This window comes from Hemicordylus capensis, chromosome 1, assembly GCF_027244095.1.
Source record: "Hemicordylus capensis ecotype Gifberg chromosome 1, rHemCap1.1.pri, whole genome shotgun sequence".
In the NCBI taxonomy this organism is placed as follows: Eukaryota; Metazoa; Chordata; class Lepidosauria; order Squamata; family Cordylidae; genus Hemicordylus; species Hemicordylus capensis.
Window position 1 is genome coordinate 212,421,724 of NC_069657.1, and position 72,089 is coordinate 212,493,812.

Below are 72,089 nucleotides of genomic sequence, written 5' to 3' on the forward strand. Positions count from 1 at the left end.
CAAGTGTATCTGTGTGAATAAACAGAACATCCACTTTAATAAATTTCTGCCTGTAGATCTCTTTAAGGTACCATATTAAACGTCTAGTGCAATACAATAAAAAATGCAGATGGAACGATCAAAGACACTGGAGCTGGCAAGATGTTCTCTAGAAAGCTGGATTTGAAAATGGCACTGATTTCATGTTTGTTTCACTGAAAGCAAAATCAAAATTGAACGTAACAATGGGTCATAAGCATGAGTCCCAGCCTCCATTTAGCAGCAGGCTCTTAGGGGTTAACTGTACACTATGCAAATATGTACAATGGAGCTCCAGCAAAGTCCCCTCATTTGCAAAAAGAGAAAAAAAGCAGCTTTGGAAAAGGGATCTTTGAGCTAAACAGTGGTAGGGAGAAGGGCATCGAAATATTTCCCTCCCTTCTCTTTCTTTCCTTTTTGCACTAAGTTGTCTCCTCAGTGGTTCTCCTGCCATGGAGATTAAAACATGGAAAAATGCACATTTTAAACAGACTGGTGGGAAAAGCAGTTGGAGGATAAAATATTTTGAACAGAGGAACAGTGGATGGGGAAAGGGTTACGCAAGCCCTTTCCCTACACTCCTCTGCTAAAAATCCCCCCCCAAAGGGGTCATAAAGAGTGTTCTTTAACAGGGATTCCCAGATGTTGCTGACTTCAACTCCCAGCATCCCTAGCTGCAATGGCCTTTGGCTGGGCATGCTGGGAGTTGTAGGCAACATTGGGATCCCCTGTTACAGGTAACACTGGTCATAAAGCGGACAATGTGTTCCGTTACATAGGTTTGCTCACAATGTGTAGTTAGCTCCTTTGACACACACAGTACATTGTCCAGGGGGCATTTGTATTTCCATCGCCATCAAAAGACACATTTAACTAGCTTAGGCCTCAATTTTTGCTCCTTCTAGGGAGCCAGCCCAAAGATTTAGGAGCCAGACAGCCCTCTTCTCCATGGGGTGGAGGTGGAGGGACTCATCACTTGCTGCCAGCAGTGCTCTCTGCACCATGAGTGGGTGGACTAATCACTCATCCCCACCAATGTCCTCCACTTCATGGAAGAGGAAGTCACCTCTTACCACCAGCATCACCTTTCCCTCCATGAGGGGGGCAGATTCCCCGCCTTGCTCTCTCACGCCTCTTGGTTGTGTCCATCTGGCTCATCAATGGACATAAACAGGAGGTTGAGGCCGCAAGCAAGGCAAGGATGGATCGCCTCCCTCCTCCTTTCTAGTTTAAACATTCTGGCTTAGGCAGGCAATAGACTGACATAGCCAGGACAAGGAGGGAGAAATCCACCCCTGCCCTGCTTCCTTACTCCTCTTGGTTGTGTCTGTCCTTTGCATGGCTCAGATGCTATGCTTAAGTTTCCATGCAAAGTAGCAAGTTTGGGAATTGTCAAGTCCTAAGGGTTAGTTCAATGAGATGCAGATGAACACTGCAATGTGAAGGATGCACATTGCGATGTGAAGCTGCATCACCTGTCCACGCAAGCATCCGAGCATGGATCTCTTGACAGAATTGTAATGTCTCATATGAAGTTTTACAATGACTTCATCCATAAAAATGTGACTTGATTCAGTTTGATTTTTATTCACTTGATCACATCCGTGGTTAGCAACAGGCATGTTACATTGTTGTTAATGCAAAATAAGATGCATCTGTATGGATTATATCACATTTATTTCTACTTATTGTAACTCTCTCATAATATCGTTTTTTAAAAAAAAGATTAATTGTCAATAGTCCCGCTTAAAAATCAACTCCAATGAACATCCAGTGACACTTAAAATGATTGCAGGAAGCTCTCCACGTAGAACAGCTTGCTCTCACAGATATCTTTTCTTAGCAGTCTTCCATACTTTGCAATTCTAAATATATTTTGGCAGGGAGGGGAAGCAAGGCTTTAGTGCAATATTATGTAAAAGCAGAGTTATCAGTATTACAAGGAAAAATGCATACAAATAAAAGAAGATTGTCAGGCACTTGTAGGTTTGATACTGGTTTACATTTGTGGTTAAATGGAATGGACTATTAAAAGAGGATTAATACACAAAAGGAATGCAGTTTAGTTTCTGAACCGTGTCCAGATTTTGGTTGAGAAGTATAATATCTGCAGAAAACTCAGATGCTGCATCATTGCACAGTCCAGTATATATTGCAAGATGCAAAAGGTTGCTGACCCCACACTGTCCAGTGGGAACTCTGAGTGTACAGAGCCCCGCTGAAATGAATTGGAACTGCACAAGAGCAAATGTTGTGTATTGGGCCTGCACAGGCAAAATTCCCAATGGGTCATGCTCATTGTCATTTGTCACACGATTAAAAACAACAATAATACACACACAGTATAAAATCTTCTGTCATCCCTAGCGGAAAAAGTAGTATTTCAGCCCAGTTTTAAAACTGTTCTTATATTCTCCCACATGAACAAAAATCCTACGTAGTACAATTAATATTCAAAAAGTGGAGGCTATTACAAGGAAATGTAGACAATTCCTCATGCATTTGGTGAATGACCAAAAACAGAAAGGTTTGATGTCTCAGTTCTCAGATCTACCACTTGACAGCTGTCATCAACATTCATTTGTGATATTCCACATTGTCGGACAATCACACACCAGATGTGTGATTGTCAAGATTCCTTCATATTTTTCAACCACCTCCATATGTTGGACATATGACCAATGCACTTATGCACACCCAAATGTCACAGAAATCAATGCAGTCAAAGTTAACATAACTCTTTACTGGATTGGCCATCTCCTTTAACATATGCCTCAAAATCATCTATTGCTGTGTTTTTCAAAACATCCCTGTTCATAATGTTGTGTAGGTATAGAATGAAAATATATCTTTCTAGGAAAAAAAAATCACTTGTGTTGCTTAAGGACTGTATACATTGTTTGGTAGGCTCTTGTTATCCAACTCTTTCCTCTGTTTATTATATAGTATCTTTACTTTTATCAGATTATATTGCAACATGCCAAGCCGTCTCTTACATTGCACTCTGAAATACAGTAGTTGGGTACATATACCAATCTGTTCAATAATCTATTTTCGTTAACTGCTTAGTATACAATATATCTCTCCCTTTTGCCATTTAAACACAATTGTTTTAACTAAGCAAATAGTTGTGTGTGTTTTTTTAAAAAAATCTGTTCTCTCAAAATAAACTATACATATTTATGTACAATCATGACTGAATCAGCATACTTGGAACATCACAAGGCACACTAAACTAGAGAGCGTATGTAGACAGTGCTAAGTTTATACATACAACCATCTTGATTTCTTGATCAAATGCCTCACCTGTCCCCCCATCATTATATGTTTCAACATTATCGTCCATGGTTGTTTTCCTTAAGGAAAGTAGCAGCATGATGGAGCATTACTTTCCCAGATGATAAATATTCTCAGGAAAATATCTCTCCTCAGTCACAATATTTCTAAGGAACCCAGCTATATGCAAAGTTAGATAGATAGATTAAGTGCCATCAAGTCGGTGTCGACCCTTAGCGACCACATAGATAGATTCTCTCCAGGATGATCTGTCTTCAACTTGGCCTTTAAGGTCTTTCAGTGGTGCATTCATTGCTGTCGTAATCGAGTCCCTCCAACTTGCTGCTGAAATTAGAGGCAGCTCTAATTTCTTCTGTATTTCCTCAGGGTGCTTTATGCTATACCAGGGCTGAACAAATTTGGCCCTTTAGACTACGACTCCCATCATTCTTGACGTTTGGCCAGTGTGGGTGAGGATGATGGGGGTTGTAGTCCAACAACAGCTGGAGGGCCAAAGTTGTGCAGTATCCTAAAGTTCAAACTTGTAAGCAAAGCCTGCATCCCACAGGTGCCTATGGTTTCTTTGTAGATATACAGCATCACCCTGCTTCTCATGGATGATCATGCCAAGCCATCATTTTCTACTGGGGGGAGGGGTGCGGCTAGACCAAACTAGTCCTTGATAGCCCACTTCCAATTAAATACCATTCCACTAATAAGCTAGATCTAGTTATTACTAGAACTAAAAAAAAAAAAAATTAAACAAAACCTCCTCCTGAGTAGAATAGAGGGGTTAAAGGAAAACTGTCAGGGGTAATAAAGCACAAATATGATTAATATGGTCCCTACCAAGCTGACAATCCAATGCCCTGATTGTTCTGTCTCAGTAGTTACTAACAATAAAGCAGCAAAGTCCCAATCCTCACCTTACCTTTTGATAAGGTAAGGTGAGGTAAAGCCACCACAAGATGATCTCTATCACAAAACATGTGAGCAGGCAACATAGACCTTTTGGTGCTCCCTCATGTGGCGAGGGCTTGTATTCCCACACTGAAATAAGCCCCTGGTTTTCAATAACTCACTCTGACATGGTAAATGTCAGCTCTGCTCACGTGAGGTTGAATTCAAACAAAAATACTCACTGTGCCAAAGTGACACTAACATTACATTGTGGTGGCTTTATTACGGCAAAAAGTAGCCTGAGGAACTGAAGTGACATATTTTGTAGAGAGGGAACAGATTAAACTATGTAAATAACCCTGTACAGAAGGAAAGACACAGAGCTTACAATCTATAGTTTGTAGCTTAAAACGCAGTGGGTGGGAGAACAAGTAATTAACCCACAAGAAGGGTAGAGCAAGCAAAACAGATCCCCAATTCTGCCCATCACTTCTGTGCAGGAAGGGCAAAGCAAGAATGGATACAATTAAAACCAAATACAATTAGAGGTCTCTGCAAGATAGGCTCACTCTTCCCCACAAATTAATTCTTTCCAAGCACCATGGCTCTGAAAAAAAGTGGGGAATTTATTTGCATCAGCATGGTACTTGGAGAGCCTTTTGTCAATCAAATATAAGAGCATATTTGCCTCACAGAATTAAACTGGTTTAGTAGTCATTCCCTCTCCCCAGGGAACCCTGGGAGCTGAAATTCTCTGGGGGTAGTAATCTCTGAGAATTCTTAGCATTCTTATCAAGTTAGAGTTTCCGGGGTTCTTTAGGGGGAAGCTATGATGGTTAAACGAGCATGAAACCGATTATACTCTTCATCAACTGGCTAAACTGCCTCCACCAGTTCTTTTAAACACCTATCTGGTTACAATGAACTGCAGCAACTCTGAATGAAAAATGGAAAGACCATGTGTGTTGCGAGTTGTGTAACAGACATTTACCCTGGTTACTAATTTAACTAAAAAAAAAAATTGTATGCATTTAGAAACATAAAAAAGTGGCTCAGATGATTTATGCAGTTTGGTCTACACGGAGGACAGCTGCTTGGCTTGATTCTTCATCAGACTGTTCCATTTCCCCACTGGTTGGTTTCTTTCTTTCGTCGTAGAGTTCTTGTCTGATATCTATTGAAGCCCTGTAGTCTTCATCTTCTTCAACAATTGCAAGCTCAATGTTGTTGTTGATCATGGCTTCTCCTTCACTTCCTGTTTCTTTTTCCAGGGTGTCAGCAAAGGCTTTTCCTTCTTCAGCTGGAGAAGTGGGAGAGACCAGATCTGAATGAATCTCAGTGAAAGAGGTCTCTTCATCATTTACTGCCTGCTCACTACTAGTAGCTTCTGCTGGCTTGTCTTCGGTTTCTGGGGAAGTCTCTCCATCACGAACTTTCTTCACATTGAATGTGAGGGGAGATACCTTGAACGACGAACTTTTGGATGAGGAGGACTTCTGGTGGTTAGGAGTGAGAGACTTCTTAATTTTCTCTCTCCGTTCAGCAGAGACAATCTTATTCATCTTCTTCTCAATATTTTGACGGGAAAATGCTTTCTTCAGGCTGTCCACCTTCTTGAGGCTTGACCTCTTGATCTTCTCAGCTCTCGTCTCCTCCATTTTCTCATCGATACTATCATCTGCACCATCTTCATCGTGAGGCGCTTCATCCTCTGATGACAGCTCCACGGTGTGCATAGTTTCTTCCAAAGTTTTGTTCTCATCAACAGGCTCTTCCTTTCCATCAGTAATGCTGGGAACGGGTTCCTTCACAAACACGCTGGCAGGGATCTCATTTTCTTCCTGCAAAGAGTTGACAAGTGTTTATTCAGAGTTCACATGACAGACATGATAAACAAGGCATAGCCCTGAACAACATTAATATTTTTCTTGGGGATAACTAGGTAAGGGAAGTTAAATATTCTTTGTTGTCACAGTATGTTTAAACAGAAACAATCACACACTTCCTATGGAATTGTTCTGCAATGCAGTAGAAGACTAATGGACTGTCAACTACAGTCATAGTAGAATTCATTTTAGGCAACATTCCTATTAGGGACTAGAACACATGTAACACTGCCAATTTCTTCATCCTGGCTATACAATTGGGAGGATGCAGGATCACTTGCCGTTCCCCCCAAGGCCTGCTTCTAGAGCAAAAATTCCCCGATAGACTGAACTGCGGTAATAGCAGCAACAAAATTAACCTGCTATAGCTAACCAACCATGCTCCTGCTGTTATCTAGTTCCTTTTTAACTCCTATGAATCTCTTTGTCCCAAGCTGCACTCCAGAACAATTCTGGTCTGGTGAAACAAAGTTCAGCTGTGATGAACCAAAGAGGCTGGGTTTAAGTGGACTGCTGAGAAGTGGAAAAAGCCAGGCCCCGTCTAATGCCGCGTAATACCAGCCAGAGATACAGTGAGGACTATTAAACAGAGAGATTTTTTTGAGAACATTTGTTGATAAGAGATGGTTGTCATCCGAGGTTGGACCTGGGCTAATCATAACAATATTGTTTGCTGGTCAATGACCGAATAAACTTATAACTAACAATATTGGGAACAGAGCCAAAATAATGGACTGGCACCCATGATCTGAAGATAGACCTCTGTGCAGCTCACTCTTATTTCTGGAGTCTGTTTTCAGTGAAGACTTTGGGCATTTATCCACTGATTAAAACAATCAGCAAAATTGACAAAAGCTTGTATCCACCATCTGCCCACCACTGGTCAATACAAGAATATAAATAGGACAAGAGATAGACAAAGTAAACAGTAATGTAAATAAAGAAGTAAAGAGCTACAGTTACTACACAGAACAAAGAGTTGTGTTTTTTTAAAGCATAAAAATGGCTTTCAAACAGGTCTAGCTGCAATGTTAAAACCCTTTCCCCAATAATCTGAATACAGCGTATGAAGGTTTAATTTTGAATAGAATTATTTACAGCTGAGGAGAAAGGATATGGTGTAAGCAGGACCCAAGATATGGCCTCGGGACATGTACATTCTTCTGTTAACATTGTCACACACTACAATAATTAGGTATATTGATTTTATCCTTGCCTCTTTCGATTTGTTCTCTTCCTACTCTCAAGTGGGGCAAAATGGAAGTGTAAATGGTCAATAGCCCTCAGCTCCCTTGAAAAGAGTGAGTTTTCAAAATCACCTCTAAAACTATTTGTGTCTGGAACAGATAAACCACTTTTAAACGCAAAGATCAAGGGTAGCTTATTCCAGTAGGCTTTTTGCAGGACATAAAAAGCCGTTGAAAAGAAATGTGGGAGGGGCTGTGATGACAGAGGTTCCACAATCTGTATGTGATATACATGCAAACTAGTCAATAAATGTTGCCTGAGAGTGACTAAAGATATACAACAATCACTCAACACCACTTTATCTTTGCCTGGCTTTATTTAATAGTTTCACAAGAGATAGTAGTAACCTCTTGTGTACGGACTTGATTATCGTATTTTTAATAGCAGCCTGAATAGACAGAGGTAAATGTTGTGTGTGTGTGTGTGTGTGTGTGTATAATCCTCAACATTCCTGCTCCACAGAACATGATATCTTTGAATATAAAAACAGCCCTGTTAGATCAGGCCCAAGGCCTATGTAGACCAGCGTCCTGTCTCACACAAGTGGCCCACCAGATGCCTCCGGGAAGCCCACAAGCAAGAGGTGAGGGCATGCCCTCTCTCCTGCTGTTGCTGCTCTGCAACTGGTATTCAGAGGCACCTCTGAGACTGGAGGTGGGCTATAGCCACCAGACTAGTAGCCATTGATAGACCTGTCTAAGCCCTTTTTAAAGTCATCTAAGCTAGTGGCCATCACTACATCCCAAGGCAGAGAATTCTTTAGATTAATTATGTGCTGTGTGAAAAAGTACTTCCTTTTGTCAGTCCTAAATTTCCCGACCTTCAGTTTCATGGGATGGTCCCTGGTTCTAGTGTTGTACGAGAGGGAGAATTTTTTTCCTTTTTCCATTCTCTCTACTCCATGCAAAATTTTATATACCTCGATCATGTATCCCTGTAGTTGCCTCCTTCCCAAACTAAAGAGCCCCAGATGCTGTAGCCTTGCCTCATAAGGAAGGTGCTCCAGGCCCCTGATCATCTTGGTTGCCCTCTTCTGCATCTTTTCCAGTTCTACAATATCCTTCTTAAGATACGGGGACCAGAAAATGTATGTAGTACTCCAAATGTGTCTGCACCATAGATTTGTATAAGGGCATTATAATACTAGCATTCTTATTTTCAATCCCCTTCCTAATGTTCCCTAGCATGGGATTTGCCTTTTTCACAACCACAACCCCAAGATCTCTCTCCGGGTCAGTCACTGACAGCTCACATTCCATCAGCATATATGTGAAAGATTTGGAATGAAATGATTCTGAAAACAAATTGACCCATCAAATAAAGTTCTCTACATAGACTAACAAAACCAATGTCATTCTTTGACATGTGGTTTGTATACAGAACAACTGTGGAACAGGGTTCTTGATAATTACATGTTCTTTTGGACTTATTAATTCTGTCAGTATTGTTGATAAAGGTAAGCATGCCTCTGATTACCTGAAAATGTTTATGGCAATTATGCTTATCTTTGATTTATTTAATATTTCATTGTATCTGTTGTGACTTTTAAAATGAAAGTTGTTGTTTTTTAAGGAAAGGAAAGAAAGAGCTAACCCTAAGGCATTTAGGTGATTAAAGTCCATTTAGCTTAGGGGACACAATGGACATTTCCAAACATGCGGTTACAATGTTTTTTGCAAAAAAAAAAAAAAAAAAATCAGCTCCTAATTCTCTTCCCAATTCTTTCTCACTTTAACAGCATTCAGATATTACTCAAGTATCATGAGAGGTGCTCCAATGTGCTTTTTAGTGTCTTGAATGAAAGCACCCTAAGATAAAGTTAAAGCTGGTTGATTTACTCTAAATGTGGACTGAACCGGAAAGTTTTAGCAAAGTTTCTAAACTGGGTGAAGTTTGGCTCCTTCAAATGACAACTTTAACCTATGAGAATCCTATAGTAGTTGCCATCACTCCTCAGAGTTTGTTGGGCACCTTCTGAGCTTTGGAAACTGTTCCCAAACATTTTCTGAGAAGCAAGAACATTGCCTGTTCTCTCTTCGCCATGTTTTCAATCAGATACACTTTTTATTCTTTTCTTTTCTTTTTTAAAAAGGATACTGTGTACATATTTTTGATTCATTCGAATGAGTTTCCCCCCCTAGGCAAAGGACAATCTTGTCCATGATACCTTTGACTATTGGTAATTGTTCTGCCTAAACTCCTACAAATATAAATGAAATTTATGTTTCCATTAAAATTAAAACATTTATCTTAGCACCAAGAAAGTGTCTAACTGCTGACTCAGGAAGCAGCAGTGCTACATGAGAAGTGGTGGCACTCATAAGAACATAAGAACAGCCCTGCTGGATCAGGCCCAAGGCCCATCTAGTCCAGCATCCTGTTTCACACAGTGGCCCATCAGATGCCACTGGGAGCCTACAGGCAGAAGTTGAGGACATGCCCTCTCTCTTGCTGTTGCTCCCCTGCAACTGGTACTCAGAGGCATCCTGCCTTTGAGGCTGGAGGTGGCCGATAGCCCTCTGACTAGTAGCTGTTGATAGACCTCTCCTCCATGAAGTTATCCAAAGCCTTCTTAAAGCCATCCAGGTTGTTGGCTGTCACCACATCTAGTGGCAGAGAATTCCACAAGTGGATTATGCATTGTGTGAAAAAGTACTTCCGTTTGTTGGTCCTAGATTTCCCGGCAATCAATTTCATGGGATGACCCCCCGGTTCTAGTATTATGTGAGAGGGAGAAGAATTTCTCTCTATCCACTTTCTCCACACCACGCATGATTTTATAGCGCACTCCCGATCACTTCCCAACCTGTGTAGCATTGGCAGGGGAGGTGGATTTCAACGACCTCCCTTCCTTTGTAAATACAATGGAGCTTTTCTCACGATCACTCACCCTCCCTGCAAACAATCTCCTCTCCTTCCCTGGGTGGGTGGATCTCTCTGCAGCTCTGGGGGTTGGGGTGATGGGACATGCTGCCATGTGTCCCCACCCCCCCAAGCTCTGATAATGCACTGTGCAGCACATTATATAAATCCCCCTCCCCAAGTGTGCCAGCCATGGCTGACACACGAGCAAATAAACAGCGTTAAGGGAGCGCTCACTCCCTTAACCTCATTTAATAGGATGGCTAAATAGGTAGGTTTGCTGCCGTGTAGCCGCTGGGATCGGGCCCGATCCCAGAGGTTCACACATGCATGCAAAACTGGGCTGGGCTCCCTTAGCCCGGTTTTGCATGCGTGTCTGAATAGCCTCTCTGTGTTGCATAGAAATATGCCCCAGGAACATATTTTCATGTGACACAGAGTGCTTCTGAAGAAAGGGGAGGGAACTGAAAGTTGTCCTCCCTGTGCAATCACTGCTATTGAATTAGTCAAAGTCTCTGGAAGTGGTGCTGCTTCTCACAAAGCATTGGTGCTTCCTTAGTCTGGATGTCAGTCAATAAACACAATACAGACATGATACTCAGCCTGTACCCCAGAGGCAATTTGTACTTGACTGGGATGGAGGCTGAGATGAGGGACTGATAACGTATAGTAGGATTATCAAAGAGCAATAGAATAAAGTGAGATCCATCCAATTGTTGTGAAAAAGGTTTTGTTAAGGAAGAAGGTCCTGTGGGTGGGTGCCTTTAAAAAGTGACAGAGAAGACTACAGACATATCAGCTGTATACCATGGCTTCTCTCAACGGATCCTGAGAACCATGGAGTGGGAGTGGTGAGAATTCTTTGTTGGTGATCCCTAGTTTGCCCCTGATCACTAGCCACGTTTCCATGAACCGAAGGGATAATAATTATATAATTAAGTCAAAGAAGCCTGAGAAGAGGCTGGCCATAAGCAGTAGCATGACTGATGGAGATAGAAAGGGGGCCAATAAGCTTCACACATGAGAGGAGTTGCAAAGAAACACAACAGAGCAAATATGGAGCTGAACCACATGGTTTCTGGGAAGTGAAATCTTAGTGTAATCAGGATTGTACCATTTCAGAATTCAGGTGGGGAAACCACATGACTGACTGCTGCCCAGCATAAAATCTTCTTTAGTTAGCATGTCAGGAAGAATGAATCTTGTAAAGCCTTCTCCTTGGAGTGCTGGTTTTCCATGAGCAGGATCTCTCTCTCGCTCGCCCTTCCTCCCCACCAAAGTGGAGAGAATTCAAACATATATAATTCTCCTGGGTGTGCCTTGGAATGTGCTTCCCAGCGCCCAGCTGATTGGCTGGGTGGCGAACGGGCCTGATTGGCTGAGGTGCACCCAGGAGGATTGGTGGCCACAGCCCAGGAAGTGGGGGGGGGGAGTGGGGAGGGGGCAGAAGTGGCGGTGGGGAGGAGAGGCGGCTGGGCCTGGAAGTGGTGACTGGGGCAGAAAGCGGGTGGGGGGAGAGGTAACCGCCGGCCCCAAAGAGCACACAGATGCTCGGCTAGTTCAAACATAATGACCCTACCTGCAGCTTGAACTAGCACAATCCTGGGAGGGCTGAATGTGTCATTTAGCACTTAGCCAGGGCTGGCGATGTGGGGAGGACTAAAACTTGACACTGATTTAAAGACCTGAGGAAAAGATTGCACTGAAGGAGAGATGAAGCTGCAGACATGTACAAATGTTAAAGGAAACAGTTATACAGTACATGTCATAAGAAACAGAAGGAATTCTTCACAGTTATGGAATGGAATGCAGTGGGTAACATTTGCAGCCAAGAAACTTCAAGAAAGGCAAATATTGCAGAAGGAATCTCTTCCAAACAAAGAGGTGGCTGTAGAAGGCCAATTAAAGTTCTCCCTTTGCTAGTTTTCTAGAACTTTATATTTGTAAAATCATCGTATTTCAAAAGGGGATATCTCAGAAGACAAAAAAATAAACTCGGTAGTCAGCTTGCAGAGCTTTGAGGCCTAGAAAAACCTAGTAAATTTGACAAGGTTCCTGAGAAGTTATTCCTTTTCTCTGTTGCCATTTGCAGCCTCAGAGGCAAGATGCCTCCAAATACCAGTTGCAGGGGAACAACCGCAGGAGACAGGGCATGTCCTCAGCTCTTGCCTGTGGGCTTCTCTGAGGCATCTGGTGGGCCGCTGTGAGAAACAGGATGCTGGACTAGATAGGCCTTGAGCCTGATCCAGCTGGGCTGTTCTTATGTTCTTATTAGTATCTGCATATTTCTGTATGCTTATGTCATTGTTATATACTCAGTTTATCATTTGGAACCAGATAATGCTCATGAGATAAACTTGCCTTCATGCTGTGAGGAAAGGGGGTGGGGAAGTATCTTTAGACACAGAACAGGCAGGAGTGCCAACTGAAATGTTGCGATTGCCACAGATCTTTTCCCAGTGGGAAACTGATTGCAAAACACTGCAGATATAATGTTGCTTTTACTCATTAGCTGTTGGTGAAGAGAAAGCATGATCCCTTTGCCAGAATAGTTTCTTGGAGGAAAGGTTATTGGCAAGGCTGCCCCAGGGCGAGTCTATGAATGCACTGTAGATGCCAATTTGCACTCGGTTAAAAGTATTTGGCTTTTTAGTTACATTAGCTAACCTCAGTGAAAATGCCAGATAAGAATTTCAAATATAACAGATACACTGTAAAGTTCTGGTGTGTGTTTCATAGTGTTCAAGGGAGCTGCACGGTTCTGAAATAAAGGCATACCCATCATGTTCCTTCATCTTTTCCTTCATGTTCCTTCATTTTTCCTTCATCTTCTCCATGAAGCGACATCTAGGATTTGCACAACAAGAGTTAAACTAACCCTCCCCCCACCACTCTCGTGTTCCAGACAACCTTTAAGGATCTAATCCATTGACAAGAATTAAAAGCAGAACGTAGCTTCAAATTGTGACAACTGTTAAAAAAATAGTTTCTTTCCCCCGAATTAGTATAGTCTATTTCCATTCTCAAATTCCCGCGGACATAGGAACAACATAGGAAGCTGCCATATACTGAATCAGACCATAGGTCCATCTAGCTCAGGATTGTCTACACAGACTGGCAGCGGCTTCTCCAAGGTTGCAGGCAGGAGTCTCTCTCAGTCCTATCTTGGAGATGCCAGGGAAGGAACTTGGAACCTTCTGCTCTTCCCAGAGAGGCTTCATCCCCTAAGGGGAATATCTTACGGTGCTCACACTTCTAGTCTCCCTTTCGTATGCAACCAGGGTGGACCCTGCTTAGCTTAAGGGGACAAGACAAGACCAGCTCTCCACCAAGACGACAAGAGGAGGCCGGTGTGGAGGCTAGGGTGTGGTTGGCCATCCTCTGCTTCTGGCTCAGACTATCCTTTTGCCCAGTTGGTTTTTGCCTCCCTAACCCTACAGGATGATTACCCATCTAGCTGGATTAGGACAATCGAGACAAGAATAGCTACTCTGGGTCTATTCCCCTTGACCTTGTTTAGTATGGGTTACGACCAGGCGAAAGCCAGCATCAAGCAGTGCATTATAGACACTGAGCGCCAAACCAATCTCAGCAGGGTCCCGAACTTTCATATCAGTGATGGGCTTAGATATTCTGCCTCTCCAGCAGCATACCTCACCCAACTAGAGGTTCCAAAGCACAGAAAGCATTCACGTTGGCTCACTGTCATGGCCTCTCTTCAGCAATGCTAGAAGGCCATTATAGAATGACCCCATTTGCAGAGCGACTATGCCCCTGTGGCCTAGGGCAGATCGAAACTACTGAGCATGTCCTCCTCCACTGTTGTTCTATACAGACATTCACACCTCCCTCATCCTTCCATTGCTATGCAAGTATCCAGGACATTCAAGCCAATTCAACAGCTCCTTGCTGCTTCCTGACTTTAAGCTTGCCATCACATATAGCGTTGCCAGGTTCTGTGCGGCAGCAACCAGCATTCGTTGGTGAATGGTAGGCAGTGAATCTTAACAGCCTTAGTCTGACTCTCGGTAACTCACGGTGGGCTCTACACTTTGCTCACTCAATACTGATTCAGTAGAAAGACTTTTGCTCCCTCGTGCTCCCACCCCACCTTTTTTACTGCTCCTTATAGCCTGGCCATTATCCAGTTTTATTACTTAGGCTTTTATGTATTTCTGTCTTCTCAGGTCTCTTAATTTTTTTACATCCATTTTTATGCACCCCCTTTTATGAATTTTATTACTTTTCAGGCTTTTATGTCCTCATGCTTCTGGTATACTTTCTACTATTTTTAGTATTATTATGTACCTTAAGTACCATTCCATATGTAATCACTTTTTATCTACTCTCACTTTTAACATGTAATGACCCTTAAACTTTATGCTGGTCTATCACCATAATAAAGACTGATTGAGTATAGTCTATTTTAATAATAGAAGGGTTTTTTCAGTTTGGTGAGTTCCTTATAATAAGAAAGTAAAAGGCAAAAACCCCGCAGCTTCATAAAGATGAAGAGCTAATTTAAATATATAGTCCCAGTTGTGGTACACATAATCTTATAATGCTGCTTTGAGAACATTTGTTGAAAAATGGTATATAAATATCAGTAGTAGTAGTAGTAGTAGTAGTAGTAGTAAAGCACTTAAGCGTAGCTTACTTGATACTCTTTCCAAATCAGAAGCTTCTATATATATAGAAAATTAACATGTCAGGGAGAAGGCTGGCTCCCATTGTGAGGTGATACAGTCTTGTGACAGGCCTGTGTTAGTATGTCTGAATTAGTTTGTTCTGCTATAAGCTCTAATGCCTCATAAGCAACTTCATTCATCATCAGTTTCTTTAAGAAGCTGCTATAGTTTCCTGCATTTTTAACCTTCAAACATATTTTGTCTTGTTTTTGAGAATGGGGGTGTTTTGTTGGCTTTTTCTATTCTGGTTCTAGCAATGCAAAATGCAAACAATTAGATGTCTTGTACTTTGCTCTCCTTCTTGTTCTTCTCATTTTTTAAGATCAAATATTTACCAACTGCCACGACTGGAATGATTCTGAATACCAATTCACCAACTCCTAGTTCTAATTTAACTAGGATTTTTCTGTTCCCCACATGCTATTAAACACCACATTGTTTTCCAAACCTGACAGTATTTCCCTCAGTTTGGATGGCAACATGAGTTTGCTCATTTGCTGTGTCTCCATGTATGACTGGCAGAATGATGTTTATTCTGAACCCATGTAGGCAAAAATCATGCAGGTCATGTGGTTCCAACAAAGCAGAAACGGAACAATGCCAAAGCTTAATAAGGCTTTGCAAACAGTCATTTCAGTGTTTTGTTAGGTTTCTGTGCCGCTTGCATTTATAACAACTCCTGCAGCTGTATGGGAAAGAAACAGAAGCCAAGCAGAAACAGTACAGTAAATCAGGGAGAGAGAGAAATAAAAGGCCTCTGGAAGTAAAAAAACAAACAAACAAAAAACCAATAATAAATAAAGCCAGCATTTAACATTTTCAAAACCTATTTCAAATTTTGTGCGTGTGTGTGTGCGCGTGCGTGCGCCCTTTAGAGAAATCAAGTTTAACAAGCCACGGGCAGGAGCAGAATTTACGATGCAGGATGCAGGTATTTATTTTGCTTGGTATCCTGCCCTGCTGTAAGGGCTCAGGAAGGGCCTATGGTATTTCACATCAGGCACTTGTCTGTCTCGAAAGCTTAAAATTGCAATAAAGGAACCCCACTGTACAAAGGCTGTGCGTTGGCTCTGCCACACACACACACACACACACACACACACACACACACACACACACACACAGCTCCTTTTCTTCCTGCAATATAACCATCCCCACAATCCTACCTCTAAAATCTCCCTCATAAAAAGTCCCCACTTCACTTCCAAGCTCACCACACCTCTTTGTCACACAGACCCTGCTCTGTAAAAGACAGACAACTCATTCATCTGCACTGCCTAAATCCTTTTCAGATTGTGCCGGGGCATATACAGATTCCCTTCGCCCACCCAAATCTTCTCCAAAAAGCCACCAATGGGCAGGAATGGCCAGACTCATATTGGATGCTACAAGATCTCAGTAGTACTTGGTGTCAATAAATCTGGAATTAATTGTCTTTCCCCGATTCAAAACTCTGGGTGGATTCATGAAACCATTTCACTTCACATTTGCACTTTATGCATGTTAACATTCTACATAATGCTTGGTCAGAAGACACTAGGCTAGTTTGGGCAATACTGCCTGCCAGCCGTGCTCATCACATGAGAGAGCTATGTACTTGTACACCCCACTCCCCCATTCTATCTCACATAATAATGTAATACAACTTTAATGTAGTGTATACATTGCATGTGAGATGTAGTTTGGAGAAACTGGCCCTCTGTGGCTATGTGAAGTGGGATGGTGCATTGGGAGCAGGATGCACACTCAAATCTCTCATTGCATGGTGGGCTTGGCCACAGTGCTCCCTCGAATTCCCAGATGCTGAAACACGAATTCCCAGATGTTGTTGACTACAACTCCCATAACCCCCAGCCAAAGGCCACTGCAGCTTGGAATGCTGTGAGTTGTAGTGATCAACATCTGGGAATCCCTATTAAACGGAACACTGCTTGGCCAGTCAGATTTATTATCTAAACCAGCCCACAGATGACAGGATTCACACGATGAGTAAAGCACAGATTAAAATCCCCTCAGCTTCCAGAAGCATGAACCCAAAGGGTGGGAAACCTACCTTTCTGCTACCCAGTAGGCTAATTCATTCTGCCACTACCACCATCTATATACTGCCCTTCAATGAAAGTTCTCAATGTGGTCTACACAGAACCACCACCACCATCACCACCACTGAGATGGTTACCTAGGCCCAAATAACTCACAGTCTAAGAAGGAACATAAGGAAGACAAGAAACACAGGAGAGACAAGATTCTATGTATAACTCATTGCTTATCCCCCAGTTACTGTTTGCACACAAGCAATTCTTACTCCTACGAATATGATGAATATTTACATATCTCTTTTCAAACAAAAGTTCTGAAAGTGGCTTGTGTGTATATATATATATATATATATATATATATATATATATATATATATATATGTGTGTGTGTGTGTGTGTGTGTGTGTGTGTGTGTACACACACACACACACACACACACTCCCTGTCTCCAAAGGGCTCACAATCTATTAAAAAAATAAGATAGACACCAGCAACAGCTACTGGAGGTATGCTGTGCTGGGTATGGATAGGGCCAGGAAATGACCAGAGGAATAGCTAATTTACTAGCTTGAAATATATTTGTTTCCACATTTTCCTAGTTGTTGCTCTGTACAGGATAAGCAAGGCCTTTACGAGGAACATGCTGCACCCAATTTAATCTGGTTTTGTGGGGGCTTTTTTTGGAAAACTGAGAGCTAAACTGAAACCACACACATGCTCACATTCTTTGTTTTCTGGAAAAAAACAAACCCAGAATTTAATATTGCTTTGGGAGGGAACACATGCCTGCTGGTCTCTCAGAGATTTTAAAAGCTCTCTGTGCACTCATGAATGCAACCCCACCCATCTTTTTCTTTCTTTTCATCCTGTGCACAATATTTTTCTCCCTTTAAAAGAGGGGATGGGCCAAACAGCTTAATAGGCCTTTTCTTTATCAAGAGAGGTCACTGAGAAGAGTTTTAATTTTTTCTGGAAAGGTCTATGGTGGATGAAAAGAAAAATAACTGGGAACATCATGGCAGTGTTGTGATCTGTGCGGCAATCCTGTTTTCTAGATGTGGAGACACTTGACAGAGAACGCTGTGCATCTCCAGAGCGGAATAATACCTCAACCACTACCCTGACCAGAGTCTTCTGGAATATATATGAGGTATGAGATGCACGAGAAAGAACTTTTGAGGTACTGCCCCCTCTTGTGTGCAGTTTTCAGGTGCCATTCTTGTGGGGCGGGAGGGAAATCACACAAACAAAGGAGCCAGCATCACACGGGTTAAAATCTGTCAACAAGATGCCAAGGTATGAGGAACACTGTATGATCAAGTGCTTTTTGTGGACCCATTCCTCTAAATGCTGCTGAGACACTGGCAAGTGAAAGATCAGTCCAAACCACGGGAATTCTCTGCACCAAAAGCTGTGGCGGCATCTAGGCTTGGGCTGTCAAAACGAGGGGAGTGGTTGAGACTTTCAAGCCCTGGAGGCAGCATGGTTTTCTCCACCATTGACTCACATAAATCAGCCCTTAGGGAACCATTTCACCATTTAGGGAACTTTGCTGGGACTTCAAGCACCCAGTTACTAGGCAGCTGAAGGCCCTCTGCAATAGTAGCGGGTTTGTGTTTCCATGTGGCTCAGACTCAGTGTTGCCAATGCTGACTGAAGCTACTCTTTGATATTCCTCCCCTGTCCCCAATACTGTTCATAATATCAAGTCAATAAAATCTTCAGCACTGCTTTCAATAGGCACCCTGGAGGTTCCATTCCTGGACTTCAGGCCATCTGTTTACAGCTTCTAGTGCTGTCTGAGTACAAGCTGAAAACGGACGCCCATTTGACAAGTGGCGACTCTCCACAGTGAGCATGTAACCATTTGATTAGCCTATAAGTGAGGGCATTCACACAATCAAAAACGGTGTCCTTCTTGGGTTTGGGAGCTGGGTGTGCTCCCATTGTTTGGTTGTGTGGAAGCAAGATAGGAGCACAACCTGCATAGAAGTGATTGTGTGGGAAACAAGGTAGGAGGAAAAGCTACCCAGGTTTCCCTCCCTCCTACCTTGTTTCCACACATCACTTCTACCCAGGGATTCTTCCTATTTAGCTTCCAAACAACCGCTCCCAAACCCGGGTAGGACACAGTTTTTGATTGTGTGAATGACCTCATAGTGGTCATTCGAGTGACCACTTCTCCTCCAAGTGGCGAGGAGAAGCTGACCACTCCTCTCACTTTCCCAGACTTCTGATCAGACCAAAGTGTGGTCAAGTCTTCCTCACCACACAGCCAGGAAGATTTGACGCTTTCCTTTCTCTGATTATGGGTCTGTGTTGAGGACTGCTATACAAGAAATCTTCAGACAAATATGTACAGCCTATCATTATGGATTCCTGGTCAAAATAAGACCAGTTTTCCTTTGCATATTTCCTCCTATCCTGAAGCTTACACTTACAGAACCTTGCACCGTACAATACACCTTTTGATGCATTTTTTCTGTTACTTCCCATCCTGCTTTAAAACTAGATGGCAGCTCTCTGAGACACCCAAAACACAATGGCGTTCAAATCTCAATAGGGAGATGATAGATTGATAGATAGATAGATAGATAGATAGATAGATAGATACTCTGTCATCTCAAACCATAAGCATTATGTCTGTGCTGCATGAAGGCTATGCTGAGTGAGATATGGAAACTGATGCAGAATAAAGCCCTAGTCACATCTTCTGTTGAGCACATGTACAATCTATGTACAGTGTACACATGTACAGATCTGTATGCACATACTGTTAATCACATGCTATGCTCAGCACACTTACAGCAGTATACTTCCTAACTGTAGCCAACATTTGAGAGTGCCTGTACCTGGCTTCATTTTCAAAGGGAACCAAGTACAGACATTCACACAAAAACATGTACATGTGTACAAACACCTGTAGGCACATACAATGAAATGTCTGAATAGGGAGGGTCTGCCCTCCCTGCCAACTAGGCAAAGAGGCACCTTTTATACGTGGTGATTCTCTGTATTTAGCAGGGGGAAAGTAACTAGCCCTATCCACCCCAAGCACAGGACCCCTCCATTGACTGTTGTTGATGGTGTCTAGTCTATCTTATGTTTCTTTTTAGATTGTGAGCCCTTTGGGGACAGGGAGCCATCTTATTTGTTTATTTATTATTTCTCTATGTAAATCACTTTGGACACTTTTGTTAAAAAGTGGTATATAAATATTTTGTTGTCGTCGTCAGAGTATCTACTTTTGCATATTTCTAGACCTCAAGGAAGAAAGATCTGCACAGAATCTCCTAACTACTAAAGAGGCATTCTGACTGAGCCTTTACTGGCAAGGTTTGAGTTTTGTTCTTCCTCACAGTCTCTGGGCCTTGTCCTATTCTCCCTATGCTTTCCCTCCCAACTTTCCCTTTACCACCTAATGTTGCAAGATTCAGCAAGAACACACTCTTGCATTAAGAACAACACAGCTGAAGTGCAACTATTGATGCACAATTTACCATTCCTATACTATTGGAATGGTGCAGAGCAATCCCAAGTTATGGTTACTCAGAAGAAAGTTCTACTAAGATAAATGGAACTTATTCCTTAGTAATTATGTTTAGGATTGCAGCCTGAGTTTTCTCTGAGCACACTAGCTACTGTGCTTAAACCTTTCAGAGCATTTTCAATTTCAGTACAAATTCCACTTGCAATCCAGAAGAGCTGGTCTTGTGGCAGCAAGCATGAATTGTCCCCTTTGCTAAGCAGGGTCTGTCCTGGTTTGTATTTGAAGGAGAGACTACGTGTGAACATTGTAAGATATTCCCTTTAGGGGATGGGACCACTCTGGAAGAGCAGAAGGTTCCAGGTTTCCTCCCTGGCATCTCCAGATAGGGCTGAGAGAGACTCCTGCCTGTAACCTTGGAAGTTGCTGCCAGTCTGTGTAGACAATGCTGAGCTAGATGGACTAATGGTCTGACTCAGTTGAAGGCAGCTTCCCATGTTCCTATGCACACCTACATGGAAATGTCCCTTTGAACTTGCTTCCCAACACGCATGCATATAACTGGGCCATTTCTCATAGGTTTTTTATTGTAGAGTGCACACACAATATCTATTTTAATATATTAGACATGCAGAAAACTGTTTAAAGTTTTCTCTTGAGACAAAGCACTAAACATTACAATGCCGAAGCTACAGACGTGACAGGATATGTTCCTCCTGTGGTTTTATAATACGAAGAACTGCAGAGTGAGGAGAACAATGAGAACCAAGGTGGGGTCTTTTCCTCCCGGGGGAAAAGCTGGAGATTTGCAGCTCTGCCAAATGTTTTCCATCCAGACCCACTTGATTTATTTAGAGTATTATCTAAAGATGCAAGAGATATTCAACATGAAAACCAACTGAGTTACACAGACGCACATCTGCGTTTAACTGGGCAAAGCCAAACGGGCTTTCCTTCTCCCTCTTAAAGCTGCAGTTTTTCAGAACTGAGTGGAATGTCTTGTATACTTGATTCAAATTTAGATTTCATATAATCCAGACCACTGCTAAAAAAGGGGATGGAATGCACTCTGCTGATTGTAAAAAAAAAAAAAACCACCAGCAGCAACTCCTCAGGTTTTATGAGTAAATTTCTAACAGCACTGCTTTTTTTAATGGACCAGATTGGTCCTAAAAAGTTCTGGCAACCCATATTTATAACAAAACAGCCCAGCTTTAGCAAAAAAGAAAAAAAGAAAAAGAAAAAAGGGTGTGTGAGACAATAATCCTTACTTTCCTTACAGGGTGGTTTTAAGGATATCAAGGTATCACACACGAAGTACTTTGCACACTCAATGAGTGCTATACAAATGCTATGCGTTATTATATTGCAAGCTTTAGCATTGTCAGGATTTTTAGTAGGTTGTTTTTTTTTTTAACACAAATATTCTGGAGGGGTAATGCTACCCATTTATTCTAGGGTATAGCTAGTAAAGACAACCTGGTAAATGCCTAGTGACAAGCTTATATGTGTGGTGCACAGAGCCAGTGGGATGTAGGGGGTAAGAGTATTGGATTGAGACTGCAGAGCCTCAATGTGAAACCTGTTCAGTTATGAAGCTCACTGGATGCCTCTGGTCCAGTCCAACTCTCTGCCTAACCTAAGCCATTTGACAGGCTGGTTGTGAAGATAAAATGGGGTGGGGACATAACACACCATGAGCCGGTTTAGTACAGTGAGCGGGGAGAGCGGGCTAAGCCCATTCTCCCTTCTCATGATTGGGGATGGAGCCCTGGGCGGCCAGATTGGCCACCCACACGATTGCCGGCTGTGTGATGGAGCCGGTGGGGGCTGGGGAGTCTGGGGGCCGTGCAGCCCCCGGAAGCTCCAGTATGCCCTGTGCGAGCACGCAGGGCATACTGGGGAGGCCCCCGGAGCAGGGAGGCGGCTTTTTGCCTACCCTCCGGGGGTCTACTCGCAAGTAGCCACGCCGTGGAGCCACACCCTGGCTACTCACATTCAGATAACCCGGGTTTGCAGAACGCTCAGTCCGCAAACCCAGGCTAAGGGGAGGGCTACAAAAGAGGGTGACCCACTCTAGGACCACTGAGCTTGCAGCCGAGGCTGGTGGTTCTCACGATCAGCAAAAATCGGGCTAGGCTCTCCTAGCCCAATTTTTGCTGATCATTAGAATAGCCCCTACATCTGTCATCTTAAGCTCCTAGGAAGAAGGGTAGGATAAAAATGTTATCAATAAGCCAACATTCTCCACTCATCTGAACAGCACCCCAGAATTCACAGAAGTACCACATGCTCCCTATAATGGACATATAACAATTCTACAAACTATGCATTGTTGAAAACTGTGCAGAGATACAGACAAATATTCTTGTACAGATCACTATCCTAATCTGGAAAATTGGTTTCCATGTGATTGTATTCTAGCAAAAACAGCAATGAATGGGTCTTGTGTGTGAGCATTGATGTAGAAAATGGAACAACATCCACTGGGTAGCAGAGGGCGGGGGCACACACAATACACACATTTCTTTCAATGCTCATCATTATTTGACAACCTTTTACTGGGTGGTGGCTCAAACACCTCCAGATATGGGGGAAACCTTATAATGGATTCATGATGATAAGATCTTGATTCATGGGGGGAAATGAACTTGATTACCGATGTGCTTCATTGTCAGACGTCACCATATTCCACTCAGTTTTCAACTTTGCCAGCCTGAGGGCTAAAAACTTGTTCAGAGAAAAGCATGCACAAAACTCAGATTCAAGGCAAGAGCCTGTGAGACTGGGGGTGGAAAAACTTAAGGGAAGACGTAGCAGCAGCATCAGGCTGTGACTGCTGCCACTCTAGTTGCACATGTTCCCCTGCTCCCCCAATCCCAGCGTGTCTCTGCTTTCATTGTAGGTTCTGATATGCCAAGTTTGGTCATGTGATCCGAACCCACCAATCCCAGCATATCCTGCCCTACTTCCCTCAGGGAACCCAACATCTGCCACTTACTTGAAACTTACATGACCAATTTTGACATATCGGAACCGGCCGCCTCAGGTGCCACCATTATGTCTGAACCCTTTCTCTAAGAAAGTTTAGTTCCAAACTCTGCTCTTCCATGACTCATCAGATGATCTCAGACAAGCTACTCACTTTTGGAACCAGTCTCACTCTGAATAATCCCACTGACCTACCTTACAGGGTCGGTGAAAGAATGAGTGTGATTATGTACTCTGAAGTGCTTCAAGCCCAGCCTAACCTACTTCATAGGGTTGTTGTGAGGAGAAACTTAAGTATGTAGTACACTGCTCTGGGCTCCTTGGAGGAACAGCGGGATATAAAATGTAAGTAAGTAAGTAAATAAATAAATAAATAAATAGGCTAAGTCTTCTTATTTTTCCTTTATGGTGATGACTGATTAATCATGAACATATCTTTAAATATGCCTGTGTTGGCCATCTTTGAGATAAGGGAGAAAGGCATCACCTAATGACAATAAAATTCCCTTTATATAAGTGATTACCATACAGGTGTTCATGCTTAAAAGATAATATGGCTATTCTGTACTCACGATCATTACTGGAGAGGGGAGGGTGAGCAGTAAGGCAGGGATGGACCGACCTTCCCCCCAGACAATAGCTGATGCTTCCTTTGGTGCGCAGCCGCGTGCCCACACGATCTGCGCTGCATGGAGCAGTGCGGCTCTCTGGAGGCCAGGACTCATTTTCCTGGCCTCCAGGAATCCCACAGTGCATCGCATGATGAGCACAGTGCACTGGATTCCCCAATGTGTGCAGCCCGAGCATACACACAACCCTGAAACTGGGGTAAAGGGTGCCCTTTAACCCAGGTAAAAGCCAGGGTACAAAATTTGGGCTTGCAAGCACTGGGATTGGCTGCAATCCCAGCACAGTACACTATCAGCCCTACCCAGGTAGGGCTGCTCGTGTGCACAGCCTCAATGTTATGCTTAGAGTGTCAGACTAGGATACGGGAGATCCAGGTTCAAATCCCCACTCAGCCATTATTCTCCTGAAGGGACTTTGCGCCTGTTATAGTTGTTGTGAACATAAAATGGGAGAGGGAGATATACGTCCCACCCCAAGCTCCCTGGATGAAGAGAAGGATAAAAATGTGATATCTAACCAAGTAATATAATGACATCTTTTCGGGCAACCAACAACTTATACTGGAATATCAATATACACCTAAGTTTCAATTAGCAGTTGCCTCAAAGTGCAACTTTAAGAAATGAGTGCTCACCAAATTGTTTGGTGGCATTGCACCTAATGACACTCATAGAATGTACAAGAATATAGAACTGGGAGTGATTTGTGCAACTTAAAATCCAAGAAGAAACCCACAGATTGCCTTCAGCAATACTTTCAAAACCAAACCAGAAACAAACTGAACTAAACACTACCTAGAGACCTTGGCTGTATCCTTAAAGAAACAAAAGTGGACACGTCACATATGTCAACATGCTGAGGTGCAAATGGTGACTTAACATGCAGGGAGGCTGCCAATTCCTAAAAACAAAAGCTTTTGGTGGCTCCCTTGACTGGCATGTTTCAGAGGTCACAAACTCTCTAGATCGGCCCTTACATGAGGAGCTGCCTCTCATATTACGCTAGGAAAAGCTGGGACCACAGTTGTTGTGGTTGAAAAAGCATGTAGATGTTTTGTCTGAAGGACAAATGTCCTTGACTACGTCAAAGAAAGATTTGTACACAGCAGAGCTACTTCCAGAGTTTGCAGTCCACAGGTCTGTCTTGGAGGTGGCTTGTTTATGTTACTCATTTAGACATGACGGTTGCCTTCAAATCTGGGAGCAACCGACAAAAGTCACCCCATCTCTTTAAAATGTAATACAAGACATAGTCCAAAATATGTGCAGTTAACAGCCAGAGCCTTTGCATGTTTGCCTGGAAGCAAGTTTCACCATGTGGCTTACTCCTCAGTAAGGTGCACAGAATCGCAGCTTTAATGTGGCATTTCTTGCTGGTGAAAGAATGTCAAGAATCCTGTTTATGCTCCTCCAATGTAGGTTTTCCACTTCAGTCCCTGGAAATCTGCCCAGGATACTCATTCTGGGTGGTGGAAAATGGACAGTGGGAAACACTCCCTTTCCTCCCTCTAAGTTTCACAAGCCAGTTTGGATGATGCTCTGACTGGCACTTTTAAACATGTCAGGGAAGAGAGTAGGCATGCATGTCTCCACTCATCATATCACTGTCTAACTGCGTAGGAGTGAGGTAGTTCATCTGAATTTCCCTTCAATCTGCAGTCTCCATCTATTACAAAAGTATTAGAACAGGATGTTAAAGGGTTGGTTAGAAGAATCACCACTCCTTGCGATTAGGCAATGGCATGCCAAGTGGTGGTGGGGATGTGTGCAACCATGCCCCTTCCCAACACATTTAAGGAGCTGGAAGTATATAGCAGGTGAGTTTGGTACTCATTAAAAAATGGATACTTCTTTGGTTCCTTGACATTTTCAAATCAGTTTTCATCAAGTTTCTCATCTTGAAATGCAATAATTTACAATTTGGGTTTGGCTAAATATTTCCATCAGGACTTTGATCATCTATGGCTGACTTGTGAACAAAAAGAACATCTATAAGGTATATTTAAATAATTATTTGATTATTCTTAATAATATATCAGAAGCAGAAAACCTGCCAGGAAGGTGGGTGGACCCTTAGATGATGAAAGGGTCATGAAAGAGATTATTAAAGGAGGATAAGGAGATTGCAGAGAAGTTGAATGAGTTCTTTGTGGAGGATACTGACCATATACCCACTCCGGAACTGAGCTTCTCAGGCTTGGAGGCTGAGAACCGGATCAATTTGAGGTGACGAGAGAGGATGTTCTAAACTGTTTTGAAAAACTAAAATTTAACAAATTGCCAGGGCCAAATGGCATCCACCCAAGAGTTCTGAAGGAACTCAAATGTGAAATTGCTGATCTCCTAGCAAAAATATGTAACTTGTCCCTACAACCAGAGGACTGGAAAGTAGCAAGTATATCTCTGATTTTCAAAAAAGGATCCAGGGAGAAACCGGGAAACTACAGGCCAGTTGGCTTAATTTCTGTGCTGGGTAAGTTGACGGAAAGCATACTTAAGGATAACACTGTTAAACATATAAAAGAACAGGCCCTGCTGAAGGAGAATTAGCATGGCTTCCGCAAGGGCAAGTCTTGCCTCACTAACCTTTTGAAGTTCTTTGAGAGTGTCACTAGGCATGTGGATATCAGTGATCCGGTGGACATAGTAAACTTGGACCTCCAAAAAGCTTTTCACAAAGGTCCCCATCAAAGACTCTTGAGTAAACTTAGCAGTCATGGGATAAGGGGACAGGCTCATGAGTGGATTGGTAACTGGCTGAATAACACAAACAGAAGATAGGAATAAATGGGACAGTTTTCACAATGGAGGGAAGTAAGAAGTGGGGTCCTCTAAGGATCTATACTGGGAGCAGTGTTCTTTAACTTGTTCATAAATGATCTAGAAGTTGGGGAAAGCAGTGAAGTGGCCATATTTGCAGATGGCACAAAACTATTTAGGGTAGTGAAATCCAAAACAGACTGTGAGGAGCTCCAAAAGGATCTCTCAAAACTGGTTGAGTGGGCAACAAAATGGAAAATGTGGTTCAATTTAAGCAAGTATAAAGTGATGCATATTGGGGGGAAAAACCCAACTTCACATATACACTAATGGGGTCTGAGCTGTTGGTGACTGACCAGGAGAGAGATCTTGGGGTTATGGTGGACAGCTTATTGAAAGTGTTGACTCAGTGCGGGGCAGCTGTGAAAAAGGCCAGTTCCATGCTAGGGAACATTAGGAAGGGGACTGAAAATAAAAATTCTAATATGCGGCCTTTATACAAATCTATGGTGCAGCCACACCTGGAGTACTGCATACAGTTCTGGTCACCGTATCTTAAGGAGGACATTGCAGAACTGGGAAAAATGCAGAAGAGGCCAACCAAGATAATCAGGGGCCTAGAGCACCTTCCTTATGGAGCAAGGCTACAACACCTGGGGCCTTTTAGTTTGGAAAAGATGTGACTATGGGGAGAGATGATAGAGGTGTATAAAATTATACATGGAGGAGAGTGTACAGAGAGAGGTTTTTCTCCCTCTTGCACAACACTAGAACTAGGGGTCATCCAATGAAACGGAAGGCCGGGAAATTTAGGACCAACAAAAGAAAGTACTTTCTCACACAGCGCATAATTAATCTACAGAATTCTCTGCCACGGGATGTAGTGATGGCCACTAGCTTGGATGACTTTAAAAGGGGCTTAGACAAATTCATGGAGGACAGGTCTATCCATGGCTACTAGACTGGTGGCTATAACCAGCCTCAGAGGCAAGATGCCTCTAAGTGCCAGTTGCAGGGAAGCAACCGCAGGGGAGAGAGCATGCCCTCAGCTCTTGCCTGTGGGCTTCTCAGAGTCATCTGGTAGGCCACTGTGAGAAACAGGATGCTGGACTCGATAGGCCTTGGGTCTGATCCAGCAGGGCTGTTCTTATATTGCTGATGGTATGGATTGTTGATGGTGCACATTAGTGTACATAAGACTGAGATCTGGTATTCCCTCGGCAGTGTGGGAGCTGCAGCAACATCTGCTGGAATAGCATGGGAGTCCGTGAGGCAGCTTCTTCCGACTCCAGCATTAACCACTGGGTTGACACTGGGGTGGGGAGCTACAATCTAGGCTTCTCCCATGTGGTTCCAGGCAGGCTATTGTCATTTCCTCAGGGGCATGGGAAGGAGCAGCAGTGCTGCAGCTACCGCACCACAGAGGAAAAGCAAGAATCCAGTCTAAGTGTCTTCCTTTCATGCATCTTTCCCACAGCAGTAAACGTCATCGTAAAGTTGCAGTGCAGGTATTCTCTTCTCTGTTTCTGCTTCATAAGAATGCCTACTTTGTTTCTCCTAGTGTTCTCCAAATGCTACTACTTCTAGTGGTAAAACAGTTATTGGGACATGTGTTATACAAGTTGCAATACAGATTGCCACAGCGGTAGTTCTGATGAAACAGGACAGGATGTCCAAAAATCCAAAGTGTTAACTTTAATAACACATGCCCATCTAAATACATTTTCTGAAGGAACTACATGGATATTCGATATGTGTCTACTAAGTACTAAGAAGCCAGGAAAACACTTAAGGCAGTTAACTCTCAGGTATACCTTCCTATCTGAATAAGCCACCCTCACTCAAAACCTTTCATCACACACCCTAGGATCAGATAACATTTGTGTGCAGGAATTCCAAGCTGATTTCAGTGGCACTCTGCCCATAAAAGTCTGACTAAAATCACAATGTGGGTGTCCTTAGGCAAGAAATGACTTTCCATTTGAAGGGTACTGTTTGGCCAATACATTTGGTCAGGGCTGCAAAACTTTGGACCTCCTGCAGATGCTGGCCTATGACTCCCATCACTCCTTACTATTGTCCATGGTGGCTGGGGATGATGGAAGTGGTAGTCCAACAACAGCTGGAGGGCTGAAATGGTGCAACCCTGCATTTGGTAAATGGAGGAGGAGGAGGAGGTGGTGGTGGTGGTGGAGGAGGCCCATTTATTTCTCATGCCATCTTGACACATTTGTATGGGGGGGGGGGAGGATTAAGCCTGCCACTAACTTTCACGAATACCCATGGAACTGGATGATGGAAAGTTGCGAAGAGTGGCTGTGGATCTGCAGAAGCCATGTCCAGGTGTTCAGAGAGAACGCTGCTGAACATGCTTACAGGTCTGGAACCACCCCCAGCCCATCACTCACTCTCCCAACCCACACTTCAGGCTTAGCTTGACTGAGCCCATTTCCACAAGCTCTGCAGAGAAACACTGCGCTAAGCATGAAGAGTGGGTCAGGAGAGTGAGTGATGGGCTGGGGGATGGGACTTCCAACCCACTTTCAGCCATGTAAGTATATTTGGCAGCGTTCCCTCTGAAAGCCTGAACAGAGTTAGAATCTTAGGAGAGGAGAGCTGGTCTTGTGGTAGCAAGCATGACTTGTCCCCATAGCTAAGCAGGGTCTGCCCTGGTTGCATATGAATGGGAGACTTGATGTGTGAGCACTGCAAGATATTCCCCTCAGGGGATGAAGCCACTCTGGGAAGAGCAGAAGGTTTCAAGTTCCCTCCCTGGCTTCTCCAGGATAGGGCTGAGAGAGATTCCTGCCTGCAACTTTGGAAAAGCCGCTCCCAGTCTGTGAAGACAATACTGAGCTAGATAGACCAATGGTCTGACTCAGTATATGGCAGCTTCCTATGTTCCTATGGCCCAAGTCCTAAACACACTTATTCGTGAGTAAAGACCTACTGAGTCCAGTATGATAATTTCTGAGTGAAAATGATCATGGTTGCACTGCATGTGTACGATGCCTTTTTATTATTTTTGTGGATAATTTGTTTAATTGTTGACAATGGGGTACCCAACCTTGGGTTCCCAGATGCTTTTGGACTACAACTCCCTTTGGCCATTGGGGTGGGGGATGATGGCAGCTACAGCCCAACAACATCTGGGGACTCAAGGAAGGGAATTCCCAACTTAGAAAGAGCTCCACCATGACTGCTGTATGTACCCTATGAAATCAGGGCTGCCGTCTTATGCATTCGAGTTGTGCGAAGTGGCATCAACTTGATTCTAAGCCTGCCATGGTGCTTCCTGGGGATGGGTGTGGGAATCTGTTCAGTTCAGCCCAATCTGAAGGAGTAGCTTCAAATGAAGCCTCAGATGCCCCCTCCCCAAATCCACACTCCCCTGGCCCCTGTATTTACCCACTTTGGGTAGGAGACAGTTGATTTTGCTCCCAGTGGAGAGGGGACAGTGACTGCCAGGGCTTCTCTTTTGATTTATTTGATTTTTGTTCTTTTAGAACAAATTACCCAGAATAAAAATGGTTTATCTTTCAAAACAATGCCCAGAAGATGTTCTCTTTTTTTGTTTATAAGTCCTGGGAAAGTGCAGGATTTCATGGAAACTGTAGTCTTTTCGTGGACTTCAGCTAATGCAGCAGCCCCTGAAAAGACTACAGTGCCTACAGTGCTGCTTTCCCAAGATTTGCTCCCCCCCCCCGCCAAAAAAAACACCCAAAGCAAAAAACAAAGAAACCTCTTCTGCATGTCTTTTTTGAAAGAGAAGCTATGGTAGCCACTGCTTCTTTCCCACCAGGAGCAAAACCAATTGTCTCCTGGACCAGCCTGTCTCTTGCCCATGTCTGATATATATATAGGGATCAGGGAAGTGTAGTGAGGTGGTGTTTCAGAGTATGCATCACAGGGCTATGTGAAGCTGTAGACTCCAAATTAGGCCCAAACAGAAGGAGGCCAAATTGGGACTGGTTTAACCAGGTTTGACCTGAACTGGCCAGCAGCTTGATGTGGGTCAAATAGGCCCACTGCAATTCAACACAGTTCAGGGTCTGCAGATTCACACACACAGCCTTATTTTGTACACCTATTCTGGACTTGAGTAACCCCATTGTGTTCAAAGGCATTTCTTTTTAATAAACAAACACAGGATCAGGTAACTTTCTTTTTTAAAGCACCCTAAGTAATAAAGAAAGCACTCTTTTGGTTAAGATTTCTCTGAACAAAGAGGGAACTGTTCTGGAACAAGAAGACTAAAGACTCTTGGCAAGGTCAAAATCTAATATTTTTTTATTGCCCAGATCAATATATATATATATATATATATATATATATATATATATATATATATACAAAAATATATACAAATATATATACAAATATATATTATATACAAATATATATATATTTAACTACATCAAATTTCAGACAGATGTCCAGGAAACCAGAACTCAGATTTTGTGTAAATATGCAATATGTTGGATTTATATCCAATATCCAATATGCTGGATAGCTGTACAGTGAAGGGGAAAGCTTAAGACAGACTCAGGCTGTAAAGCTGTCATAGAACTTTAGTCAAGAAGAAAAGAGTAAATCTAGAATAATTTGTTGAGAATGATAAAGACTATTAAGCAAGAGTTGCCTATGCTATGACCTAACCACCCATATCCTAACCACATTAACTTGGGCAGATGCCCTGCTAGTTTTAATGATATTTTCCTTCCGAGAAAGAATGCTTATGTTTGTAATCTAATTGCTTGAAAATGTTGCACGACGTTATTAGCTTTCTGCAGAGTGGAGCAGCAGAAGATATACTTCTTAAACATAGCTGCCGTTCTTTTGTGTTGTTATTCCCATCTGATGAGAAAAAACTGTATTTCCAGACACGATACCATACAGAGCACGGAGTTTTAAAAAAACAAACTACATACTGGATATGATGCCAGTTGTTAAAAGACAGATACATTTATTAATACAGCTTCTACGTTTATCACAGAGAAGGACAAAGAGTTATTTATGATGCAACCTGATGCATGCCAACTAGGGAGTAAGTCCCAATGAACTCAGAGGCATTTACTTCTGAGTAAATATGGATAGGATCAGGCTTTAAGGCACAGCTGACAGCTTAGCTGTACATTATATCCAACTAAAATAAATGTTGAGAATAAATTGCTTGTTGCAAAGAAACTAGGTAAGATTCAGCAAGAGGTATGTTCCAGCCCCTGGGTGTGGCCAGCAGAACCAGCAGCTAACTGATCAGTTTTTCCAGAGTGTATAAAAGTGAGCTCTGTTTACTCGATGGAGCTGAGCACAGATACATACTGTATTCGGTGATGAGAGAGTCCACACCCATTTCACTTTTGTGAATATGGCATGAACTAGATAAGACCTGTGTAATCTGAAGCACTGATTGCTGGGATGGTTTAATGTAAGCCTTGGTTTGCCAGGGCTCAGTCTGTAAGGCAATAATCAGGAGTGCCTCTGAGCATGTGCCAAGTAACCACATCCTACATGTTGGATCACCAAGCGATTTCCTGCCAAGCTCGACCTCTCTTGATTTGGGAGTGTATGTACATTGAGGAGTGGAAATTAAGACTGCAACCCCCAATGCACACTGTGATGGGGGTAAATAACACCGAACATAATGGGACTGACTTCTGATTATTTATGCACAGGATCGTGCTGCGAGAGAGGCAGAAGTAAGTGGCTATTAAGAAACAATTAGCATCTGTATGGGTGGTACATCCCGAAGAGAGCGTGAGAGAAAGGGCCAAATCTCTCCACTCTGTTTTGGAATAGCTGCCTAGATTAGGGCGAGAGAGATTTTGAAGACTGCTGCAAAAGTTGCGGGATCTAGGTGTTCCAGGGAGAGAGAGCTACCCTGCTTGCACAGCCGCACCCCACTCCCAAACCCGCTGCCTCCGCCGTCACCACCACTGACCTGAAAGATGAGCACCTTGAAGTGGTTGCGGCGCAGGAGTTGCGCGTGGTTGTGCTCCAGGCGCTTCACCTGGGCGCACTGGCGGTCCATGCGGTCGCGGACCTCGCGGGTGTGGGCGCTGACCTTGCGCGACTTCTCCAGCAGCTTGGCCACCGTGTTGCTGGTGGACGTGTGGTTCTTGCACAGCTTGCTCAGGTCGTTCTGGATGCCCTTCACGGAGCCCTCCAGCTCGATCTGCCGGTGCTCCATCTTGTGCTGCTTCTCCTGCACCGAATCCAGCATGTTCACCAGCTTGTCCAGCAGCGTCAGCACCGTGATGGCGTTCACCTGCGAGGCGTCCCTGACTGCCTCACCCGGAGTCGCCGGCTGCAGGCTGGGGCTGCGGCTGCCTGACGGAACCGGGCTGGGGCTGCTGTGATCCAGGGGCCCGTCGGAGCTCGGGGAAACGTACGCGCTGCTCTTCTCCGCTTGCACCCCGTCCTCCCCCATCGCTGCAAGCCTAGGAAGGTGCCCAGCCGCCGCGACCAGTTGCCTCGCGCTGTTCCTTCCGCAGGGCGCAGCAGCAGCAGCAGCAAGATCTGCCCAAGAAAACCGACTCAGGGCTTCTTGAAGGCCCCCGTTAACTATCCGGCGGGAAGCAAAAACAAAACAAAACAAACCCTCCGTTAAAACTCCGCGTAGCTCCTCCCGCACTTCCTTCGCGATCAAGGAGGAAGCCGATCCTGGAAAGGCTCGGACCTCAGAGTTCGTCGCCTGCAGGTTTAACTTCTTTCCTTCTCTCTTCCCCCCCACCCCTTGCCCTTTTTCTTTATGAGTGGAATGTCATATTTCGCTCATGACTTCATGGGCAAGGCGGGGAAAAAACAGGCAAGGCCTGGCCCGGTTCCGCAGCCACCGATTGGCTGAAGTCTGTAAACTTTTCGCTCTGGCTGCTGTGCTACGGATGCAACGCAAGGGACTCCCTCCCAATGTTCCTTTCCTGTATTTTTTCCCCTCTTCTAAAATGACTTTAATGGAAAGAATTGTTTGCGTTTGTCCTGTATCTGGCTGCAAGCAAGGAAGAGGAGGGAGAAAGAACAGCTTGAGAACATTGTATTTATCTTTTGTAAAGAAACATTTGAAGGATTTGTTTTTAAAGCACTTTTCTGCACTCCACATTAATCCAGAAGAATTACCACCCCTGACTGCATTGGCATAGGAAGCTGCCTGATATTCAGTCAGGCCATTGGTCCATCTAGCTCAGGGGTGCACAACTCAAATGTCCCAGTGGGCTGGAACCAACCACAACTTGGCATGCAGGGGCTGAGGTCAATTTCCCATGCCTTATTTACATTAAACGTAATTGCTTAAAATATCAATGAAATCAGTTATTTGTTACTCATAGCCCTCCCCACCCCCATCAAGAGACCCACCATTTTAATCAAGGATAGGGGCCACAAAATGACTACTCAGTCAGTGGTGCGCTTGGTATACAGCCACATACTAGCCCCCAATAGATGCCAAGTCCTCTCCTCTTCCTAAATCACTCTTACTTTCTGGCTGCAGTCCTAAGCATGCAATCCTAGAGGTCTTCATGGCTCCTGCTGTTGTTGCAGGATATTCCTACCACCCCACAAAAAAGTCCCTGCAGGCCAGATTTGGCCCCAGGCCTTATGTTGTGCAGGCTTGTTAGAGCACAACATTGGCAATGCTGACTAGTAAAAGTTCTCCAGAGTTTCAGGCAGGGGTCTTTTCTCAGCAAGGGTGGCTTCAGGGATGGCAGGAGTACCCTCAGGCAAGTAGTTTGCCGCCACCCCCTCCCCCCCCCCAGTTCTGTTTCAGAAATCTAGTATGTGGGACACAGCTCGCCCACCCATAATGCACTTTGCCCCTTTGGTGCCCCCTTTCAATTTTTTTTTAATGGTACCACCAGCTGAATTCAGATGTAACATGAAACCAGAGTTAAATGGGACAGAGGTTGGAACTCCATTACATCTGAATTTGTGTAACCGTGGCTTCGAGCCAAAAGTGACCTGTGATTTGGCCCGCCGAACTTCAATTTGAACCTTCGGTTTTCACAAAGGTTCGCCGCTGAGACCTTCTGTTTGGCTGCCGAAGCATTATGTCTGAACCCAGATACTGCCATAACCATAGTTTTGTTCTGGTTTTGAAACCGCAGTCGTAGAGATGGTGGCGCAAACCCACCCGCGATCGCACCCACTCCATGCATGTGGTGCTTCTCGCTGGCCACCTCCCTGAGTGCCGGCCCCGCCCCTTCTGTCACCTATCCAGCGATGTAGTAGCATGGCAACAAGGATGCCGCCACGCCTCACCCCAAGCTTGTCAGCTTGTCAAGCTACAAAGTCACACAGGGGCATTCCCCCTTCCCACTCTGTCCCTTGCTCCCCGCTCTTGGCAAGCAGAAGCGAATGGGGATGGGGCGACAGGGCGGACATTAAAGTGCGTTGCTCTCCAAGAATAAAGTGACAACGATATATGTCCACAAGCACAAACACTCCAGGTGGCAACATAAGCAGGCCACCCCATCACAGCGCCGGGATGGGAACATATGGCTGGGTGGGGGAAACTTGTGGTCAGGTTTAAAAGGCAGCCCAAACCAGGGATTCTTGATCAGCCAATTTCTTTTCTCTCACACAAAAAGTGAGTACAGCAGGTCCTTACCTGTGTGACTGTCACTCCATGCAGCTTTCTGCTTTGGTGGCACTCCCCCTAGCAGCCTGTGCGGCAGCAATGTGGCACGCATGCGCAGAAGCCATTTGCATGGTCAGCATGGTGAAACAAAGCCCAGCCTCCAGGAATCCCTCAGTGCACCATACGACGAGTGCAGCACATTGTGGGTATTTCCCCACTGCCAGGCAGTCTAGGCTGGGACCTGAGACAGAAAGGCATGCTTGCGCCCTTCTACCTTGGTAATAGCCGGGGGGGGGGTTGGGCTATCTGGTGGGGCAGCGCTGAGATCAGGCCTGCCCCAGCGCTCCACATGAGCAACCCTACCTGGGTAGGGATGTGCAAACCCGGGTAGGGCTGCTCACGTTATCAGCCTCATAGTGTCACTTCATATTTGTTTACTTCAAATAACTGGGTGAGGATGGTAGGTGGACCTGGTTAAAGGAGGGTTCAAGCTACAAGACCAGCAATACCTGCAAGGGCTATTCCTGCCTCTTACTTTCTTTTTTCCTCGCAGGAGTTTTCTCTCTGTTCATTTCTACTTACATAACTTGTAGTGTGTAGGCTGCATTCACACAGTCACAGCGATCCTGGTAAAGAGTTAACCAGGATTGCTGAGCCCTGCAGAGATGATTGTGAGAACCCAGAATTTCCAGACAATGCTGGTCAAACTGCTGTGATGAACCCCCATTTACCCAGGACAGATAACCAGAGGTGGCTGCGTAATGCAGCCATTCGTGTGCTGCTAAAAATAAACATGTCCAAGTCTGGTTAAGAGGGAACCGTTGCAACTGTGGCTAATGTAGGCACCAACGTAACACTTGACCATGACCAAGGCTGGTGGAGGAGGTCCAGGCAGATTCATGCTGCAGAAGGGACAGATTGGTGTGGCAAGGGAGTGCATGGTACTGCAGCCCATTCCCAATGGCTTTGCCATCTCTTCAGTCCAGGAGAGGAGAGCTGCTTCCAGATGATGTCTGCTAGCTTCATTTTTGTATATTATTAAAAGTAATTTACTTTTGTTGTTGTTGCAAAGATCCTCTTCCCCGATAAGTTGGGACCACCCTTTTAATCAGTCAACAGGTCTTTAACTGATTAACCTATTAATCTACTAGCACTAGGTGCCCTAGTAGTTACACACCTAATTTGTGGAAGCAAATTTTGAAGATCTTGCTGTAAATCTTAACAGTCCAGCATGCCTCTCTGCATGTTAATTGAGTTCTTTATGGCATGCACACTGTACCCAAAGCTGCTCTGCTTGCTTTGCTGGATTTCTGCACAGGAATCTGGTTCTGGGTTGGATTCCTGTATCTGTATCTCTGTTGCCCTGGGGGCAGTATGGAGGGAGGGGAGATGCTCTCATTCTTGCAAGGAGGATTCCCCCTGTGGAGATTTGCTGGATGAGTTTTCCTTCACTCATAAGGGTTTGGCAATTACCATATTTGTAGCAGGGAAAGAAAGCCTCCTTCCTTCCTAGGCCAGATTATTTAGAGACCGAAGTGCTGCATTTCTCTATTAAAAATTGCATTTTGTTCACTTTATTCTTGAGTTCGGGACACTCTATCTGTTTACAGCCCTATTCACATGTTGTGTTCAATGCACATGCAATCTGTGTACAATGCACACATACACAGATCTGTATGAATGCACAATTACACATTCTGTTCAACCAACATACAGCAGTTCCTATCTTTACCTGCATTTGTATCCAGGTGCACTTTAAAAATAAATACATGTACAGTCATTCACACAAAAACATATACGAGTGTACATGTTCAAGGTAATGTTTGAATAAGGTTACGATGTATGTTAATCTTTGGTAAGGGATATATTGCAGCTTAATTCGTGGAGGATTCTCCCTTTGGGCAAGATATTGGCCAGAGAGCTCATTGTTCATTGTGAAATAACACAGTTGAATTTAAAGGAGCTCAAATAACAGGACTAGAAAAGATTTCTTGGTCTTGTGGTAGCAAGCATGACTTGTCCCCTTAGCTAAGCAGGGTCTGCCCTGGTTGCATATGCATGGGAGAATTGATGTGTGAGCACTGTAAGATATTCCCCTTAGGGGATGGAGCTGCTTTGGGAAGAGCAGAAGGTTCCACGTTCCCTCCCTGGCATCTCCAAGATAGGGCTGATAAAGATTCCAGCCTGCAGCCTTGGAGAAGCCACTGCCGGTCTGTGTAGACAATACTGAGCTAGATGGACCTATGGTCTGACTCAGTATATGGCAGCTTCCTATGTCCCTATGTCCCTAACATGTAGATTGTCCTATATGCATCCATGGATTGGTCTCATAATATAAATCATACCTCATGCTTTAAACAGTGTTCAACAGGTATCTTTCAGCCCACTGTTTTTATGAACAGAGCTATGAGTTTGGCAATGTGCATCCAATAATGAGACCAGGTGTAGTTTTTCTAAATTGCCATTTCAGGCATCATTTCAACCATCTGAATTCCATTCTCAAGATTGATTGATTTAAAATATTTATATCCCGCCTCGCCAGCATACTGCTGCTCGGGGTGGCTTACAATGAAGCAGTAAATGCAGAGCATCTACAATTAAACAATTACAAAACCAATAAAACAGCATAGTAAAAGAAGCAAGTCAGGAGGAATACATTGGATGGGACATCACCCGTGGGACAATTTCCTTGAGGCAATTGCACAGTTTGCCACAACTGTGAGAAATTTAAAAAATTTAGGAATCCTCTGAATTTCTAGGAATACCTCATTGGGGGCTTCTGCAGTTGTAATACCAAGGGAGTGCTCTATGTCATTTGGTGCCCATGTGTATTGTTATATGACAACAAAGAATATAAAAACAAGGACTATTGAACAAAGAAGTTGCATTAAAAGAAGAAAGATGCAGGCACCTTTGGTTAAACATTTTGTTGAATTGAACCATAAATGGAGGATCTACGATTTTGGTGTGTAGAAAAGATTAGGAAAAGCAATGGTAATTTTAACATCTATCTATCTATCTATCTATCTATCTATCTATCTATCTATCTATCTATCTATCTATTGATTTCTATACCGCCCTTCCAAAAATGGCTCAGGATGGTTTACATAGAGAAATAACAAATAAATAAGATGGCTCCCTGTCCCCAAAGGGCTCACAATCTAAAAAGAAACATAAGATACACACCAGCAACAGTCACTGGAGGTACTGTGCTGGGTGTGGATAGGGCCAGTTACTTTCTCCCTGCTAAATAAAGAGAATCACCATGATAAAAGGTGCCTCTTTGCCAAGTTAGCAGGGGTAAGCACATCAGGAGCTCTTAGCACACCAGGAGCACGTATTAGCACGTCTGGAGCTCTTTTGGACCCACACACTTAAAACATAGTCCCCCTTTGGCTTAAATGAAAAGGTTAACTGGCTTGGTGGATTTTAATTTATTTTTCTGGCCATTGTTACTATTACCTGACAAAGATACAGTTACACCCTGATTCACTGTATTATGGGATATGTAATTTGGACAATTGGGTTGTGGATTGCATATTGAGTATCATACATTTGATCCCTATTGAGGAGTCAAGATGGTGGTATATGTAAGTATAACCATTGGAAAGTGAAGCATTTGGTTTTTTAGCCTTAGGGTAAGAAGTTTCAGAATTAGTATGTTTAATGGAATTATAGTTTATGGTTTTCAGCTGTAGGGCGTACTCTAATAAAAACTGCCTGATACAACCGTATTTAAATTTTGGGAGTCAGTAGGGACAGAATAACAAGAGGCGAGGATGTTTTTATTGTGAGCTATAGCATTAGACTGTTTAATATACACAGTGAGTAAGAACCCCCATTGGGAATACATATGTGAGGCACGGGATTCTAAGAAAAAGATAAATTTGTATAAGCAATATTTGAGCTTCATACATAGAGTTTTAACCTTTCTTCATGATTTGGGGTGGGTTGCCGAAAGCCTAGAGATTACAAATTCCAAGGGGTGTAGCAACATGTGAGAGTTTTTAGAGAGCATTTGATAATAGTATTATACTTGGATCATATTTCTGAGAGACTCTTTTATGGGTGGTTTGATCTCTACAGTATTCATATTTATTGTACAGACTGTGTTGATGGACTGTAAAGAATGTTTGTAGTAATGCTACTGAAAAAGGCTGAGTAACAGACAAAATGCGTCTGGCATATTGTGAAGAACTCAGAGACATCTTCCTGGAACAGTTCGTATCAACTCACAGAATTGTAAGAAGTATTCCTGGAGTTTTATTAAGGACATCACATTGATCTCGATCTCACCGACTGGGAATCTTAGAAAAATATTTATTTGGACTCCTAAACATTATTATTGCACAGCCAATCAACCCAGGGGTAGTTTTTCTAAATTGCTATTTCAGGCATCATTCCAACCATCTGAATTCCATTCTCAAGATTGATTTAAAATATTTATATCCCGCCTTTCCAGCATACTGCTGCTCGGAGTGGCTTACAGTAAAGGAGTAAAAACACAGCATCTGCAATCAAACAATTACAAAAACAATAAAACAGCATAGTAAAACACAAAGGCTATTCACAAGACATGGAGGGAGGGAGGGCAAGTTGCACAGAACTTACCTTTCTCTCCCCGCCCCACCCGACAAACCAAGAAAAGCTGCTGGGAGTGCAGACCGTGCTCCCAGATGATCTGTGCTGCTGCACGGAGTGTGGATCTCCGGAGGACGATGCATCCCGGCCTCCATGTATCCCATAATGCACCGTGAGATGAGCGTGGTGCATTGGGGGGATACCCCTGAGAGACCCGTGCTCTAAGTGCCTGCCCCTGTGCGTGCTTGGGCTGCAAACAGTCCGAGGACACACATGGCCCTGGCACCGGGGTAAGGGCATACTAGCACCCTTAACCTTGGTTAAAAGCTGGGTCAGGTGGGTGGGCAAACCTGAGATCTGTGTAGATCCTGGCATTACACACAGACGGCCTGACCTGGGCTAGGCTGCTCATGAGAACAGCCTTGCAATGAGGCGGGTGTTACGATCAGTGAGACCGGCCTCAAGAGGGTTAGTGGGGAGAGTGGGCTTAGCCTGCTTTCACCGCACATGAGCAGGCTGCACCTGTGGGCAGCCAAATCGGCCACCCACACGACTGCCGGCTCTGTCACGGAGCCGGTGGGGGCTGTGGGGATAGAGGGCCGCATGGCCCCCAGAAGTTCCAGCATGCTCTGCTCGAGTGCGCAGAGCATGCTGGAGAGACCCCCGAGCTGGGAGGCTGCTTTTTCCTCATGAGTTGCTGCAGCACGGAGATGTGCCATGGCAACACACGGTCCAGAAACCCTGGTTAGCGGAGTGTTTGCTCCGCTAACCTGGGCTAAGGGGAGGGCTGCGGAAACGGGTTGCCCGCTGTGAGACAACCGGGCTCGCCTGTGAGCCCGGTGGTTCTCACGGTCTGCTAAAATCGGGCAGGGCTCCCCTAGCCCGATTTTAGTCGATGGTGAGAATAGCCTCAGTATTTTATTATGCTGGTAATACTGGAGTTCCTGCACCTGGCTCCGATTCAGTCATAACTCTCTTATTAATTCTTCACCTTACTGGCTACAGTACAGTACTGCCCCCACCACATCCCAGAGGAAGGGAACACCCAGCTGGCAAAACAAAAGTGCTAGGGGAAATTTTTTATTTTTATTTTTTAAAGAGGTGTTGGAACAGCATGTTGGCGTTCGTTCCATTTCCATTAAACAAGAAGGATCTGAAGTTCTAACGTTTATATAACAGGCTCTAATGCTGTGACTGTTAACAGTTTGCTTTTACTACTGCACTTTAGAACTGCAAGAATCCCGAGAACTCCCACATGTCCATTTCTAATTAAAATAGTACAGCACTTCTTAGACCCAATGGGAGAGCTTTAGCAGCTGGAAAGTAGTGCAGATGCTCCCACATCCATTCAGTAGATCCCCTTTGTCCCTCCCTTTGCATCACAAATGCCCAATTCTTCAACGTCAAGGAAAACCATGTCATCAGAACTGTTCTCCACCACGTTGTGTGTGATATTGTTCCGTTAGAACGCAACTTCATATCTTTAACTGAACTACATGTAAACCTCAAACATACACATTCAAACTCAAACAATCAGCAACGCGTTTTCTTAATTAAAGCTTAAACTATACATGAAGGCAGTTGCCTTGAATCTTTAAATGCAGTTCTGCTCCAATAATGTCTAAAGCAGAGGGTGGCGGTGGTGCGATGTAAGGTACCAAAGGAGACTGGCAGGTATGTGCTGAATCTCCCTGCAATTTGCCCTGCATCCGCTCAACTTCTAGATGAGGTTTTCTTCCAACTGGGATACCACTTCTGATACTGGAGCCTGACTAATGGAAAAAGAGTCTTGGGTAATAGAAGTAGCAGGCCAGCAACTGGTTCAGCATCAAACATAGGAACATAGGAAGCTGCCACATACTGAGTCAGACCATTGGTCTATCTAGCTCAGTATTGTCTTCACAGACGGGCAGTGGCCTCTCCAAGGTTGCAGGCAGGAATCTCTCTCAGCCCTATCTTGGAGAAGCCAGGGAGGGAACTTGGAACCTTCTGCTCTTCCCAGAGCGGCTCCATCCCCTGAGGGGAATATCTTGCAGTGCTCACACATCAAATCTCCCATTCAGATACAACCAGGGTGAATCCTGCTTAGCTATGGGGACAAGTCATGCTTGCTACCACAAGACCAGCTCTCCTCCATCTCCTCCATCCATATGCCATATTACATTGCCTCTTCACTAGATGCAGTTGGGGCTGACTCATGTTTAAAAACACAGCTCTGTCAAAATCACATGTAATTTTTATTTATTTTATTTATTTTAAATTTTTCTATACCGCCCAAAACTTGAGTCTCTGGGCCTGAGACTTTAACCTCATTTCCCCCCCAATCTTCCAAGAAGCTGTTTAGTCAAATGTCAGCTTTGGTTGTTTTGCTTCTTCTCATCCCTCTTTTGCATTCTGCATGAGAGCTGTGGATTCTCATGATGCAGAAACAAAATGCACCACAGATATGCATCCCCACCCCAGCCTGTTTGTACAAGACTCAAAAATGTTAAAAGAAGAAGTGTGAGTGACTCACACTTCTTGTCTTGCCACCAAGAAATCAGGAATGGGAGAGAGGGAGGTGGTTGGGGGAGGAGAGAATTTGGATTGGACTGGGAAATAAATTGAATTATTCTGAAGTATGCTATTTATGCAATTTTTAAATGTGATCTGAGAATCTGTGACCATGGCGGGAGGTGGTGGTGGGGGAATACTTCCATAATAAGGTATTATCTCATTTTGGGGGGAAATAACTTTGGGTTATTTCTGAGACAATCCAATGCAAGCCAGGGCCACTTGCCCATCTCCAGAGAAAAGAGAACAAATTCCAATGAAAATGGGTGTGTTTGGGGTTTGTTTTTAATTATTCTAAGAATAGTTCAATAAAGTTAACCCCTGCTAACTGAGCAAAGAGGGATCTTTTTAAAGTGGTGATTCTCTTTATTTAGCAGGGGGAGAGCAACTGGCCCTATCCAACCCCAGCACAGCATCTCTCCAGTGGCTGTTGCTGGGGGTAGTAGTAGCAGTAGCAGTAGCAGTAGCAGTAGTAGTAAAGTTGTCCCAGATTTCTGACCATTTATGCAGTTGATTTACTTTTATGAGGGCCCATTTTTCATGTGCCACTAACTCAAGCAAGTCCTGCACTCATTCCTGACTCCTAGGAGTGGGAGATTTCCATTGCCGCAGTATTACTGTCTTGGCTACCAGTAAGCTTCTCCATATCCATTGTTTAGGACCTGATTTTAGTCCCCACTCGGTTGAGATATACCCCGAGTATGAGATATACTCGGTTGAGATATACTGCACCCAGATCCCTATTGGTGCAACGGTGTGTATCTCCTTCCCTTCTTCTCACCCTCCCCTCCTGCTCCCCCTCTTCTTCTTCTCTCTTTCTCCCTCTATCTCTTCTTTCTTTTCTCACCTCCCCACCACCCGCCAGAGCAGCGTGCAAAGGCTAGTTAAGGGCGGGAAGGCTGGGCGGGGGGAAGGGAGGGTGGGAAACAGATAAAGGTGTATGCAAAATACAACTCTATCTATCTATCTATCTATCAAATTTATACTCCACCCAAACGTCCGTCTCTGGGCAGCCAATATGTCAAAGGATATTTAAAAAGAAAAGAAAAAAAAATGGGTGTGGCTCTGCTGCCTGTTGTAGGATATTTGTTGGAGATGAACTGCCAGTGCATCGAGCTTTTGCACCAACTGTCCTAATGGCCACTAGGGGCATTGGGAGTAGAGACGGTGAGTCAGGGTCTCCCTATCTGTCCCTACTCTATGACCCCTGAACTGACTCTGCAGCACTTCCTGTGCTGAGTCACAATCTTTCCTCTCCTCCTACAGAGCAGATGGAAACATCTCTCTCTCTCTCTCCTTACCTATCCACTATGTAGTCCTTTAGATTAGAGATAGGTCTTTCCTATCTAAGTGTATTTAACCAATAAATATTTAGTGTTTAGTCATACAAGGATCTCCATGTGTTTTCTCTAAATAGCTGCAATATCCGAACCATCCTCTGCTACCTACTCTGTAACTGGAGTGTGTGCTCATTCCTCAGTGCTCTGCTGTTTTACCTGTTGTGGGCAAAAATCAACAACCTCTAACAATATTCCCCTTAGGGGACGGAGTCGTAGCTCAGTGGCAGAGCCTTTGCTTGCATGCTGACGGCCCCAGATCCAATCCCCAGCATCGCCAGGTAGGGCTGGGAAAGACTCCTGCCTGGAAACTTGGGACAGCTGATTCAGTCAGTGTAGGCAATACTGAGCTAGATGGGTCAATTGTCTGACTAGGTATAAGGCCACTTTCTAAGTTCCCCTCCCAGCAGATGAACTGGTAAAGCAAGATGAGTGGTGTATACATACACATGGCATGAAGAACACTTATTTTCTATAATGAGCTAGTCCACTCCCAAATGAGCCCAGTCTGATAGTGGCAAATCTGCACCAAAAAATTCACACGGAAGCTGTTGAAACCTTTTTTTTTGCTGAAGTATGACAATTTTTGAAACTGTTACACGATGTTCAGGAATACTGAAATTCTCCCCTTGTATTAGCATCCATTTTAAATGTCTGATTTGTGTCCATTTATCCTCTTATGTAGAGGCAGCCCCCTTTGGCTAATGGAAAAGAATAAATTTTAGCATGTGTGCACTTTGCCATGCCTAGAAATGAGAAAAGTTGTACTTGCTCAAATCTCCACATTATTTATTTATTGTTCAATTTTTATACCGCCTTTCATAATGCATCCCAAGGTGGTTTACAAAAGATAAAATACAGTAAAATTCCATAGAAGTTACATTTAAAAATCAACATTAAAAAACATAAACACCCATCTCCCCAAAAAGCAAGAGAGCTGAGAAAACCTGGCAGCCTCTAATAGGTAAAAGCCTGAGTAAATAAAAGTCTTGAGTTGATTTTCAGAAGCAGCCACAGATGTCAGAGAGTGCATATTAACTGGGAAAAAATCCAGAGCCTGGGGGCAACAACAGAGAAGGCCCTGTCCCATGAGCGCAACAATTTAGTTTCTCAACATCAGCACACGGAGCAAAGGCCCCTCTGACTCTGATGCTCTTATTGGTTGGGCAGAAACCCTTGGAAGCACTTCTACACAACAATGAAAGGTACAGGAAACCTGCCCCCAAAACTACTTAAGGAAGGCTCCATTCCATTTGGATCACACTGGCCCAGACTCTAGCTAGCTAATTTACCTTTGTAAGCCAAACTTGAAGCATCTGTTCATGCTTAATAAATATTCTTCAAAATGTATTACAGATGAGGTATTTGACTATAGCACATTATTTATGTGTTTGGTCTATCTGTTAAAATTATGATTTCCTTTAATTTAACATGAAAGCATGTTTAATCAAAAAAACAATAGAATGGTGGCATTTGGTACCAAGACCTTCCGTTCAGTTTTGTTTCTTTATTGTGTCCTTGTAGGAAGTGAAATACGAACATACATACGTTTCCCCGCAGTGTAGCACAAAAAGGTTAGCCAAAGAACACCACTTTCCAACAGACCATATATTTATTTAGATCTTGGATATCCAGAAGTCTTTATTATCCATCCTGAGAACACAGACTTTCAAGGCCAATGTAATTGAGTGATTGTATAATCAGAAATTTGCTTTTAAAATTTAACAATTTCACTGCTGAATGCAACTCAGGAAATATCTAATTTTAGGCACTGCAGAGTATCCTCTGGGTTTCGAAACTTTGATCTGGAAACCTTGATATAATATTTGTGGACCACCCAGTAATTCCAAAACTGTTTTGCCTGGGATGCAACACCCAACATCGGAAGAGGATTGAGTGAAAACATGATTACTCATAACATTCTCAGGAAACCAGTTTTCTGTTCATGCAACAAAAACTGAACTGTGCACGTTTCCACCTGCTTTGCAACACCCACTCTTGCAAGATGCAATCCTAGACAGAGTCAGGTGCATAGAAGCACTTATCTTTTAAAGGAGAGAGTCTGCATAGGATTGGGATTGGGATTGAGATAAGAAGCAATGATGGCAGAGGTGAGGGAGTTGGGGAGTTCCCAAACAAATGATAAGAAGATCTTGTGCATAATTACTTCAGTGCAAATGGAGTACACATTGTGGAAAGGAGGAGGAAGTGGAGTATTCTGCCAATGAGATCACAAACCAAACCAACCAAACCACAATAACCAATAGCAGGACATAGTCCATAATAATTTTCATGCCTCTCTGTGCTTGCATGCTGCCATTTAAAGAGGAACTTCTGGGAACACTGAAATGCCATCTGGGGTCTCAACAAAAGCTTTGTGATTGGAAGAATTGGGCAGACAACAACGAATCTGAAGAAAGACTGGCTACGAAAGCTCATCTCTTCAAGGTCCCAAATGATTCAAAATTGTGTGTTTCCTCAGCTTATGGACACACACAAGTATACAGGGTTTTTATATCATGTATAGTTTAGGCCCAAGGCTACTTGTATAAGTGAGTCTGTATCTGATCCAGGCTATTTACATTATTGGGATGGTACTACTGAATTGGGAACTTGAAACATGGACCAAGCCTTGGCCAAGCAAAGAAATAAATCTGCTGAATGGAGATGAACAGAAAAGATTAACGTGAAGACATACCAATCTAGCTAGAAGGTGTGAACTATAGAGGATAAAGTGCTAATGGATTGTTATTCCGGTTAATATCCCCCCCCCCGCCCCCCGCCCCGTAAGACAGAGGTCTGAGGCTTGCTGCCTGTTCTTATCTCAGGAGTGTCATTCGGAAAGGTCAGGAAGGGAGCAGACCCCACCTGTGAAAGCAGCCGTGTATCTCAGGTTACTCTGAGGGAGGAGAAGCAAACTGCAACAAATGCTCACTGCTTTAAAAAATATTCAATCCTGAGTAAGAGCAGGCCTTTGAAACCTGATGTTAACTTTGCCTTCACATCTCTCTATCTTCCCCTGACTGAAACCCCAAATGGTGCTTCTGCTCTAACATGGTCGTCCTTCTCTAACTTCCCTTGTACCTAATCTAATAAACAGGGCTGGCTCCTAGTTTCAGTGGGCCCTCAGCAAACTGCCCTTCAAAGGCCCAGGGCTGGCTTGCCCGCTAGGTGAACTAGGCAGTCGCCTAGGGTGCCAAGTGGAGACGGGCACAGACAGCCTGGATTGCATGTGTGTACCATTGGAGTCAGCCATCCTCAGCCAGCCAGCCGGGTGACAGGTGGCCGTGGCCAGGTGTGCACACCATCTGAGCCAGACAGCCAGCCAGGGTGGCCAATGAGGAGGGGGGGGGACACCAAAGCCAGGCTTTGCTTGGGGTGCCCCCAGTTCTTGGGCTGGCCCCGTATAGGCCCCTGAGATGGTCACTCCTCGCCATCACATTAAGACTATGGGCACAGAGGTGATCTTAGGGATCAGTAGTAAGCCATCTTGAGGACCTTTGGCCTTTGGCAGCTGCCCAACCATGCCAATCCCTGGATGCCGGCCCCACTTCTATTACCATTATCACCATCACTAATGAACCCTATGTTGAAATCCTTGGAATACTTCCTCAGCATATTCCTCCTTGTGTCCTGCTTACCTGCTGTGTGTGCCATCTGCACATTGCCGCCACTCTGGATGGGAACAACACAGTCACAACAGCAGTGGCTAAGACTGCCAACTGACCAGGAAAATCCCTCAGCAGTGGCTAAGACTGCCAACTGACCAGGAAAATCCCTCAGCTTGGCCTGCTCTTATGCCTCTAACAGCAGCTTACTCTGCAGAAATCAGTAACCGGAGTTTTTCACAGTATGGAGATATGCATTGGTCTTTCCAGGCACTCGGGCTGAGCACGTGATGGCAGGAACAGCAGCATACTTGCAGGCTAGCTATGTTTTCGCATGAATACTCCCCTGCAGCCACACCCACCAGTCTCCTGGGTTCGGTGCTAGTCTGTAGAGTTAAGCACTGAACCTAGAGAGAGCTATTCCCCATGATTTCAAGTGTTGGTCAGGGTCTGAGATCATGGGGAGAAACATTCCTCAGGTTCAGTGCTTGCCTCTGGTCTCTGGAGACAAGTGCTAAATCTGGGGAAAGTGGGTAGGGTCATGGCTAGAGGGGGCGTGTCAGCATGAAGGCATGCTTAGCTGTTCCCCTGCTTTTCTTGTTCCGCCAGAACATGGGGATAATGCTTAAATAGGGCTACTGTCACTTGCTAATGTGCTAGTGTGCTATCACTTGTTAATGTACTATCATGTGCAATCTGCTGCTGGACACATTAGGAGAGACTGGTTAAAACCCAGCCTCAGCCAAATCTGAGAGGCCATCTCCCTGATCAGAGGGAACTCTCTGCCTCCATTTCTCTTGCTGCTGTCTTTATGGATGCTTCCCAGGGCATATCTGTGTGCATGGCATTCTGTGAGTTCTACCACAAACATGTAATTAAAAACGAATCACGGTGCTACAGAATCAGACTTCAGCATTTGCCCTTTCAAAAGGTGAGCTTTTAAACCCCTGTCATTTCTAGCAGCATTGGAAAATAGAGGCCTTGGCTTTTAATCATTCCTTCCCCCCCACACCCCTAAAAACAAGATTGCTTTAGTGTAGGCTTGTTATTTTCATGTGCTCATTAGAGAAAAGCCATTAGAGTGTGAGAACAGAATGTTTCCTCAACCGTTGGGAAACAAAGGCCAAATACTGGACATGTTTCAAGTTCTGAAACAATACCACCATCCGATCGGAGAGCTGTGTATGTGTGCTTGGAAAAAAGGGGGGAGTGGAGGTCAGAAAAACGTTGCTTTGGAAGATTCCAATCCTCAGGCCAAATCCTGCAGTCCTTGGCAGAACTCCTGTTGGCCTAATGCCATCTCCCTCGATGACCTGAGGTAGTGTGGAGAACCTCAGTGCAACATGCAATCCATGTTGTTTTAATTCATAGTTATTAAGAATATTTTAACACTTGTATGCTATTCAGTAATACTTTTCTTTGTTTGTTTGGACATGTGTCCCAAGGGGGGTCCTGTGGAGAGTGTGGAGGAGGAGTCAGAAAGGAAAAGGGAGGCAAAGGAGAAGGAAAAAATGGGGTTGTTGCCAAATAAATCTTCAGTTAAATCTACATAAGATTTCCTTGTGTGTATGAAGCAGCAGCTATAAAACATTTGGCGGTGGGATTTTGAACTAGCTAAACGTGTGAGCCTGCAAAGCTTGTGAATGTCCTTGCAATATCATTTCATTGCATCACTGGGCCTACATTTCTGAGCTGCTTTCTACTATTGCTGCTGCTGATTGTTTCTCCAGCTTCTTGACCTGCACAACCCCTGAAGGTAATTTCTGCTTCTCAATCCTGGGCTCTGTTGTTCACTGGATGCCCACTGCAGCATGGCTCAGATTCCATCACCAATCTTTTTCCCTTCCCTGGAAAAAATGAGGTCCTATTTCTCCAATTACCTCCTCACCATACAGAGCCCTGATTTTACACCAGCAAAGCAGGAGAATATATAATAATTTGCCTTTTTCTGCCAACTTGGAAGGGAATGCCAACTCCTATGAAGCTGCTCTTCAAGCCTTAGATAATCATTTTAACCCTACTTTGAATATGATTGCTGAACATTACAAGTTCTATTCTAGATCCCAACTGCCTGGATAATTTGTTGATCAGTATATCACAGCATCCTGTGCCTTATGTGTAACCTGTGAGTTTCCCAACTTTACTGATGAAATGATCAGGGATCAGAATGTAAAGAAAATAAACTGCTCCAAACTACACGAAAATCTTGCCTTGGATAAAGTTCTAGAGATGGCTAGGAGGGTGGAAAATGTTCCTCACTGTGCCAAATCTTTCTCTTTGGTACCACAAAACCCACCTCCTGAAATCCAGGCTGTTCAGTCTAAATCCTTCCAAACCCGATCTCCTCATATGGCACAGAAAGTGGCAGCACAAGAGAAGAGAAGCTACCGATGTGGAGACTCTGCCACAAAGCCAGTTTTGCTCACTGTACTGTACTGCATGGAAGTTCACTTGCAACAGGTGGAGAAAACCGAGATACTTTGCTATGGTTTGTAAGTCTGCTGTCCCTGCCATGACTGATTCACTGTATGATACGGATGAGGCAGCTGAACAGTTTCCTCACAGCATTCTAAGTGTGGCCTGCTTCTCCACATTATTTATTTATTTATTTACACAGTCAGACAGGTGTTATTGACTGGTTTGTTTTATACAGACATCAAGCCCTTCCCAAGGACCTGGAATGGTTGAATTTTATTATCAATGTTGTTGCTGTTATTATAGATATCATCGCAGAATAGGGATGTGCGAACCGGTTCGGATCTGAACCGGTTCGGGTCCGAACCGGTTCCGGTTCGGAGGTTCGGATCGAACCGAACCACCCCTGGTTCGGTTCGAATCCGAACCGAACTGGGGGTGGTTCGTTTCGAACCGGTTCGGACCGGTTCGAATCGGTTCGGAAAGCTGAAAATTGGTCAGATGGTAGCTGGCACCCAGGGGTACCTGTCAACCAAACCCCAAAGCAATCGGACACTCGTACGATTTTTTATGAATTTTTGAAAAATATTTTTATTTTTCTCTCATAGGATATAATGGGACCCGAACCAGGCCATTATTTCTTATTGTGGAGCACTCATGGTTGCCAACAACCATGCAAACCCTGAAGCAATCAGACACCCCTATGATTTTTTATGAATATTTGAAATATTTTTAATTATTTTTCTCATTGAGTATAATGGGACCCGAACCAGTCCATATCCCCTGTTGTGGAGGACCTAGGAGCACAAAAGCAGGGTGGGTGGTAGACAGGCATGGGTGCCTACCACCCAAAAAATCTCAAGGCAATTGGACACTCCTCTGATTATTGGTGAATTGTTAAGTGTTTTTGAATTCCTCATAGAGAATAATTAGGATTGCAGCAAATGTATAGCTTCACGTCGGGGGGAAAGGGGTGTCGTAGAGTGCAGTGTGGTGGGTGGTAGTTCCTAGGGTGGGCAAGGAAGCTATCAGAATTATTTGAAAGGAATTGGGCAAAGAGGTGATTTTTAAGTGATTTTTGAAGTTTACGCGTCTTTAAGGTTTTTCCTCATAATAAGTTATAATGGAGCTTTCAGCAGCCCTATAAGTGCACATGGGGGTGCTGGGGTGGCCCAGAGCAAGTGGTGGTGTAGTGCACATAGGGTGCCAACCACCCCCATGGGTTTCTAACCCATGGGGTACAGGGATCTCTGGTAGGGGCACCCCCATGGGTACAGGGTTCTCTTGTTTCTGAGGTATTGAGTGTGGATTCTATGATAGCAAATGAGATTTTCAATGAGACACCATCAATCCACTCTAATATGCTATCATAGAATCCACACTCCGCCTCCTGCTTCTTCTCTGTGTGTGTGCTTAGTAGGGGTGTGCAATTTGGGATTTCGGGTGATTTGGCTTGGACCCGAACCGAATCACCCCTGTTCTGTTTTGTGCCTGAATCTGGGTCACCCGAATCACCCTTGATTTGGTTCGGATTCGGATTTAATCCGAATCCGAATCCGAATCGATTCGGGGGGGTAAAAAGGGGCCCAGGGGCAAAATTTTGGGGTGCGGTGGTAGTGCCCAATGGGTAGAGTCTACCACCCCAATTTCAGGGGAATTGGGCAAAGGGCTGATTTTTGGTGAATTTTTAAAAGTTTTAGTGACTTTGGGGCAGTTCGGGGGCATAGCATGGGATCTGGGCAAAAGGAGTGGGGTGGGGTGGTAGTGCCTAATGGGTGCAGGCTACCACCCCAATTTCAGGGGGATTGGGCAAAGGGCTGATTTTTGGTAAATTTCTGAAAATTTCATATCTTTGGGGCATATTGGGGCATATTGGGGCAGAAAGTGGGGCCTGGGGCAGAATAGTGGGGTGTGATGGTAGTGCCTAATGGGTGGAGGCTACCACCCCAATTTCAGGGGGTTTGGACAAAGGGGTGATTTTTTGAGAATTTTTGAAGTTTTAGTGACTTTGGGGCAGTTTGGGGGCAGAAAGTGGATCTGCCCCAAAATAGTGGGGTGGGGTGGTAGTGCCTAATGGGTGGAGGCTACCACCCCAATTTCAGGGGGATTGGGCAGAGGGCTGATTTTTTGAGAATTTTTGAAGTTTGGGTGTCTTTGGGGCAGATTGGGGGCAGAAAGTGGATCTGCCCCAAAGGAGTGGGGTGGGCTGGTAGATAGTGCCTAATGGCTGGAGGCTACCACCCATCCCCAATTTCAGAGTGATTGGGCAGAGGGGTGAATTATGGTGAATTTATTTGTATGAGGTTTGTCTTCATAAGGTGAAGTGTGCTAAATTGATTACTTCCTCATATTATTCATAGTAAAGGAAAGTGTGAAAAAGTGAAAGTGGGGTCATGAGAGTTGTTTAATTGAAAAATATCTCATTTGCTATGATAGAATGAGAATTCACACCTTTTCTATTCACCATAATTCACCCCTCTGCCCAATCACTCTTAAATTGGGGATGGGTGGTAGCCTCCACCCATTAGGCACTATCTACCAGCCCACCCCACTCCTTTGGGGCAGATCCACTTTCTGTCCCCAATCTGCCCCAAAGACACCCAAACTTCAAAAATTCTCAAAAAATCAGCCCTCTGCCCAATCCCCCTGAAATTGGGGTGGTAGCCTCCACCCATTAGGCACTACCATCCCACCCCACTATTTTGGGGCAGATCCACTTTCTGCCCCCAAACTGCCCCAAAGTCACTAAAACTTCAAAAATTCTCAAAAAATCACCCCTTTGCCCAAACCCCCTGAAATTGGGGTGGTAGCCTCCACCCATTAGGCACTACCACCACACCACACTATTCTGCCCCAGCCCCCACTTTCTGCCCCAATCTGCCCCAATCTGCCCCAAAGACATGAAATATTCAGAAATTTACCAAAAATCAGCCCTTTGCCCAATCCCCCTGAAATTGGGATGGTAGCCTGCACCCATTAGGCACTACCACCCCACCCCACTCCTTTTGCCCAGATCCCATGCTATGCCCCCGAACTGCCCCAAAGTCACTAAAACTTTAAAAAATCGCCAAAAATCAGAGGAAGGTCCAATCGACTTGAAATTTGGGTGGCAGGTAGAACACAAGGTCCCCTTTCAAACCAGCTATTTTTTGAGATCTGAACCAAACTGGGGGGGGGGTGGTTGGGAAAACCAAAACCGAACCACCCTGGTCCGGTTCGGACCCGGTTCGGATCCGAACCGAACCGGGAGAACCGGTTTTATGCACATCCCTATCGCAGAATATAGGATGTTCCCAGTAAGGTTGCTTTTTGTAATTGGCTGGTGGTGATTTCTGTGGCCCCTATGGTGTTGAGGTGCTCTTCAAGTTGTTTTGGAATTGCACCTAGGGTGCCAATTACCACTGGGATTATTTTGGTCTTCTTCTGCCACAGCCTTTCAATTTCAATTTGTAGATCTTTGTATTTTCTTATTTTTTCTATTTCTTTTTCTTCTATTCTGCTATCCCCTGGTATTGCTATGTCCATTATTTTAACTTGTTTTTCTTTCTTCTCGACTACAGTTATATCTGGTGTATTGTGTGGCAGATGTTTGTCTGTTTGTTGTCAGAAGTCCCATAATATTTTTGCATCTTCATTTTCTTCAACTTTTTCAATTTTATGGTCCCACCAATCTTTGGCTACAGGTAGTTTGTATTTTTTGCAGATGTTCCAGTGTATCATCCCTGCTACCTTGTCATGCCTTTGTTTGTAGTCAGTCTGTGCGATCTTTTTACAACAGCTGATTAGGTGGTCCACGGTTTCATCTGCTTCTTTACAAAGGCGGCACTTGCTGTTTGTTGTTGACTTTTCGATTTCGACTTTTGCTCTTATTGCATTTGTTCTTAGTGCCTGTTCTTGTGCAGCCAGTATTAAACCCTCTTTTCACCCCTTCAGGTTGCCATTCTTAAGCCATTGCCAGCTCTTGGCGATGTCTGATTTTCCACTTATATTGTGCAAATATTGACCATGCAGTGGCTTATTTTTCCATTTTTCTGCTCGGTTTCTTGTAGTCCTGCTTTGTTTCATTGGTGTTGAATAGTTTCTCATTATTGACCATTTGAAGTGCATCTTCTTCACTGTCCTTGATATATTCTTCAAGGCCTCTTTTCTCCTCCTCTACTGTTTGATGGACTTGCAGCATTCCTCTTCCACCGGAGCTGCGAGGGAGGTATAGCCTATCTACATCACTGCGGGGGTGTAGAGCATGACTGATGGCCGTTATTTTCCTGGTCTTACGATCTAGCGTCTCTAGCTCTGCCTGGGTCCAGTCTATTATTCCTGCAGTGTATCTGATAACAGGTATAGCCCAAGTGTTTATGGCTTGTATGGTGTTCCCGCCATTGAGTTTGGACTTTAGGATTTTTCTAACTTTCCTGATGTATTCACTTCCAATTTTTCTTTTCACTTCAGTGTGTGCAATGTTATCAGCCTGGAGAATGCCCAAGTATTTGTAATTGTCACGCCCTCGAGCTTTGACAGTGAGGAGGAAGGGGAAGCTGTCAACTTTCCAGCCGATTCAGGAGTGTCTGAGGGGCAGAGCCCGGCTGTCAGCATTCATGAAACAGCTGTGGTAGATCCAACTAATGATTTAGAGCAGGCACGGCAACCTGAGTCAGCAGAAGGCATGGGGGACCAATGCGAAGAAGAGCTATGTAATGAAACACCAATGAGTCCACAACAGCGCAGGATCATGAGACGTAAAACACAATTAGAGGCTGTTAGGAGGAGCAAACGCCTCTTGCTGAGGGCTGACAAGCTGTGAATTCCTACCAGCTGGGAGCTCTCGGCTTGCTCTATAAATCACATCTCCAGCCTCCTACTCATTGCTGAGAATCAACGTTTGTCAGCATTCCTTGCTGATAGTGTTCAGCCAAGCCATATCCGATTTCAGCAGCTCCGCTTGCTTCGTGAACTTCCCTAGCAGCTGGTCAGACCTTGATAGTAATGTTCTTTCTCTTCCAGGTTCTTGTTGTTGCTTCCATTGGGCAGTTCTATTCCTTCTGTTTTTGATATTTTCCCTCTGTTCATTATTAATGCAGCACACTTGTCTAGTCCAAACTCCATTGCTATATCGCTACTGAATATACGGACAGTGTTTAGCAGTGATTCGATTTCTGACTGGGACTTTCCATACAACTTCAGATCGTCCATGTACAGCAAATGGTTGATTTTACTTGCTGTTTTAGATGTTGGGGATCCGAGGCCTGTTTTGTTTAGTATTTGTGAAAGTGGAGTCATGGCGATTACAAACAACAGTGGGGATAGTGAGTCCCCTTGGAAAATACCTCTTTTAATGCTAACCTGTCCAAGTGTCTTGCCATTGATTGTTAACTGTGTACTCCACATGCCCGTGGCTTTTTAAAAATAAATATCTGAATGTTTTTGCTGACACCACTTGTTTCTAAACATTTTAGTATCCATGTGTGAAGCAATGAGTCGAAGGCCTTCTTGTAGTCAATCCATGCAACACTTAGATTTGTTTTTCTTCTCTTGCAATTTTCTAAAATCATTTTGTCAATCAGCAGCTGGTCTTTTGTGCCTCTGGTGTTTGGGCAATTTCCTTTCTGTTCAACTGGAAGCTGCTTATTAGTTAATAAGTGTTGCATCACTTCATCTGCTATTATTCCAGTTAATAATTTGAACATGGTTGGCAGGCAGGTAATCGGTCTATAATTACTTGGAGCTGCACCTTTTGCTGGGTCTTTCATTATGAGATGCGTTTTCCCAGTTGTTAGCCATTGTTCAATATCACCACCTTTCATAATGTGATTGAACTGTTTTGATAGTTGTTTATGAAGGCTTGTTAGGTGTTTAAGCCAATAGCCATTCACTTCATCGTCGCCTGGTGCAGTCCAATTTTTAAATTTCTTTGCTCTTTCACTTATTAATTCTGGTGTTATTATTAGATCTTGAATTTGTTGTTCAATATCACCTCCTTGCAAAATTTGATTCAACTGTTGTTTTTTAAATTGCTTTTATTAGTATTACAAGTAGAAACAGAAAGGTTACATCTCTGAGACTCCAATAAGACCAAACAAGTTACATACAAAGTCTATCCTTCAAAACCAAAACGAAGAAAATAAAATGCAGTAGTGTTAGTTGAATCTAAAGGGTCCTAAACGAGGCATCCGACATCAATAGCAATCAGTAAAGAATCTTGACCTCCACTACGGGAAATTAGAAAAGAAAAAAATTGTCCTAACATGATTGATCATCCCACTAACAAACGGTTTGAGAAGGAGAGAGCCAACCCAACTATGATGTGTAAAGTAGATATGATACAATTATTTCAAACTCAGGGCAAAGCATCTCCACTACCCTGTGGTTTGAACATTACAGACACAAAAAATGATATTGGGTATTATTGGTAAGATTCTGTATTCTATAGGGAGGGGAATATATGTCCCCTTGCTATAATTTTGTCCTACATCTGAGTTAAGACCTGTATAAGTAATCATAAGAAACAAAATTTATTAAAACTTTCAGTAAGTGGGATAACTATGTCTTGTAACGTATATATTAGCTCTCTCCTCCAAAAATCATGCGGCTACCTCCTAAAAAATCCGTGGGAGATTCAAACAGCTACACAGAGAAGGTTTGTTAATGTCTGCATTCTCGACTAAACACCTAATCATCAGAGGGAGTAGAGTTTAGAACTCTCACAGAACATTCCCCCTAAATTCAGTTAATTATTGGACTACTATATATGCAAAACGGGTTCAACCAAGATTATCCAATGGAGAGGAGAATAGGAGTTAAAAAACGCTAATTCTGGCATACCAAAAGTAATATGTATACTTTAAATACAAAGCCATACATCCACCAGCCCATAAAATTCAATCGCAAACTGGAATACAAAAACCATAGTAAAATAATGAACAAAGATCAGCTAAACCTTTAGTTATCCCACTCCTCTGTAATGAAAACCAAATAAACATACCGGAGAGATAAATGGAGGGGACAAAATTCAGCCTTGACTGATCTTTGTAGCCTACGACTGGGAGCAAAAAAATGGCAATACATTATCCCCTGTATGCATGTATCTGATCCTTCACAATTTGCTTCCAATTGTTGCTTTCAGCTAAACTTCTCAAAGTGTTATTATTAAGTATAATAATAATTATACAGATATTCATAACAAGTAATAAAAACCCGTGGCAAGAGAGGAGGGGGTAGTAAACTGAAACTAATAGAAAAGACAGAATACCTTTCAGGTGCTTATCATTCTTATCCCTTTAAAACTTTAATGTCCTGTGGTAAGGAAAAACCAATAACCCTGTTCCATATATTTGGATATGTTTGCATTGTTGCAACACTTTGTTTCTAAAAATAAGTTTGCAAGAATATTCTCAATTCATCCATAAATCTCCCTCTCTTAATACACATTATGTCCCTAAAAAAGAAAAGAAAGAAAGATATATGTGACCGTTCATTAGGTATTATTAGACCATCGGGTTCCCGCAATGCGACTTAATTCCTGATTAGCTTGTTACCCATATTGGACCTAATTTAGAACTCCCTAAATTATTGTTTAAAATATAAAGGACAGTTAACACAGGGAATGCCTTGGGGGCCAAGTGTTAAGGCATGGTATTTTCCGGGTTGCAGCTATTTATGTAACCCAAAATATTCACATATAATTCAGTTTCAATCATGCTGATACGTGTTAACTCCTAGCTGTTTTGATAGTTGTTTATGAAGGCTTGTTAGGTGTTTAAGCCGAAAGCCATGCAGTTCATCGTCGCCTGGTAATAATAATAACAACAACAACAACAGCAGCAAAAACAACAACAACAACAACAACATTTATATCCCGCTCTTCCTCCAAGGAGCCCAGAGCGGTGTACTACATACTTGAGTTTCTCCTCACAACAACCCTGTGAAGTAGGTTAGGCGGAGAGAGAAGTGACTGGCCCAGAGTCACCCAGCTAGTATCATGGCTGAATGGGGATTTGAACTCGGGTCTCCCCGGTCCTAGTCCTGCACTCTAACGGTTACACCACGCTGGCTCACATTTTCAAGTTAAACTTAATGGCCATGAAATGCGGATGCTATCTGATTCTGGTTCTCTATCATTTTCCTTCTGCTTTACAAGAAACTCCACACTCTATCTGATCTGTACCTGCAGCCCAGTCGCGGCTTGTGAATGTGCTGCTGGGGGTGGGGGTGTGTGGTGGGGGCAGCGGGAGGCATCTTTAAGGGAAAAGAAAGTCTCTGCTTACCTCCACAGCGTGCCTCCCAGCAGCCCCTGTGGTGGGGAATCGCCGCCGCCCCTCACCTGGTGTAAATGGAGCCAAGCCACCGTCAGTAGCCAGGTGAGTGGTGATGGCGATTCCCCACCACAGGGGCTGCTGGGAGGCACGCTGCGGAGGTAAGCAGTGACTTTCTTTTCCCTTAAAGATGTCTCCCGCCGCGCCCAACCCCCAGCGTACGTTCACGAGCCACTACTGCTGCAGCCTTCAGACATCCTCCCTTGGGTATGTGGAAGTTCTCCTGTTGCCATAAATGGATACTTCTCTGCTGTCCTGGAATACAAAAGACATACTGCAGAAGGGAAAGTATACATGTCGCAAAAAGGAGTCTCAATATTGGGATGGAAACATCAGAAAGATCGACAGATAGGGTTAGACCCAAATAGCACAGAACCTGTATTACAGATGATGGAGCATCCATATGCTGATATGATTGCAGATTGCTCTGACATTTTTGCTGATGCTCCTAGCAGCCATACATTTCAAACATCAAATTCAGATGAAGGCAAATGCAATACTTGTACAACACAAAATGAGGAACATACCCTTAGCATTGCATCAACCACTTAGAGAGAAGCTCTTAAGACTACAGTGTGCTGGCATCATAGAGCCTGTTGATTCATCAGAATACGTCTCTCCCATTGTTTTTATGTGGAAATCACATGGTACACTTTGAATGTACATAGATTTAAGAGATGTGAACTCCAACATGGTAGTGGATTGTCATCCATTACCCAATTTCAATGAAATGCTGCTTACTCTGAAAGAGGCCTCAGTGCCCACAAGTTTGTACTTGTCTTTGGCCTATGATCAAATTCCTCTGCTCAAAGATTCTTGCAAATGCATTGCCTTCATTACCCCAGAGAGTTTTTTCAATACAAAAGACTGCCCTTTGGATTAGCCTCTGCAGCTTCGGTATTTCAACAAATGATGCATGCAATTTTGGGGACTACAGATGGCATCCCATACTTTCAGGATGACATTTTAGTGTATGGCAAAACTATTGAGGAGCATGATGCTAAATTGACAGAAGTCTTAAGAAAATTCCAACATGTACTTACTATGTCTGCAGAGAAATGTCAGTTTTTGCACACACTCGGTGACCTACTTTGGACACACAATATCTCAGAGTCTGAGATATTTGAGGGTTGCCAGAACCTAAGGGGTATACTCATGAGTCAAATGGGCCGTAAGACAGAATTTGGCTTTTAAAAAGCCAAATCTGGCCACCTAGATTAACGGACTTGGTGAAAGCTATTCAGAAAGCACCAGAGCCACACAAGAATGCACTTGGATCTTTTTTAGGACTCTGAGTAATACTCTAAATTTGTTAGACAATTTGCCTCAAAGGTTGCTCCATTGAGTCTTCTTTTAACTGGAATGCATCCTGCAAGGCTATTTTTCAGACTATCAGATTGGCCATTGCTGAAAGCCCTGCTTTCATTTGACACCAAGAGGCACACTATTGTAACCACTGATGCGTCTGAATATGGTTTGGGTGCTGTTTTGACGCAGCAAAAAGGGGACAGGGAAGTTACAGTTGCTTTTGCTTCCAGAGTGCTTACTGTTTCAGAGCTGATGTATTCTGTCATTGAAAAAGAAGCTACAGCATCTTTCTGGGTGGTGAGGCACTTCAGGACTTGCGGGGCAGAAAATTAACTTTACGGTCAGACCATAAACCCCCTATCTGCTTTATTTACTATTTGGGGATCAAGTAAAGCAACCTCAAGAATAGCTAAATGGATCACCAGACTTATGGACTTTGGATTCCAGGTGGAATATCTACCAGGTCTTCAGAATACAGTTTCAGATTGTTTATCTCAACTTCCACTTCCAGGCCAAGAGAAGATCACAGAAGAAGAGGATGAAGGAATAGTAATTGCCCAGATAGCTTCATCCACTCATGGAGTGATCACATCTTCTGAATGGAAAGTGGCCCTCAGTGCTGATCAAGTGCTTCCTGAACTTAAACCTTGCACAACTAATGGGGTGGCCATGCAAAAACAAGGTACCTGAACATCTTCAACCATACATGTATGTAACACAAGTGCGCTGTCCCTTCTCAATGAGATGGTGCTGAAGACCAACCTCCTTCGTGGTGCCAACCTCCGTACAAGCAAAAGTGATCAAAATTGCCCATGAAGGTCACCTGGGCATGAGCTTGATTAAGAGGTGTATCAGAGGAAGTTTTGTGGGGGCTGGACAAACATATTGAAAATGTAATCGGGCACTGTGTGGGTTGTGCTGTATCTGACAAATCACAGAAGACTTTTACTACCTCCTTGACTCCAGTAGAATATCCCTGTGGTCCCTGGGGAAAGAACATGCTCTGGATATAATGGGATCTTTTGATAGCCAACTCACAAAACAAAAATTTGTTATAGTGATGGTGGATTAGAATTACAGGTGGCCAGAAGTTTCAGTTGCTGACATGCAAACCGCCCAGAGTGGGGCATGGAGTCAGAAAGGAAAGGGAGGGAAAGAAGAAGGAGAAAATGGAGTAGTTGATGAATAAATCTTTAGTTAAATCTACAAAATATTCCCTTGTGTGTATGAGGGAAGCAGGTATAAAACAATACTGCTTCTCAACAAAAAAAGCACAAGGAATGGGAAAATAATGAGAAGATGGTTCCCCATTCCACAGGGCCTCTGAGTCTTAAAAAGGAACACACCAACAATGGATCATCACCAGACTACTGTAACAGTGTTGTCTTCCCCAGCTGTGCGCTCTCTCTCTCTCGCCCTCTCGCTCTCCCCCTCTCTCTATCAATCAATCAATCTCTCAACCTCAGTCTCAGAAAAACGAGCATGGAAAATGCATGGAAAAGAGCAGAACCTCTTCAAGTATAGTTGGCTGTAGTGGATGGGACCAAAGGCAGATGGAACATAGCAAATGGACACAATAGGTAAAGCACTAGACTAGCCAGGTGGAAATACTCAGTGGCAATGCCAGATGCAGCTGAAAGTGGAAAAGCAACTGCTGGATAGCCCTAAGGAACCCCCCACCACCTGAAGCAACACAAACTGGCTCTCTGTTAGCTAAATCCAAAACTACTACTTAAAACAATTACTGGTACTTATAATTCACTATTGCCCAAATCAACAAGCAAGTAGGCATTGATTTTCCCTGGGATGCACTACCAGTGAAAATTTGGTTTTGGTTTCTTCTCTATTCACTGTGTGAGGCTTGCCTTTCAGGTGCTTGAATTACCAGGAGCTTTTTCAGATGGTGACTTTACCATGACTTTACTTTGGAAGGGTGTGTGTGTGTGTGTGTGTGTATGTGTTCACATATCGGCCAGATATTTCAGAGAGCTCTTTACAGATGGTTCGGAGTTTTCCCTCTGTATTGGAACCTAGCCTGATTTATGTCTGGAGTGAAAAAAAACAAACCCCTATTTTTGTATTGGAGTATCCATTATGCCCCAAACTTACAGTAAAGCCTCATGGTGTCTGAAATGCCTCCAGCTGCTCACCAGTGTTCATTGCCTCCCCATTAATGACAAGGCCATACCAAACCCTAAACAGAAAACTATATTCAATAACACAACAGCAGAAACCCATAACAGATGTCCTGTACCTGGGTAACAGGAAACAGCGGGGTAGGGTGAGTGGGACAACCTTGGCTAACCAAACACCCTGGTGCCGACATAGTCTGTAGGCACCCCTTCCACCTTGCTGTGCCCAGTAGGGATGTGCGGACCGGTCCGGCGGTCCGGGGGTTCGGGATCGAACCGAACTCCCATCCCAGGTTCTGTCCAGAACGGAACTGAACCTCCAGACAGGTCCGTGAATTTTTTTTTACTTTTTAAAAAGATATTTTAAATACCTGTTGCCCCTTCGGGGGGCTTCTAGTAGGCCGCGGGTGTGTGTGTGTGTTTGTGTGTGTCTGCGAAGGTTCCGCCTCCCTCTGCCAGCCTATCAAAGCACCGCTGCTGTTTTGAGAGTGACTGAATAGAGCTAGACTCCCAACAACCTCCAAAAGTTGCAGCTGAATATGTTCCCTTTGCTCTAGTCTTCATTCTGCATCAGTTTATTCCTCCTGTGCATTTTTTTCCATCCTGGAAGATGACTTCCCCCCCCATGTTCTCTTGAGTAAGTATGTTTAAAAATAATGGTAACTAGCAACATAATGAGAATTAAAATGTTTGGGCCTCTCTCCAATGTAGAAACATTCTGACTCTTAGAAGACTGGCCCTGGGAAGTTTGAATCCTTAGGGAATCTGGAATCCATTACAGAACCCTACTTTCTAAATAGAAAGATATGTAAGCGGGGGGGGGGGGGGGTCTGTCTTTTTCAAATGTGATCTCATTCAGGTTTTACTAGACATCCCAAGAGAATAAGAAGTAATAGCTTATTTACAGCCACCCCTTGCCCACCACGGTTTTACCAACTGTGGTTATGAGTATATGTGAGTAGGAAATTGTGACAAGTCTGTGGTGGGCAAGGTTTTTTTTAGTGACTGGGTTTCCCATGATTTGGGGGAGTTCAGAGGTCCGATCTGCTCATTCCTCTTGGTGACCCTTGCTGTCCCTTGCCAATTGAAAATGCCTTTAAATGATTGGGGGTGGGTGGGTTAAAAAAAATTTCAAAAGTTGGATCTGCTCATTCCTCTTGGTGACTCTTGGAGATACTACAGGATTTTTTTGTGATTTTATTTATTTATTTTTATTTTGTTTCCCCTTCATTTTTAGGTCTTTTGCCATCATGGTTCCCTTAACCCCCTGTTTCTCATAGACTTTAATATTCTGCCAACTGCAAATTTGCCAACGGCGAGGTTTTTCCAGAACAGAACTCTAGCAGTTGGTGAGGGATGATTGTACTGGGCAGGGAATGGAGGATGAGAAGTATCTACACATCTGCAATGCCTTGCCTATTCCTTAGCCCTTTCTTTGGACATTTTTAGCCTTCTTTTCTTAAGGAATGCACACTTAGGAGATCACTGAGCTCTCTGTGTGTGTCTGTGTGTCTCTGTGTGTGTATGTCCCTATCAACTTTACAATACCTGGACTGACTTGGACCAAATCTGGTACAATTGTAATGGCACAAAGGGACACTTCATTGGCATAGTTTGTGATGATGTCATCCATCTCAGTTCAAGATGGTAGACGAGTGAACACTTGAGGTGCAATTGGGCTAACTTGTGAACCGCCTAACCTATTTGGACCAAATTTGGAACAGTTGATGGAACACAGGGGTACCTCAATAGCGTAATTTGTGGTGCTGTCATCCACCCTGATTCAAGAAGAATGTTTGAGGTGCAACTGGGCTAATTTGTGAACTGCCTACTGATTTGAAGCAAATTTGCTTCAGGTGTAGGGAAACATAGGGATGCCTCAATGGCGTAGTTTGTGATGATGTCATCCACTCCATTTCAAGATGGCAGGTGGGTGAATGTTTCAGGCAGAAGTGGACTAACTTGTGAAGATGGTCATTATTAATTAAAATTATAGTGAGAGGAAAGTAGACATAATAGTTCTTATCTGAACTTCTTAAGAACACAAGAACAGCCATGCTGGATCAGGCCCAAGGCCTATCTAGTCCAGCATCCTGTTTCACACAGTGGCTCACCAGATGCCGCTGGAAGTCTACAGGCAGGAGTTGAGGGCATGCCCTCCCTCCTGTTGTTACTCCCGTGCAACTGGTACTCAGAGGCATCCTGCCTTTGAGGCTGGAGGTGGCCTATAGCCCTCCGACTAGTAGCCGATGATAGACCTCTCCTCCATGAAGTTATCCAGACTCCTCTTAAAGCCATCCAGGTTGTTGGCTGTCACCACATCTTGTGGCAGAGAATTCCACAAGTGGATTATGCATTGTGTGAAAAAGTACTTCCATTTTTCGGTCCCAAATTTCCCAGCAATCAATTTCATGGGATGACTCCTGGCTCTAGTGTTATGTGACAGGGAGAAGACTCTCCACACCATGCATGATTTTATAGACCTCTATCATGTCTCCCCACAGTCCTCTTTTTTCTAAACTAAATAGCCCCAGATGTTATAGCCTTGCCTCAGAAGGAAGGTGCTCTAGGCCCCTGACCATCTTGGTTGCCCTCTTCTGCACCTTTTCCAGTTCTACAGTCTCCTTTTTTAGATGTGGTGACCAGAATTGTACGCAGTACTCCAGGTGTGGCCACACCATCGTTTTGTATAAGGGCATTATAATATTAGCAGTTTTATTTTCAATCCCCTTCCTAATGATCCCTAGCATGGAATTGGCCTTTTTCACAGCTGCTGCACATTGAGTCAACACTTTCAATGAGCTGTCCACCGCGACCCCAAGATCCCTCTTCTGGTCAGTCACTGACAGCTCAGATCCCATCAGCATATACTTGAAGTTGGGGTTTTTCATTCCAATGTGCATCACTTTACACTTGCCAATACTGAACCGCATTTGGCGTTTTGTCGCTCACTCACCCAGTTTGGAGAGATCCTTTTGGAGCTCTTCACAATACATTTTGGATTTCACTACCCAAAAGAATATCATCTGCAAATTAGGCCACCTCGCTGCTTACCCCTGTTTCTGGATCATTTATGAATAAATTAAAAAGCACCAATCCCAGTAGAGATCCCTGGGAGACCGCACTTCTTACTTCCCTCCATTGTGAAAACTCTCCATTTATACCTACCCTCTGTTTCCTATCTTTCCACCAGTTAGCAGTCCACACATGTACTTGTCCCCTTATCCCATGACCGCTAAGTTTCCTCAAGAGTCTTTGATGAGGAACTTTGTCAAAAGCTTTTTGGAAGTCCAGGTATACTATGTCAACTGGATCACCTTGATCCACACACTTGTTGACACTCTCAAAGAACTCCAAAAGGTTTGTGAGGCAAGATTTACCTTTGCAGAAGCCATACTTGTTCTCTCCCAGCAGGGCCTGTTCTTCTATGTGCTTTACAATTTTATCCTTGAGGATGTTTTCCATCAATTTGCCTTGAACGGATGTTAAGCTATCTGGCCTTTAATTTCCTGGATTGCCCTTGGATCCCTTTTTGAAAATTGGTGTTACATTTGCAACTTTCCAGTCCTCCATTACAAAGCCTGGTTGCAGGGATAAGTTATATATTATAGCAAGGAGATCGGCAATTTCACAATTGAGTTCTTTGTTTTGAGTTCTTGTTTTCCATTGTTCCTTCACCTTTTTTCTGAACACTTGGAATGTATTTCTCTTGACCAGGGCCGGACTGGGGGCACTGAAAGGGCGGTGGAATATATGTGGGGAGGGCGCCGGGTTTCGAGCAGAATAGGTAATTAAGGGTGGGAGTTGGGGTGCAGGGGTGCCGTGTGGCTGGGGTGCACCAGGAATATGCCCTGTTGCCCTGTGGGTCAGTCTGAGCCTGCTCTTGACAGTATTTGAAAAGCAAAGTCCTCTCTGTCTACTGCTGTTGGGCTGGGGGATGCCCCGCATAAACCATTGCCCTAGGCAGTCACCTGAAGTTGCTTTTTCTGTCAGGGGACATGATTGTGTAATTGAGCTCCTACTTGGTTGTTGGAGCAGCAACGCTACATGGAGTGGGTGCCCTCTGAATGGATCCAATGGTGAAGAGTTGCTTGGAAATATAAAAGGGATCATCTTTCCCTTGGGGAAAATCATAGGGCTCTCTAGGAGAGTGGGCACATGGGTCCCCAGCCGAATGGCACCATGCTCCTCCTCCTTCCTCTTCCTCTCACTCTTCCTTTCTTTGCCCTCCACTCACTTATGCCCAGAGAAGGTGCCTTATACAGTCTTCTGTCTCTGCCCTCTCTCTCTCCTGGAAAAGTGCTTTGCACACCAAAGAACCAGCCAGAATGCAGCAGGGAGGTGCATGGCAGCAGCAGAAGGAAGGAAGGAAGCAAGAAGCCACACACAGCAAGAAATGCTTCAGTGTGTGGGGTGAGAGAGAGGGAGATAAATACTAGCGCTGGGAGGAAGGAAAGAAGCAGCTGCATTGTGGGAAAATGTGTGCAGTGGGGAAGGGAAGAAACACAGAGGAGGTGGTGGCTTGTCTCAACAACAAAAACGGTGTTAGAACTCCATTCTGATGGGTTCCACCAGAAAAAAAAAGCTCCGCCCCTGCCATTTTGGGCCCATGCTCACTGCCCTTCCTGTTTTCCACTAAAGTGCTGAACTATATTGTAAGCTACCATTAGAGTCCCTAATGGGTACAGGGATAGAGAGTACATTTAAACACAAATACAGTAAAGAAAACCTGGAAAACGAAAAGCTCTTGTGAATGTTACTGTACTCTTACAGTTCTGTGACTTTTTGGGCAGAGTTTAAGCAAATTATCTTTCCTGGAGCTTTCCCACACAGGGACTTTACCCCAAATCTCCTCTGGGAGGCAGGCTGTGTGTTTTCACTCCAGCCAGATTCCCGCTGGCCGAGGTCAGTTTGATGTCTTTGGATGCACCCCACACACAAATCAGGCTTTTCCTGCTGGATTTCAGCCCATCCCGGTTTATTTCCAAGTTTTAAAAATGCTGTTTTTCAGGGAAGTTTCCTGGAAAAGCTGCTGCAAAGGGCTGACATTAGTCTTTAGATTTACATGATAAGAGCAAATCAAAACAAAGCTGCCTAGCTGCCTTGCCTTTGACCCTTGAGGCAAAGAGCTGAAACCCCAGTTTCCAGGCTTTTGCTCTTTGAAAGTTTTTGAAGGGGGGAGATCTGAGAGGAGGATTTGCAGTCTTTTGCAGAAATGAGCATTTCCTTGCATGCCATGGGATGGGACTGCAAAGGCAGAGGCAATGCTGCAGGAGGGCCGACACATGCTGGGGACGTGTGTGTGTGTGTGTGTGTGTGTTGGGGTCATGGCGGGGTGGGGGAATAGAAAGCCCAGGCTGATGGCTAAAAGGCAGTCTGATCCACAAGCCAGTTAAGCAGAAGTGTGTGTGTACTTCAACAGAGTCAGATCACAGAGGGTGCTTTGATTACTAACCTCTTGGGGGAAAGGGAGGCGTGGTATCCTGCCTCCTCTAGGAAGCCTTTGACTACAAGGAAAAGATATCTTAGAGAGCGCCGAGATATCTTAGAGAGCGCCTTCTTTTACATGATCCCCACCGCACGTTAAGGTCATCTGGGGAGGTCCGTCTCCAGTTACCACCGGTTCGTCTGGTGGCGACTCAGAGGCGGGCCTTCTGGACTGTGGAATGCACTCCCGGCAGAAATTCGTAATCTTAATTCTTTGCTGTCCTTCAAGAGAGCCCTTAAAACCTATCTGTTTGGCCTGGCCTTTCAGGGTTTTTAATTTAGTTTTAACTGTTTTAATCTTAACCTGGTTTTCAGGTTTTTAATTGTTTTGATAGTTTAATTGTTTTTAAAGATGTTTTTAAATTTGATGTTTATATTTGTATTTCTATTTTAATTGTTTTTAATGATTTCTGTTTTTTAATTGTAAACCGCCCTGAGCCAGCTTGGAAGGGCGGTATAAAAATCAAATAAATAAATAAATAAATAAAAAACACGGATGCAAGCTGTGTATGAACCTACACAAAAGAAAACTCACTGTAGAGAGGGGAGGGCCTGCGAGTTTCATTCGAAGTGGATTCCCTCATTGGAGACTCCAAAAACTGGAAGTTCTGTGTGGGAAAGTTCCTGGTTGTTAAAACTGTATTTTTAAGAGGACCAAGGAGCTAACGGCCTCTTGACTACTTTGATTTAGGATTGTTTGTTAGCAGAGAAGGGCAGGATCTAAAATACAAATATTTAAAATGAATATTTTCAATACTTGTGTATTTTGTATCTAAAATATATTTGCTCAGGTATTTTGTATTTTTAAAATACATTGCTGAAACCAAAATGCATCTCAGTCAATCATTGCTTTGCTTTCTTGCTTCAGGAGTTGCCTTTTTATTGCAAGCAGGCAGCCCATTGGCTTCCAAGCATCTTTGTTTGTGTGCTCTGTTCCTCCCTTTCTCCCCCCCCCTAAAGTTTGAATAGTTTTACTCTGCTGAGGACTGGTAAGCCAGCCAAGTTTGAAAATCAAAGGGGGAAAAGAGAGACTGTCCCTGTGAGAAAAATGGGAAATGAGGGTGGCATGGGAATCCATGGGACAGGGGGTAGGGGAGAAGGAGCAACTAGAAACCTGACCTGACCTGAGAGGCTGAAGTTCTTCTGGTCTGGTCTCTGTGTAAATTTGCAACTTGCCTAAGGCTTAGGCAGGTTATTTTGCAGAGTGAATTACAAATATCTCCCTGTCTGTGTCCCCTATTGTTTACTGTGGCTGACTAATGGTAGCAAATGTCCATTTCTTTCCTCTCTGTGAAGCAAAGCATCAGCATACTCTGTCTAAAGTTTACTTTTAGAGAGCTTTGTGTTAAGGTTGCTGGAAGGCATGCATAGTGCTTAGCTGGCTTTCCAGGCTACCTGGATGTGGTGGGAGTGGGGCACATTGAGGTGATTCTCATGTTCACTGAGAGCAGATGGAGAGGGTGTGAGGAGAAGGCTGCTTTTAACTCATCTCCCCCCCCCCGCCCAATGACCAAGCCTCTGGTCTTCAGCATGCTTCTCATAAGCCCAGACAAGCAAGACTCCATGGGAAAGTGTGGAGAGTTATGCAACCAGAAATCGTTGTTCCAGCCACCGCCTATCCCACCATGCGTGGTGCATTGGGGGATTCCCCCATATATGTGTCTCCTTGGGCTGTGATACATGATACCTGGCAGCTGGGTTAAGGGTATATTTGCACCTTTAACCTTGATTAATAGCTGAGTTTTGTAAGGGGATCAAACTGTGCAGGAGTGCCGCGATCCGCTAGGATCCCGATGCTTCACATGACCATCCTAACCCAGGGTAGGCTGCCCTATCCTTGGTTAGGCTGGTTGTGACAACAGTCTCAGCATCACTGTGGGACACACAGAACAATACAGGAAATCAAGCAGCCATGTTTGCTTAGATGGGGTTAAAAGCTTCATACATTTTAAAAGCCATCTTTTCCCTCACAACAGCCTGTAAAGCTTGTCCCATTGGGTGCGGGGAGGGGGGGAAGAGAGAGACTGCCTCACAGGAGCAGATGACTCTATTTACAGTACCCCAAGTTTGTATCCCCCATTTTATCCTCATAACAATCCTTTGACGTAGGCTAGACTGAGAACTATTGAGTGGCCAAGATCACCCAATGATCTGACTGAGTGAGGGCTTCATGACTGAGTGAGGGCGCCAACCTGGATCTCCCAGTCCTCATCCAGCCACCTAATCACTACACCACATTGGGTGGGGCAGTTAGAATCTTCTTTATTTTCTGCTTTGTAGGAGAATATATGTATAAACTAGAAGCTTTCTCTAGCTGTCTTACTGAGCTTTAGGAGAATTCTTCTGAGTCACTCCTGTAAAACACCACCCCCCCACCTTGCTCTCAGTGCTTCAAGAATATCTGATAGGTTTAGTAATGGCAAGTGTAAAGTGATGCACGTTGGAATGAAAAACCCCAGCTTCAAGTATACGCTGATGGGATCTGAGCTGTCAGTGACTGACCAGAAGAGGGATCTTGGGGTCGTGGTGGACAGCTCATTGAAAGTGTCGACTCAATGTGCGGCAGCTGTGAAAAAGGCCAATTCCATGCTAGGGATCATTAGGAAGGGGATTGAAAATAAAACTGCTAATATTATAATGACCTTATACAAAACGATGGTGTGGCCACACCTGGAGTACTGCATACAATTCTGGTCACCACATCTAAAAACTAACTGGATTAACTGGGGTAAAAGAAATTGTTCTCCCCATATGATTTGACCATATGATTGCTTCACCACAAATACAACTTGCTGCTCATTTGACTATGCCACAGCTATAGGACTGCAGTCTTTGTCATGACTAACTTTCAGTTATTTCAATGGGTCTACTCTAAGCAGGATTAACATGGAATACATCCTGTTGTGTTTTGATTTCTACTGAAATACTTTGTATATATTTGTATATATCTCACTCCCACAAACACTTTTTCAGGCATTGTATTTTGTATTTTAAAATACTATTTTGTATTGTTATTGGTTGTTTACCAAGTATTTTGCCCATCTCTGTTTGTTAGACATTAACAAAGGTCCAAGTACATACTGCTGCTGGGTATACCTTTGTGCACCAACAGCATGTGCATTAACAGCAAAAACACCAGTCACTTTTCTCCTGGCAACTAAGCCAGAGAAATTCCGGTGGGTTGGCAACCTCATGAGCACATGGGCAGGGCAAACTATAATGAGTACAATTAGTCTGGGTTAAGCTGAACTTGAGTCAGCAAAGTGATTCTGCAGCACCACATGGTGTGTAGTCTTTTCACAAAGGCACTTGGGTTACATCACTGATCATTCCTTTCACAGAAAGGCTAGACAGGCATCTGTGGAGGATGCCTACTTAGAAGTAAGCTTATGGATTTCAGTGAGACTTATTTCCAAGAAATTATGCTTAGGGTCGCAGCTTGGGCTGTGATCCTGTTTACATGTTTTTGTGTGTGTAAGTCCTGTTGAACCCAGTGGGACTTTCTTCCCAGTAAACATGCATAGGGTCATATTGTCTATGGTATTGCTGGGCAGTCTGCTTTCTAAAAGTGGAGATCTTCACACACTTCTATCTGAAGCACATTTGAAAAAGCGCAAGTCAAGTCATTGCTTTCAGTTAAGCTTGCCTCCACACAGATAAGTTCTAGGTTAGGTATTATTAACTTTTAAAATGAATATTGTTGTTGTTGTCCTGTATTCTACCAAAGACAACCACAGGGCTCTGTGGTTGCCAGGAGTCGAGACCGACTCAATGGCACACTTTACCTTTACCCTGCATTTGAGGAGGCTTGTACCCAGGTTCACTTTTAAAATGAATGCATGTACACACATTCACACAATATGCACATGTGTACAGACACATGTACAATATAATATCTGATGTTATTGCTAATGTTCTGCACTGTACTGAGGCTTGTAAGTAATCTAGTAAGTATTTACTAGTAAATATACTTTAAAATAAATCCGATTAAGCTGTTTTTTGTTTCTGAAATTATCTATTTTATTAATGTCATCTTTTTGTAGTGTATTTGTTAGGTTGATTTTGTGAGCCAGCCCGAGCAGTTATGTACTGGAGAGGTGGGGTATTATTATTATTATTATTATTATTATTATTATTATAAACTAATAATAAAAATTGCAATTCTCAAGATATTGGGAAAATACAAAATTTAAAAATACAGTATTGTGAGACATTGGGTGGAATGCATGAATGTGGCCTAGAAAATTAAAAATAGATGCAAGCTCCAGTAAGGGGTGGGGGAGGATTTCTGCTTGATTAGGTTATTTATACTGTTTTACTAAAATCTAATGATCATTTAGCCAATCCTAATGATGATGGGGCGGGGGTGGGGGAGAAACAATGTTACCTTGTTACTGCACTGTCAGTAGATGGCAGGAGATACCACTGAATCCAGCTAGAGATAGGAAGCAAACTCTGTGCCTTTCTTTCTGCAGTCTTCGGAAAATATGATTTACAGAGCACCACACATTTTGTTGATGCCCGGGGAAAATTATTTATAAGTATGGATCTGTGTTAAACCCTTCACTGTGTACGCTCCTGCCTAATCTAGAAAGGTTAAGGTAAGTACTGGAACAATATTGGAATGAGTCTGTGCTCTAAATCAGATTACCTGGTCATATGATTATGATTATGTAAGCCAGCGTGGTGTAGTGTAAGCCAGCGTGGTGTAGTGGTTAGAGTGCTGGACTAGGATCGGGGAGATCCGAGTTCAAATCCCCATTCAGCCATGATTCTTGCTGGGTGACTCTGGGCCAGTCACTTCTCTCTCAGCCTAACCTGCTTCACAGGGTTGTTGTGAAAGAGAAACTCAAGTATGTAGTACACCGCTCTGGGCTCCTTGGAGGAAGAGCGGGATATACATATACAAATTAAATAATAAATAATAAATATAAAATAGCCCAGTGGAGAGCATCTAGGTAAAATTAAATAGAGACAGAAATTAAAACAACAGCATTGGAGTT

General features: G+C 43.8%; 1 protein-coding gene across 1 annotated transcript; it reads right to left on the reverse strand.

Moving 5' to 3' along the window:
* Positions 1–1,585: 1,585 nt before the first annotated feature.
* CAVIN2 (caveolae associated protein 2) lies at positions 1,586–33,526 on the reverse strand. The gene is made up of 2 exons (XM_053283072.1): positions 32,726–33,526; positions 1,586–6,035 (listed from the first exon to the last, which is right to left on the reverse strand). The coding sequence occupies exons 1-2, from the start codon at positions 33,212–33,214 to the stop codon at positions 5,256–5,258; spliced, it is 1,269 nt and encodes a 422-aa protein (XP_053139047.1). The 5' UTR covers positions 33,215–33,526; the 3' UTR covers positions 1,586–5,255.
* Positions 33,527–72,089: the final 38,563 nt, after the last annotated feature.

Bases quoted from the DNA above. Each gene is read 5' to 3' on its own strand.
- CAVIN2 (XM_053283072.1), bottom strand. From the start codon at position 33,214: ATGGGGGAGGACGGGGTGCAAGCGGAGAAGAGCAGCGCGTACGTTTCC. The intron at 6,036-32,725 runs GTCAGTGGTGGT...AACTCTTTGCAG, and splicing joins TCAAGGTGCTCATCTTTCAG to GAAGAAAATGAGATCCCTGC.